The sequence below is a fragment of the Eubalaena glacialis genome, chromosome 6 (assembly GCF_028564815.1).
Source record: "Eubalaena glacialis isolate mEubGla1 chromosome 6, mEubGla1.1.hap2.+ XY, whole genome shotgun sequence".
Lineage (NCBI taxonomy): Eukaryota > Metazoa > Chordata > Mammalia > Artiodactyla > Balaenidae > Eubalaena > Eubalaena glacialis.
In genome coordinates, this window is record NC_083721.1 from 34,164,063 (window position 1) to 34,236,151 (window position 72,089).

Here is a 72,089-nt window from a genome sequence, read left to right on the forward strand (position 1 = left end):
CATGTGTCTTACCCATTGCCCTCCAATCCTGCAGCTGCTGTTCTCTCTCTTCACTCCTTCTGCATTGCACCAGATGCTTTTTCCTGAATTTTACAAAGCACCATGAATTCATGACTGTTGTGTTCAACGTCTTCCCTGAAGTCTGGGAGAAATAAAGAGGTATTCCAAAAAGCACAAACAATGATTGAAAAATAAATATGAGACATTGTCATTCTTAAAGCTTCCACAGTTGTCTCTGCCATCGGACTTTGCTCACCTGCTCTGTATCTCCTTGAACCCAAAATGCTGTCAAGCATCTGATCTTCATACTCTCTCTCCCCAGATGCTTTTTCCCAACTCTAATTCTCTCTTTTCCCCAGATTACCCATAAAGCCTTGTGTCTTATACCAGTCATGGGGAAAGTGAAATGTCTAATTTATTACTCATACAGTTCATTTTGCAGGTGTGTGGAAAACACTCCCATCCTATTCCCAGTAGAGAGTTGGGCAAAGGGGAGCACACCTTACTCAATAAAAAGGTCCATTAAAGTGTTTTCCAAACTGAAAGAGTCAGCTACCTCTAATATGTACTGTGTACCCTCTCCTCTGAATCAGGATAGTGTTTTTTAAATATTTTTTTCATGTTCTCCTCACGAATGTAGCATGTGGAGGTAGGGTGGGGGGATGCACATGCATTTCACCACTAGAATGTGAGCTCTTAATTTTGGGGAGAATATCTTAATTTTATTGGTCTTTGTATACCCTAGCTGCATCGCCAGTGCTTTGCATGCTGTGATTTTGAAATGATCAGCACATGAAGCATTCCCTTAATAGCTTATTCCCTAAACCACCTGGGAAAAGACAGAGTTGAATGTTTTGTGGTTTTCTAAATGGTTCTAGGATTTGTAACTTATTTACCTATGCCTCTTTTATCCAATTACTTACTTTAACTGCAATGATTCTTGTTTTATTTTTTACGTTTTGCTAGTACTTAACTAAGGTGTCATTATAATGCAAAATTAAAGATTTTCTTGAAAAATAAATTGGTCACAATAGGCCGTCAGATTTAAAATGGATTTTAAATATTGCATACAGGCTTTATTTTTCTCTATTTTAAAGTAGCATATGCTCAAATACATATATTCCTGAAAAGAAATGCCAGCCTTCAGTAAAAGTCCATGGACATATTTAGTCACAACACTTGAAATGAAAAAATAAGTTAATTATTTTACTCTGTTTTTTTAGTGTGTTCCTAAATGGCTTAGGTGGATCTAACAAAAGAATAGAATTAAAAGCCTAAACAAAATTTATTCTTACTGTGTTTTCAGACTTCTTGGTTCCCAGAATTAAGGAACGTCATAACAGAAAATCACCTAATTCCTTTATGTTTTGTGAATATGTAGTTGATATGAATTATTTGCTAAAATCCTATGTAATCCCATTTAAAATCTTTGGATTAATAGGTTTTAGGTAGAATTATTTTGGCCTAGGCAATTTGCCATGGTCATAATGCCTCTTTAAATGCTTATAGGCATGGTGAGTAACTTAACTGAATCTGGAAAGCATTGCCCATAGAAATTGTGAAGTGCAGTGTACTTATTCATCCCTGGAAAACTGCCAAAGGAGTGGGCAAGCAAACTGCTAAATATGTGCATGGGCCACCCGTGAATGACAGACTAAAGTACATATGAGACCTGATACCAGGTCTGGGAGGCCTGGTATCAGCAAAGCATCTGGGCCCTGAAGTGTGACTGCATTATATTTTCTACTCCCAACGGAGAACAATGCTAATCATGAATGCAGAGGCTGGCATTGTTTAGAGTCCTTTTGTTTTGAAACCTTTGCAATATATTAGAATAAAAATAGAACCATGTTTTTAATATTTGAAGTCTTAAGTCTCATCTGTAATTGCTTTGGATTATATCTATTCTTATAGCGCTGTTAGTAATACTGGGTGTGCAATATGTTAACATAGATACTCAGTTTGGCTCTTTTCCACTTTTGAGGATGCACTTATGCTAAATGGATGGGATGGCTTTCTGTCTTCATTTGTTCAGTTACAGATATGACCCATAATAAATGTTACACAGTAAATACTAATTATAGACTTAATGGCTTTTTCTTGATTTCTTTGTTTTTCACTATTCAGTTTGAAGAAGTAGGGCTCCAAAGCGCCATCTCAAACTGTATTTTCTGGATATTGGAAACTAAACTGCTATGAACTTCGTAGATAGTAAAATACTCTTTCAAAATATGTTTGGAGAATATTTAAATGTAAGTTTGGACCAAACTAGAACAATGTTTAATTATGCTTTAAAAAAAGAATGAACAAAAATAAAAGCCACTGGAATGGGCCATTTTTATTTGCTTAATATAGAGGGCAAATTACTTTTTCACTATATTTCAGTGATTCTCAGAACTGAGCAAACTTTATAATAATGAGGGGGAGGGCTTAAAATATGAATGCATAATATCTACATGTTCATGAATAATTTGATTTAATTGTTTTGGGGCAAGGTCGACACTTCAGTATTTTTAAAGGCTCCCCCAAGTGACTCTAGTGTCCATCCAGTGTTAAAAATTACTGCTATATCTGAAGTTATAATTGAAACTACTTTAATTATTCAATCCCCCATCACATATTGTGTTTGTAATATACCTCTCTTCTTACATCTCTGGACTTTATGAAAATGTCTTTTGTTTTCTCTTTTCTTATTCAGTGTTCTACTGAGTGGAAGGGAGAATTTATTTTTTTAAAAAACACTGATTTTGAAAACCATGATCATCAATTGCTTCGTTTGATGACCTAATTGGCAAAAAGTGTGGGTGTGAAGGGGGGAGGAATCTCTTACCCTAACTCTCATTACCACTGTTTTGTTATTTGATAAAGTAAGTAGATATGCATCATCAGCTTTCCTCTTGGTTGTAATTGTGAGTTGATTAGAAATTTGTCACTTTTTAGCATTTCACAATCAGAAAATTGGTTAGAAATTCAGGAAGAGCTTTTGGTATAAGAATCCTCTAAGCCCCTTCTGTAAACAAACAGCGTAAGTAATTGTCAACACTGATATTACTGCTAGATGCTTACCTGCATTGTTGCAATTTATACATATTGGATTTTAATGTTATCTCAATGTGAACACATACTCTGATACTTGATAGATATTTTTATTTTATCAAAATAATCTACATTAAAATTGAAACAAATCTTTAAATACTATGTGTATAGCCTCTAGATATTACTAAGAAACAAGAAGCAAAGAAAATCTTCTCAATTTTTAAATTGACTTTAGTGATTTTTGTGAAGATTATTATCATCATCTCCCCTTTTACCTACCCTTCCTTCATTCCATCCTTTTTTTTCTTCCTTGCTCTCATTCTTCCTTTATTGTAGATATAATCCTTGAAAAAAAATTCAGTAAGGAAAACACGTGAAGCTGGTCACTGTTACCTTCTGCAACCACTCTCCCTGTTTGCTGTAGTCTCCTCTCAATTCTGCCCCATCACATCTGGGTCCTGACTGACAGATTCTTATTGGACTTGCATTATTCAGACCTTTCTTGGTCTATGCATCGTATGTGCTGTACCCTAAGAAAACAGGCAATATTCTCACACTGTCTGCCTCAAAATATATTTGCATCATTGTTATTTCCTTGGCACTTTGCTAGATGTCTAGTTAGGCCAAATAATTTACAAAGTGTTAATGGTAAATACTAGCTTGTTATGAAAAACCTTCTTCTTGGTCATGACACTTTAAAAGACTCCACAAAAATGTTTGCAGCAGTCAGGTAGAATATGAAAAAAAACGAACTAGAAGTTAAGGCTGGTGCCAGTAGCTTTATGTGACCATTATATAACAGGATGTGATCTTAAATTTTGTAAGACCCAAAATTGGTGTCATTAGTTCATCCAAAGATAAACAATTTCACTGAAGTGACTTCCACTTTCACAATTTACAAGAGACTGATGTATAAATGAGGGTACAAAATAAACATTTCAAGGTTATACTATATATAATATGTACATCATAAACATACTATTGTATATTATTCCTCATTAGAATTTAAGATGACAGGGACTGTCTATTTTATTGACTACTATATCCTTAGTTCCTAGACCAATGTCTGATACATATATTAGGTATCCAATGAATAGTATGAGTTTATAAAATAAAAATGTCATGCTATGTGGTAAAGTCCTCTTTACTTACTGCTATCATCCACTAGAATTTAAATTCCATGATGGTTGGGACTGTATTATTCACATACGTAATGCTTGCTCCAACACAATGCTTCAGCAAACCAGTACATGATTTCCTACAGAAGTTAGAGTTTAAGTCATAATGATAGAGATGATGATGATGATGATGATGATGATGGTGACAAGTCATCACCTAAGAATGATGAGTCGGTAGGGCATGTTGAGGAAAGAAGAGGTTTGAGATCATTTTAGAAAAAAATATTGTTAAAGAAATATGAAGAAATTGTCTGACAATTTTGGGTGTTTTTTGAGATTGTGGTCTTCATATTTTAAAAAGTTCATTTAACACATTTGTGTAATTTTCTCCAGCAGCATTCTGCTTCTCAGCTGCAGCCAAGGAGTACAAAAACATTTAGTTATAGCCAGGGCTGGCATTTTGCCAGTGGGAAAGAGAATGAGAAAGAGGAAGAGAGAGAGAAAACAAGTGAGCCAAAAGCAGAATGATCAATGAGTGAGAAAGCTGAACAGCATTTATATCAAAGAATCTGGATTTTTGAGAGAGCAAGTGAGAAATTCAGCACTGAAGTAATGATGAGAAACAGTAAGTACTTCTGTCATCTTGAATACTGAGCTGTGTGAGTTGACTGTGGGTAAAACCATTACCTGAAAAGGCTGTAAAAGAAAGTGTCTTCAAGAGATAGTCAAGTGTCATTTGGGCCACAAAGATAGAAGCAATATTTTTAAGAGGTGTTTAGAAACATGGAGTAATTTTTTTAATAGGATTTGAGTTTCTAGGGGCATAGGAGGAAGATTTGAGAGGGAAGGAGGGAAAGAGAGAGAGAAAACAGAAAATGAAATCATAGTAAGAGATGTATAGGAAGTACAGACATTGGCATCTTTTGATGGATAGACAAGACAGTCCATCAGATGAACAATCTGATGGTGACTGCAATGGACAAGACTGTGAGGCATATGGGACTGTAGATCCATGGTGAGAAGGCCTTTCAAAATCTTGCTACCCAAAAATGAGATTCAAATGTCCTCAATATTTTCTTCCAGGTCACTGATAAACTGCTGACTAAAAGGGACTGATCATGTATATTTGATTCTGGCACAAGTGAATTTGCTTTTGGATTTACCATCAGTGCTTATTATAACTCCACTTATTGTTATCCATCTGCACTGTAAAGACACCTATGGTCCTGCCTTTGAGCTTTGTGTATAGAGAGGAGTATTTAGGCAAATATTAAAATAAAAGTTCCAGAATAAGTTTTAAAAACTCTTCTCATAAACAATTCATGCATATAAATGACTTTTTCACAAAAAATAGCTGGATAAGATGAGACTATCTTCGGGTAATAACAGTCAAATTGCATGAGGCTCCAAAACATTTTAAAATGTATTTATATGTATATATTTTTTGTTTATTTTCTATTTTTTTGTGAAAAAGTCATTTATATGCATTAATTATTTATGAGAACAATATTTAAAACTTATTCTGGAACTTTTATTTTAATATTTGCCTAAATACTCTTTATTATTTTTCTCAGAACTGTAGCTAAAATTAAAGCATTAGGGAGATAGCTTCAAGATGGTGGAGGAGTAAGACGTGGAGATCATCTTCCTCCCCACAAATACATCAGAAATACATCTACATGTGGAATAGCTCCTACAGAACACGTACTGAACGCTGGCAGAAGACCTCAGACTTCCCCAAAGGCAGGAAACTCCTCACGTACCTGGGAAGGGCAAAAGAAAAAAGAAAAAACAGAGACAAAGAATAAGGATGGGACCTGCACCTCTGGGAGGGAGCTGTGAAGAAGGAAAAGTTTCCACACACTAAGAAGACCCTTCACTGGCGGAGACAGTGGGTGGGCGGGGGGGAGGGTAGCTTTGGAGCCACAGAGGAGAGCGCAGCAACACGGGTGCAGAGGGCAAAGTGGAGAGATTCCTGCACAGAGGATTGCCGCTGACCAGCTCTCACCAGCCTGAGAGGTTTGTCTGCTCACCCGCCGGGGTGGGTGGGGGCTGGGAACTGAGGCTGGGGTTTCAGAGGTCAGATCCCAGTGAGAGGACTGGGGTTGGCTGCGTGAACACAGCCTGAAGGGGGCTAGTGCCCCAAAGCTAGCCAGGGGGGAGTTCAGGGAAAAGTCTGGAACTGCCTAAGAAGTAAGAGACCATTGTTTTGTGGTGCGTGAGGAAAGGCGATTCAGAGCACGGCCTAAACGAGCTCCAGAGATGGACAAGAGCCATGACTATCAGCGTGGACAGCAGAGACCTGTGGTCTCAGACGGAGGTCGGAGCAAGCAGATGAAGAACGCTGTGTACAAGACAGGTCACTATCAACACTTCCCCTCCCAGGAGAATGTGAAGCCCGGCACTGCCAGGGTCCCATGATCCAGGGACAACTTCCCCAGGAGAACACATGGCGTGCCTCAGGCTGTTGCAATGTCATGCCAGTCTCTGCCACCACAGGCTTGCCCCGCAATCTGTACCCCTCCCTCACCCTGGCTTGAGTGAGTCAGAGCCCCCTAATCAGCTGCTACTTTAACCCCGTCCTGTGTGGGAGGGGAACAGATGCCCTCAGGCAACCTACAAGCAGAGGTGGGGCCAAATCCAAAGTTGAACCCCAGGAGCTGTGCGAACAAAGAAGAGAAAGGGGAATTTCTTCCAGCAGCCTCAGGAGCAAAAGACTAAATCTCCACAATCAAATTGATGTACCCTGCATCTATCATACCTGAATAGACAACGAATCATCCCAAAATTGAGGCAGTGGACTTTGGGAGCAACTGTAGATTTGGGGTTTGCTTTCTGCATCTAATTTGTTTCTGGTTTTATGTTTATCTTAGTTTAGTATTTAGAGCTTATTATCACTGGTAGATTTGTTTACTGATTTGGTTGCTCTCTTCCTTTTTTTTTTTTGTATATATATTTTTTTCCTTTTTCAACTTTTGTGAGTGTGTATGCGTATGCTTCTTTGTGTGATTTTGTCTGTATAGCTTTGCTTTTACCATTTGTCCTAGGGTTCTGTCTGTCCGTTTTTTTTCTTTTCTTTTTGTTTTCTTTTTAAGTGTAGTTTTTAGCACTTGTTATCATTGGTGGATTTGTTTTTTGGTTTGGTTGCTCTCTTCTTTATTTCTTTTTTTTAATAACATTTTTATATTTTTATTTTTAATAATTTTTATAATTTTAATAGCTTTATTTTCTTCTTTCTTTCTTTCTTTCTTTCTTTCTTTCTTTTTTTCTCCCTTTTGTTCTGAGCCATGTGGCTGACAGGGTCTTTGTGCTCCAGCTGGGTGTCAGGCCTAAGCCTCTGAGGTGGCAGAGCCGACTTCAGGACACTGGACCACCAGAGACCTCCCAGCACCACGTAATATCAAATGGAGAAAGCTGTCTCAGAGATCTACATCTTAATGTTAAGACCCAGCTCCACTCAACAACCAGCAAGCTACAGTGATGGACACCCTATGCCAAACAACTAGCAGGACAGGAACACAAACCCACTCATTAGCAGAGAGTCTGCCTAAAATCGTAATAAGTTCACAGACACCCCAAAACACACCACCAGAGGTGGTCCTAGCTACCACAAAGACAAGATACAGCTTCATCCACTAGAACACAGGCACCAGTCCCCTCCATTAGGAAGCCTACACAACCCACTGAAACAACCCTACCCACTGGAGGCAGACACTAAAAACAATGGGAATTACGAAACTGCAGCCTGCGAAAGGAGACCCCAAACACAGTAAGTTAAGCAAAATGAGAAGACAGAGAAATACACAGCAGATGAAGGAGCAAGGTAAAAACCCACCAGACCAAACAAATGAAGAGGAAATGGGCAGTCAACCTGAAAAAAATTCAGAGTAATGATAGTAAGGATGATCCAAAATCTTGGAAATAGAATGGAGAAAATACAAGAAATGTGCAACAAGGACCTAGAAGAACTAAAGAGCAAACAAACAATGATGAACAGCACAATAAAGAAAATTAAAAATTCTCTAGAAGGAATCAGTAGCAGAATAACTGAGGCAGAAGAACGGATAAGTGACCTGGAAGATAAAATAGTGGAAATAACTATGGCAGAGCAGAATAAACAAAAAAGAAAGAAAAGAATTGAGGACAGTCTCAGAGACTTTTGGGACAACATTAAATGCACCAACATTCGAATTATAGGGGTCCAAGAAGAAGAGAGAAGCAAAAAGGGACTGAAAAAATATTTGAAGAGATTATAGTTGAAAACTTTCCTAATATGGGAAAAGAAATGGCCAATCAAGTCCAGGAAACACACAGAGTCCCATACAGGATAAATCTAAGGAGAAACACACCAAGACACATATTAATCAAACTATCAAAATTTAAATACAAAGAAAAAATATTAAAAGCAGAAAGGGAAAAGCAACAAATAACATACAAGAGAATCCCCATAAGGTTAACAGCTGATCTTTCAGCAGAAACTCTGCAAGCCACAAGGGAGTGGCAGGACATATTTAAAGTGATGAAAGAGAAAAATCTACAACCATGATTACTCTACACAGCAAGGATCTGATTCAGATTTGACAGAGAAATTAAAAACTTTACAGACAAGCAAAAGCCAAGAGAATTCAGCACCACCAAACCAGCTTTACAACAAATCCTAAAGGAACTCCTCTAGGCAGGAAACACAAGAGAACTAAGAGACCTGAAATAACAAACCCAAAACAATTAAGAAAATGGTAATAGGAACACACATGTCGATAACTACCTTAAATGTAAATGAATTAAATGCTCCAAGCAAAAGACATAGACTAGCTGAATGGATACAAAAACAAGACCTGTATATATGCTGTCTACAAGACACCCACTTCAGACCGAGGGACACATAAAGACTGAAAGTGAGGGTATTGAAAAAGATAGTCAAAGCAAATAAGTCAAAAGAAATCTGCAGTAGTAATTCTCATATCACACAAAATAGACTTTAAAATAAAGACTATTACAAGAGACAAAGAGGGACACTACATAATGATCAATGGATCAATCCAAGAAGAAGATAGAACAATTGTAAATATTTATTCACCCAACACAAGAGCACCTGAATACATAAGGCAAATGCTAACAGCCATAAAAGGGGAAATCGACAGTAACACAGTCATAGTAGGGGACTTTAACACCCCACTTTCACCAATGGACAGATCATCTAAAATGAAAATAAATAAGGAAACAAAGCTTTAAATGATACATTAAACAAGATGGACTTAATTGATGTTTATAGCTCATTCCATCCAAAAACAAGAGAATACATTTTCTTCTCAAGTGCTCACGGAACATCCTCCAGGATAGATCATATCTTGGGTTACAAATCAAGCCTCGGTAAATTATAGAAAATTGAAATCATATCAAGTATACTTTCTGAACACAATGCTATGAGACTAGATATCAATTACAGGAAAAAAAATCTGCAAAAAATACAAACACATGGAGGCTAAACAGTAAACTACTTAATAACAAAGAGATCACTGAGGAAATCAAAAAATACCTAGAAATAAATGACAATGAAAACACAACGACCCAAAACCTATGGGATGCAGCAAAAGCATTTCTAAGAGGGAAGTTTATAGCAATACAATCTTACCACAAGGAAAAGGAAACATCTCAAATAAACAACCTAACCTTACACCCAGAGCAATTAGAGAAAGAAGAACAAAAAAACCCGAAAGTTAGCAGAAGGAAAGAAATCAGAAAGATTAGATCAGAAATAAATGAAAAATAAATGAAGGGAGCAATACCTAAGATAAATAAAACTTCAAGTTGGTTGTTTGAGAAGATGAACAAAATTGATAAACCATTAGCCAAACTCATCAAGAAAAAAGGGGGAAGACTCATATCAATAGAATTAGAAATGAAAAAGGAGAAGTAACAACTGACACTGCAGAAATACAAAGGACCATGAGAAATTACTACAAGAAACTATATGCCAAAAAAATGGACAACCTGGAAGAAATGGACAAATCCTTAGAGAAACACAACCTCCTGAAATGGAACCAGGAAGAAATAGAAAATATAAGCAGACTAATCACAAGCACTGAAATTGACACTGTGATTAAAAATTTTCCAACAAACAAAAGCCCAGGACCAGTTGGATTCACAGGCAAATTCTATCAAACATTTAGAGAAGAGCTAACATGTATCCTTCTCAAACTCTTCCAAAATATAGCAGAGGGAGGAACACTCCCAAACACATTCTACAAGGCCACCATCACCCTGATACCAAAACCAGACAAAGATGTCACAAAAAAAGAAAACTAGAGACCAATATCACTGATGAACATAGATGCAGAAATCCTCAACAAAATACTAGCAAACAGAATCCAACAGCACATTAAAAGAATCATACACCATGATCAAGTGGGGTTTATGCCAAGAATGCAAGGATTCTTCAATGTAGGCAAATCAATCAATGTGTTAAACCATATTAACAAATTGAAGGAGAAAAACCATATGATCATCTCAATCGATGTAGAAAAAGCTTTCCAGAAAATTCAAGACCTATTCATAATAAAAACCCTCCAGAACTTAGGCATAGAGGGAACTTACCTCAACGTAATAAAGGCCACATATGACAAACCCACAGCCAACATCGTTCTCAATGGTGAAAAATTGAAACCATTTCCACTAAGATCAGGAAGAAGATAAGGTTGTCCATTCTCACCACTATTATTCAACACAGTTTTGGAAGTTTTAGCCACAGCAATCAGAGAAGAAAAAAAAATAAATGGAGTCCAAATTGGACAAGAAGAAGTAAAACTGTCACTGTTTGCAGATGACATGATACTATACATAGAAAATCCCAAAGATGCTACCAGAAAACTACTAGAGCTAATCAATGAATTTGGTAAAATGGCAGGATATAAAATTAATGCACAGAAGTCTCTTGCATTCCTATACACTAATGATGGAAAATCTGAAAGAGAAATTAAGGAAACACTCCCATTTACCACTGCAACAAAAAGAATAAAATACCTAGGAATAAACCTACCTAAGGAGACAAAAGACCTGTATGCAGAAAAGTACAAGACACTGGTGAAAGAAATTAAAGATGATACAAACAGATGGAGAGGTATACCATGTTCTTGGATTGGAAGAATCAGCATTGTGAAAATGACTATACTACCCAAAGCAATCTACAGATTCAATGCAAACCCTATCCAACTACCAATGGCATTTTTCACAGAACTAGAACAAAAAATTTCACAATATGTATGGAAACACAAAAGACCCCAAATAACCAAAGCAACCTTGAGAAAGAAAAACAGAGCTGGAGGAATCAGCCTCCCTGACTTCAGACTATTCAACAAAGCTACAGTAAGGAAGACAGTATGGTACTGGCACAAAAACAGAAATATAGGTCAATGGAACAGGATAGAAATCCCAGAGACAAACCCACGCCCATATGGTCACCTTATCTTTGATAAAGAAGGCAAGAATATACAATGGAGAAAAGGCAGCCTCTTCAATAAGTGGTGCTGGGAAAACTGGACAGCTACATGTAAAAGAATGAAATTAGAACACTTCCTAACACCATACACAAAAAAAAACTCAAAATGGATTAAAGACCTAAATGTAAGGCCAGACACTATAAAACTGTTAGAGGAAAACATAGGCAGAACACTCTATGACATACAACACAGGAAGATCCTTTTTGACCCACCTCTTAGAGAAATGAATAAAAACAAAAATAAACAAATGGGACCTAATGAAACTTAAAAGCTTTTGCACAGCAAAGGAAACCATAAACAAGACGAAAAGACAACCATCAGAATGGGAGAAAAATATTTGCAAATGGAGCAACTGACAAAGGATTAATCTCCAAAATATACAAGCAGCTCATGCAGCTCAATAGCAAAAAAACAAACAACCCAATTCAAAAATGGGCAGAAGACCTAAACAGACATTTATCTAAAGGAGATATACAGATTGCCAACAAACACATGAATGGATGCTCAACATCACTAATCATTAGAGAAATGCAAATCAAAACTGCAATATGGTATCACCTCAAACCGGTCAGAATGGCCATCATCAAAAAATCTACAAACAGTAAATGCTGGAGAGGGTGTGGAGGAAAGGGAACCCTCTTGCACTCTTGGTAGGAATGTAAATTGATACAGCCACTATGGAGAACAGTATGGAGGTTCCTTAAAAACCTAAAAGTAGAACTACCTTATGACCCAGCAATCCCAGTACTGGGCATATACCCTGAGAAAACCATAATTCAAAAAGAGTCATGTACCACAATGTTCATTGCATCTCTATTTACAGTAGCCAGGACATGGAAGCTACCTAAGTGTCCATCGACAGATGAATGGATAAAGAAGATGTGGCACATATATACAATGGAATATTACTCAGCCAAAAAAGAAGTGAAATTGAGTTATTTGTAGTGAGGTGGATGGACCTGGGGTCTGTCATACAGAGTGAAGTAAGTCAGAAAGAGAAAAATAAATACAGTATGCTAATACATATTTATGGAACCTAAAAAAAAAAAATGGTTATGAAGAACCTAGGGGCAAGACAGGAAAAAAGACGCAGACATAGAGAATGGACTTGAGGACACGGGAAGGGGGAAGGGTAAGCTGGTCTGAAGTGAGAGAGTGGCATGGGCTTATATATACTACCAAATGTAAAATAGATAGCTAGTGGGAAGCAGCCGCATAGCATGGTGAGATCAGCTCGTTGCTTTGTGACCAACTAGAGTGTTGGGATAGGGAGGGTGGGAGGGCGACGCAAGAGGGAAGAGATATGGGGATATATGTATATGTATAGCTGATTCACTTTGTTATAAAGCAGAAACTAACACACCATTGTAAAGCAATTACACTCCAATAAAGGTTACCAAAAAAAAGAATAAAAAATAAAATTGGAACTACCATATGACCCAGCAATCCCACTACTCGGCATATACCCGGAGAAAACCATAATTCAAAAAGTGTCATGCACCACAATGTTCATTTCTGCTCTATTTACAATAGGCAGGACATGGAAGCAACCAAAGTGTCCATCAACAGATGAATGGATAAAGAAGATGTGACACATATATACAATGGAATATTACTCAGCCATAAAAAGAAACGAAATTGAGTTATCTGTAGTGAGGTGGAAGGACCTTGAGACTGTCATACAGAGTGAAATAAGTCAGAAAGAAAAACAAATACCGTATGCTAACACATACATATGGAATCTAAAAAAAAAAAAAAAAAAAAAAGTTCTGAAGAACCTAGGGGCAGGACAGGAATAAAGACGCAGACTTAGAGGATGGACTTGAGGACACGGGGATGGGGAAGGGTAAGCTGAGACGAAATGAGAGAGTGGCATGGACATATATACACTACCAAATGTAAAATAGAAAGCTATTTGGCAGCAGCCACATAGCACAGGGACATCAGCTCGGTTCTTTTTGTCCACCTGGAGGGGTGAGATAGTGAGGCTGGGAAGGAGATGCAAGAGGGAGGAGATATGGGGATATATGTTTATGTATAGCTGAATCACTTTGTTCTACAGCAGAAACTAACCCAGCATTGTAAAGCAATTATACGCCAATAAAGTTGTTAAAAAAAAATTAAAGCATTAACAGAGGCAGTAGTAAAACAGCATAACTAAAATCTATTTTAGCTATAAATGAAACTTTTCTATGTTAAATTTCAATGCCGTAATAATAAGGTTATAATCATTTATTATGTTAAATTAAGAACAAAATTTTACTAATGGTGCAATTTTCTTGCTAATTTATTCTTTACTTAATAGCACATAATTATCTGAGTAAAATTTGATGTCTCTTCCAAACAGAAAAGGCATTGTGAAGAGACACATTCACGTCCAACAAAGTTTTTAAAATTTAAATTATAAAAAAATTTGAGACTGGCATTAATGTGCTCTATGCTTGTATCTTTTTTTTCATATTTTTTTGAAATTAGAAAATGTGTGTCATGGGTGTTCAGTTAGAATATTACGAATCTTACTGATCATGGAATAAATCAATATAAAGTGATTTATTTGGCAAATACATTGTAGTATGAAGCAACAAAAATTGAACTATATATCTCAAAATGACTCATTAGTTATGACAATTTAAAAATATTATCTTGTGGTTTAACAATTGTTATAAATACAAAGTAGGAAGCATATGAATATAGTGAATGCTTAACATCTATATAATGAAACCAACCTCCTTCCAAGAAAACATTCATTGCTTAATAGCTACTTGATAAATTCTGTAAAGAAAATGTCCACTGTCACCAGATACTATAAAACTCCTAGAGGAAAACATAGGCAGAACATTCTTTGACATAAGTCGCGGAAATATTTCTTTGATCCGTCTCCTAGAGTAATGGAAATAAAAACAAAAATAAACAAATGGGACCTAATTAAACTTAAAAGTCTTTGCACAGCAAAGGAAACTATAAAGAAAACAAAAAGACAACCTACGGGATGGGAAAAAATATTTGCTACTGACAAGGGAGTAATTTCCAAAATATATAAACAGCTCATACAGCTTAATATCAAAAATACAAAAAACCCAATCAAAACATGGGCAGAAGATCTAAATAGACATTCCTCAAAGGAGACATACAGAGCCAACAGGTACTTGAAAAGATGCTCAACATTGCTAATTATTAGAAAAATGCAAATCAAAACTGCAATGAGGTATCACCTCACACTAGTCAAAATGGCCATCATTTAAAAGTCTACAAAGAATAAATGCTAAAGAGGATGTGGAGAAAAAGAAACCTTACTACACTGTTGATGGAAATGTACATTGGTGCAGCCACTATGGAGAACAGTATGGAGGTTCCTTATAAAACTAAAAATAGAGTTACCACATGATCCTGCAATCCCACTCCTGGGCATATATCCAGAGAAAACTCTAATTCGGAAATATACATGCACCCCAATGATCAGAGCAGCACTATTTACAATTGCCAAGACATGAAAGTAAACCAAATGTCCAGCAGATGAATGAATAAAGAAAATGTGGTATATATATATATATATATATATGTGTGTGTGTATATATATATATATATGTTTGTGTGTATATATATATATATATATATATATATATATATATATATAATACAAATGCATATTACTCAGCCATAAAAAAGAATGAAATAATGCCATTTGCAACATGGATGGACCTAGAGATTATCATATTAAATGAAGTAAGCCAGACAGAAGAAGACAAATACCATATGATACGACTTACATGTGGAATGTAAAAAAATGATATAAATCAACTTATTTATAAAATAGAAACAGACTCACACACATAGAAAATAAACTTGTGGTTACCAGAGGGGATAGCAGGAAGCAGGGGAGATAAATTAGGAGTTTGAGATTAACATATACACACTACTATAATTAAAATAGGTAAACAACAAAGACCTATTGTATAACACAGGGAACAATATTCAGTATTGTGTAATAACCTAAAATGGAAAAGAATCCGAAATATGTATATATGTATAACTGTATCACTTGGCTGTACACCTGAAACTAACAAAACATTGTAAATTAACTATATTTCAATTAAAAAAAAAAAAAGAAAATGTCCACTGTCAAATGCACCACTTTCAGTCTGCTGTTGAATACTATTTAAACTTCTCTATTCTTTCCTTTTTTCCCATTGATTTATGTAGGTAATTACTGAGTACATTCCCTGTGTATATAATTAAAAATTATACTAAGTACTAAAGAAAAAGTCAAGATTGAAATGAGAGACTATTACAGGAAGAGTTAGCCCAAATTTGACACTCAGAAATGGTTTTTTGGAAAAGTGTTATTACCTTAAGATCTGAAGGACATAGAATAATTGCCCAGAAAATAATGTGGGAATAGAGGATTCTATATAGAGAGAGAATGTGCAAAAGATGATCATCTGTTGATCTGTAGATACGAGCTCTGAAGAGAATCTGGTTTTCATCGAGTTGAAATTTTAAAATATGAACTAAATATTCTAACATGGTGTAACAAAAATGCTAAACAATGACTGACTGATTCTGGAAAAAGGTAATCTGATGATTGACAAATAATGCAAAAACTACCTTTAAATACTTTCAAACATTCTAATGTTTTTCAACCTTTCTAAATAAGACATAGACCCCACATTCTCTAGTTTAAATTTTAATTATAAAAAAAACACTTCAGGCTGAAAGATTAAAGTGCTTCTCCTTTCACTTTTGTTGCCTATTTTATTTTACTGTGTACACATATATTTCAATACAGGCTTATGTTATGTATCAGTAGCTCTATAACCATTCATCAACTAATATATATTGTGGCTTAGTGCTGTCTCTGTTTCTCTTTCTACTCTGATTAGGGTTTATTTTTGGTTTGCTTGGTTAAATAGGTAAAGTAGAACACAGTAACTGGTTTTTCATCTTAAAAAATACATTATTCCAACTGTAACTGACCACCCATGATCTAATTTGATTCATTAATGGTCCTGCCCTAGATTTCTCAGGGCGCTTTTTATGCATGCTTCTACCACTCTTTCCAGTCACATCAGGCACCTGCATGGACATAATGGGCTTATTTTATTCACACTTTGCTATTATTGCAAAGAAATGGTGATTTTCTAAATGGTCTCTAAAACCTGAAAGAGCTAATTCAACTTTCCAAATTGCTTGACTTTAACTGTGGAAATATCCAGGTAAGATTGATTCCATATATCTGGCTGTGATTATTGCACTAAGGAATTTCCAATCCTAAAAGTTTGGAGGCCGAAAGTATCATCCTCAGTTGGAGAATAAATCATTATAGAAACACCACTCATACCCAACATATTTTTTAGAATTTTCAGTCCAAAGAACAAATCTTTCATCCAGGTAAAATGGAACAATACAAACAGAAAATTAGTAAATTTGCAAGTTAGGTGACAAATACTATTTTGCACATAAAATGATGTGCCCTGATATAATATATTTAAATAATAGTTTATTTCTCTGCTTTTTCTTTTCCTACATAAATTATGTTAGAATGTTTTGTTTAAATCCTGAAACAAAAGCTTCTGAGATGATATGACTTGGTAACCCATGTTAACACCCTTAATGCTAGGGGAATGCTCTCTGTTTATGGTAAAGACAGCTCCGGCAGCACAGGGTGGCCAAAACAACTGTGAGAAAGTTTTATGTTCTTATTGTAATAACAAAAGACCCTTACCTCCTTAAGTCTTTGACATATTAGACATCTTCACACCTAGTATGTCAAAAACTAGCAAGTTCAATGTCATGGGACACTTTTTTCTAATAGTCAATAAGGTACATTAGGAATGGATGCCATTTTTATGAGAAAATCATTGTAGAGAGCCTGATTGATTTTGGTTTTGGAGGAAACACATAATAAACTGATTGTGAATCTTATTATGGTAGGATGGATATCAACTAAGAGTTCGACAGTTGAAATTTTTATTTCATGTTTTCCACATTAACTCTGATACCAAAGCCTACTTCCAAAATAGATTTCAGGCAACTTATAACAAAACCACGCAAATCCAGCAGAACTGTGAAATCAGACAAATACAAAACAAAGAAAACATCCAAGAGCTGAAACCCCATATGTGGGTAGGTAAAGATGAGGAGAAAAAACACAGCTATGTCAGAAGAAAAAGGTTTTAAGTTTTAAGTCTGCATTCAAACTTAAAACCCTCAGTTTCCTGGGAGTCAGTAGAGGAAGGAAGCAGAATAAGTTTCAATGACATAAAAAAATGACTCAGTAGAACACTAAATTATCTACTGGGCAGTATTCAGTATTTTTATTAGCACTGTAAAAGTGATATAAAATTTGCTAGTTTACTGGTAACTCGTCTTATACTCTGCCCATGATCATCATATCATCAAAATTACATAGAATTCCTGAAATCTTACAAATAGTGTTCTACTTAAGTATTAAAAAATTTGAAATCCCCCCAAAAGAGAAATCCCAAACCAAAGTATCTTAACCCATATGACCTTGACAAGAATGTTTACTGGAATTTTTGATTGCTAGTCATGTATCCCACATCATTCTAAACATTTACTTCTCACGAAAACATAAGTACAATTATCCCATTTACTGATATCTCATGTACCTGAACAAAGCCTGGCCTGCCTGTAGTAATAAGCAATAGATGGAGTTTTAAAGAGACTGAGTAACCAACACAGTGTCGTATAGCTGATAAACATTGAACTGAGATGTGAAAATAGGTCTTTTGACCACAAAATCAATGCATTATGATATACTGTTACAAACAAACATTCATAGTTGTCAAGTTTCAGCTGCTAAAGACTTTTGGTGATCTGAACCCTTAGTAAGACATCAAAGTATCATTTATTCCACATGTTGGATATGGTTATTATTTAACAAAATTTCATTGTCCCTATAGTTTCTACAAATTATACCTAAACTTTCTTTAATGCCTGTAGTCTATATAGCTCCATGGTTATTCACTACTGGTTTAAATGCAACTGTTTAATTATATACTTTAATATTGTATTCCTTTCAGGTAAATTGATAAATTGACTGCATCTAAAATAAATTACACTGATCCTCCTCCTGTATGTATATATCTGATTAGTTAAAAATGCTCTGGGAAGTTGGTTGGAGACTTTCTCTAGTTAGAAGACACAAATCGTTCATTCATTCACTTTCTTCCTCATTCCTCTATTCCAGATAATTTAAGCACCATTACATTCCAGATTCTACCTAATGTATTAGGGAAGTAGTGGTGAACAAAAAGATGTCATTCTGTTTTCCTGAGCTTTTAGATTAGTGGAAGTAATGAACATGACAAAAAAAAATGCACTCAGCATAAAATTACAAGCTGTAATAAATGTTCTGAAGAAAAGATAATGAATCCAAAGTAACCATTTAAAATAACTGGTATGGTAGCATACAAGTTAGACGTATGTGTGAAAGCTTTAAGGCAAGTGTATACAAAATGTATTAGGTAAGGAACTATGGCCAGTGCATTAGAGAACAAAGGGCAAATAGGAGTGTTGCTAGTTGATGCTAGAAGGGTTAAGTAGGATTCAGATAATAAAGGCATATTTAGACTATGTTAGTCTTTATCCTATGAGGTTAGTGTTTTTGCAGGATTGTGGTGAGATCATACTATATATATAAGCAACACTTCTGGTTGCAGACTGGAGGAAAGAATTGAAGAGGTGTTACTGTGGGAAACCAGTTAAGAGTTTACAGCAGTAGTATTTGTGAGAGATGATGGAGGGTTGGACTTCAACCCCAATGTACAACGTCGACCCTTGCTCCAGAATTGCGGACCTACCTGGCGGTTCTACAAATCTTTGACTTGCCACTCCCCACAATTACATGAGCCAATTTTTTGAAATCTCTATTTCTGTTATATGTGCTTCTGTTTCTCTAGTGATATGAAATTATGTAATGTAGACAATTGTTTTGGGAATTTGGCCCTAAAGTTGAAAAAAGCTGAACAATAAGACAATAGCTGGAGGGGAAATGGAATTAAACACTAATTGAAAGGCTGACGTAAAAAGGGAAAGAATGAATACACACAACACAAAAAGGATAACTGACAACTTTCTTGATATAAGAAGTTTGGGTGGGTTCAAGGATGAAGGGATGGTTGGATCTAGAGCACAGCAGGAGTTATTGTCCTTAAATGGTGATTATGAAAACTTACGTCTGGGTATTTTGTTGTCTAGATATAGTAATTAGAATCTGTGTGCATCTAGTCTTATGGTTTCAGTTTCCTTTATGAAGCAGTCTTGAAGCCTGCTCAGAGTGAGTCCATGTGCTGTGAGGAAGAGGCAATTACAGGTCTGAGAAGAGCAGAAACATTTTTAATAGAAATTTAGCTGGAATTTCAAGCCAGACATGGCTATGTATGTCTGTATTTCCTTCTTTTCCTCATGAAATTATTTAAAACAAAAAACAAAAAACAACAATCATCGTAAAGGGAGAAAACAAAGTCTTACAAACTCAATTTCATGGGAAACTAGGAAGGAGATGTAATCCACAGATTCCAAATTATGTGTAAAATGCTACCAAAATACCTAAAATTGGGCAAAAGCTGTGAGAGAAAAATAGAGAAGTGTGGATAATGACAGTAAGAACCAGGGGAGTTTATGTCAGAAAATTCCAGGAAAAATAAATTTGCTAAATGTTTAACTCTTGGTGTCGACAAGAAATGTCTGCACTGTGGTAAGTTAAGAAGGTAAAGAAAGCTCTTCTGCTAGTGATCTGGCTCTGGATTTGGAGCTGCACAATGAATCACAAAGAATACAGTCTGTCTCTCTGGTAGCAGAGGTGAGTGTGCCTTTGGTATGTAGAAATTTCCCCTGCCTACTAGAGTATCTGGACCACTTCCTATATGTAGAGAACTAATAAAAATGACTGGACAAAGTATATTTAACATATATAATTGTCAATAATATAATAAAAGAACTTACATGCTATTGTTACAGAAATGATATAAGTAAAACAAGAAGAAAAAGAACATTTTCTCTACCAAAAGACAAAGTGACCAGAAAAAAATTTCTACCACAGAGAAAACACAAATTTTGGCCACATGTTTTCCATGAATTAAAAAACAAACTTAGTAAACAAATCACACTGATGAACAAACACCACAAGATAGGGGAAAAAAAGTCAGGGACTAGAGGATCAGAAAGATGGAAGAAACAAAATGGGAATATAGACAGAGTTCAGGAAGGAAGCAGCAATAATTCACCATAGCATCACAGAAATGAAGACAAACTTGGAAGAAGCACAGAAGAAAAGACCCTGTAGATACACAGTAAGAGACACAGAGGCTAGAAAAGAAGAAACAAGCACTAGGAAATAGAAATAAAACAAGTGTTAAAATGGGATAAGAGAATAAACAATAGATATAGAAGACAGGCAAAAGATACATGTATAATTAGAGTCTTTAAAGACATAAACTGAAATAATGGAACAGAATTTAATTCAAAAATATAATAGTTAATCTGTACAATTAGAAAGAATTGAAATCTACATAAGGAAAAGGAACACCATTTGGCGGAAAAAAGAAGTAGCATCTCTTTGAAGGGGGAAAATTAATTCAAATGGGACTCATTTTTTCACAACCATATTCAGTGTCAAAAGAACGTGGAACAAGTTATAGAAGAGATATACTCAGAGAAAGAGAATGTCACCAGGGACTTAATATTCAGCCAAATCTTTACCCAAAAGTTCCAAAGAAAGAAAAGAAAGGAAGAAATCATTAAATATGACAACACATTCTGTTAATGAAGCTGTAGGGAAACAGGTACTCACTCTGATGGTGAAATTATTAACTGGTACAAACCTTATAAAGAGTCGATTGCTAATATTGATCAAATTTAAGAAACGTGTACACTTGACAGAGCAATCTCACCTCTAGGAATTATTCCAATGACATGTTTACCTATATGTGAAATGATATATTTTCGAGTTTATTCAGCTCATTGTATTACATTAAGATAAAAAACAACCAAAGTCCATAAATTATTTATATCCACATAGTGATAAAAGCATATGAGGAAATGTTTTACTTGCTGATATAGATAGATCTCCAAAATACACTGTTAAATAAAAAATCACAGAACGGTGTGGGTAATAAATGATACAGGTAAAAATAAAATGATGAAAAATAAGGCATTTGCTTTGCTTCTGCTTGTACATGTATTAATAAGTTCTAGAAGAAACAAAAGAAACCACCAATGGCAGTTATTTTGAGGGCAAGGTGTGGATAGGGGAAATGGAGGATGGGCAAGACACTAAGATTTTCACTATATACCTTTTTAGGAATTTGGGGGTTTTAGCTCGTTGGAGTTTATTATATATTCAAAAAGAAAGTGAATAAATTTAATGAAAAAAGATATAATATATACAATAGGTGAAGTACTTAAACACATATTCCTAAGCTCACACATTCCTTATTAAGAAGCTTTTGTAAAGTCAACTTAGAAAAATACCATATTCATCATATAATCTTCAATAATAGTGGTCGTATTCTGAGAAATAAAAAACCTCAAACAATGTTCTGTAACCCTCCCCAGCTATGTAGCTCTGACATGTGACAAAGTAATGTCACTATACCTGCTTCAACTTAAATTGGAACATGTGAAAATCCTATTGAATAATTAAAACAAAACAAAACAATAAAAACACCACCAACAACAAAACCTTGCCACTATCATTAGTCATCATTTAAGATTTATTTATTTTTAAACACAATGGAATATTTTTTTAATTAATTTTTTTTTAAATTAATTTTTTTTAATTAATTTATTTTTGGCTGCGTTGGGTCTTCATTGCTGCACACGGGCTTTCACTAACTGCAGCGAGTGGGAGCTACTCTTCATTGAAGTGCGCGGGCTTCTCATTGCAGTGGCTTCTCTTGCTGCAGTGCAGGCTTCAGTAGTTGTGGCACGAGGGCTCAGTAGTTGTGGCTCGTAAGCTCTAGAGCACAGTCTCAGTAGTTGTGGTGCACGGGATTAGTTGCTCCACTGCATGTGGGATCTTCCTGGACCAGGGCTCAAACCCATGTCCCCTGCATTGGCAGGTGGATTCTTAACTACTGTGCCACCAGGGAAGTCCTAAGATTTAAATTTTTTAAGGACCACTTCTTATATGTAGGACCTGTTGAAGTCATTGCTGTTTATGCGGCAGAACTGTTCTATCTCTGTCATCACTTCAATACTGGTGACTTTTTAGATGATCTATGTCATGTAAAAACTACTGAATCTATTTTAGGGTAGGGTGGTTAGACATAATGCAAAAATTACACAAAGCACCTTACCGAGAAAAAGAGTTCTTTAAGTTAGCCACATATGAAAATTACTGCAGAACACATTCAAAATATGATAAAGGATAAAATTATTGAACCGTCATTTTCCAGATATACATAGTGGCTCTCACTCCTAAAATAATACATATTTAAACTAGCAAAATGGTAATACTCTGTGAGTCTATTTGTGTATTACAGAAGAGATTTCAGAAATACCAAATAGGACTTCCCTTAAAAAAAAAAGAGTGAAATGGAAATTCGAGAGATTAAAAAAATATATATATATATATAAGAAAAAGAAATACCAAATAGTCTCTTCAGTAATTTTTATAGTTAGAAAAAAATGTTTTCTTCCATTTTATTGACCAGGAAGTACAACTAAAATATTATTTCTGGACAGCCCTTAAAGTAAAATTTCTGGTGAATTCTGTTGACATCCAGCCTTTATAGGCAAAGTACAGTGTTTATCTTTTGGGTAATACAATGCCACACTCATAATGGATCCTGGTTATTATTTCCAAATAGGAAATTAAAATGTAGGAAAAATCTACCGGAAAATCAAATTAATATTACTAAATTGAAAACATGGTGATTAAATATCTTAAGATGAGAATAATCTTGCCTGCTTAATAAAACCTTTATTTAATTTAATAATTTACAGTATTTTCTCATAAATAGGGTATTTCAAACCCATTTGTATTTGTTTTGAAAAACATCATTTTTTGGAATCACTAGTGCCATGCATCTGCAGTGCAATTACCTAGTATTTCAAAACGTTCTTTTGAAAGGCTTCCGTGAAGTCAAATCATGAGTTTTGCTTTTTTTAAATTTTTATCTCAAGTCTTTTAATTACCATCTAAAGTGATTCTATATTTTCTATTCAAATATATGATAATTAACTGGGCTGAAATTATGTGCAATGTAAGTTGCTGTCAGATGAAACCTCAAATTGCAATACACGGTACAAACCAAAGTAAATTATTTCCTTGAAATTGATGTATCTTCAGTTTACATTGACAACGATATAAATACTAAAGCAGCCATTTTGACCAAAGGAAGCTGAAAAGCATATTATTGAGTATGAGCTGTTAAATGAAGACTGAAAGAATAGATGAATAAGTTTGCATTTCTTTATGTGACAGCTCAGTGGTTCTGCTTTTAAACTAACACTTAATTATTCTGTTTATAAATCTGTTTATATGATATATATGTTTCCATTTTATTCAATATCTAATTACACCACTTGCTAATTGAAGTTTATTTTATAAAATATGTTAAAACATTTCTATTTTCTCAAAACAGTAATTGTAGAAGCTGTAATAAGCAGTGCCTATCCTATTAGAATTGATGAATCCTAATATTCTCCAAAAAGAGAAAAAAAAGCACAAAATATTAGAATACAGACACATATATTTGGATCATTCAAATAATAACTTGCATGTGCAATTGTAATGTGAAAATTTTAATAGTCACAACTAAATATTTTTCCACTCATTTGTATTACCTGAGAATCCCTTCCACATGCTTACCAGAGAAATATAAAAGGCATAAATATAATGTTTCTTTGGAAAGGGAATAGTTTTTTTGTTTTTTTTTAAATTAATTAATTTATTTTTATATTTATTTTTGGCTGTGTTGGGTCTTCATTTCTGTGTGAGGGCTTTCTCTAGTTGCGGCAAGCGGGGGCCACTCTTCATCGCGGTGCGCGGGCCTCTCACTATCGCGGCCTCTCTTGTTGCGGAGCACAGGCTCCAAACGCGTGGGCTCAGTAGTTGTGGCTCACGGGCCTAGTTGCTCTGCGGCATGTGGGATCTTCCCAGACCAGGGCTCGAACCCATGTCCCCTGCATTGGTAGGCAGATTCTCAACCACTGCGCTACCAGGGAAGCCCCAAGGGAGTCGTTTTTAATCAACAAAATTAATGAATGGTTTCTACTTTCTACATTTAAAATCCCTTAAAGTTTTTGCTGCTATTGGAAAAGAAGACAAGTAAAACTCATCAAAACAGTGAATGACAAAATATCCAGTAACATTGATTTTTATAAAAAATCACCTAAAACAACAAAAAACCCTATAATTCCAAAATTTTCTTATGAAATGATGATGGGATCATGACAAGCAGGTGATAACCACTCTGGTTTCTCACTTTATAACTTTGAGTCTATGTTCATTATTGAAAAAAATAAAATACAAATTATTTTAGACAAGATTCTAACTCTAGGGCAATGAAATATAGGGCATAACATTGTCCAGCATGATCATCTAGAACAGTTTTCAAGGACAAGTGATTTTGTCTCCCACAGGGGACTTTTGGTGATATCTGGAAACATTTTTATTGTCATGGCTTGGGGTGGGACAGATTGACAAAGATTGACTCTCTCCTTGAACAAACTTTAATCAGGCTTCTCTGAGCCCTCTTCTCAACTAGGTCACTACCTTGGCATGCATGTCCTTGGCCTGATGAGTCCAGTTATCAAAGAGTCCTGCTAAGACAGTTTATTGAGAGCCTCAGCCTCTCAACCCTTGATATCTGATCTGACTCCTCATCTCTTACTCTTGATATCTAAACCCTTAGCCTGCTTTTAGCAAGAATCTTATTAAGCCAGTTTAGCAAGAATTCCCTTATGTCTGGTACCTAATCAGGTTTCCTCTAGTAATTTTCAATCCACTGACCCCTTCATTCAGCTCCTTGGCTATAGGTCTTCAGCTGTCTCAGAACTGAGTTCAGTCTCTTTCCTATGGCAACAGTCTTGACCTCTATTGTTATATTCTTGAATAAAGTCCTCCTTGTGTCTTTTAATGAGTGGCCAGTGCAATGTTTTGTAAAAATTGTTAGAATAATTTATCTTTAACATGATATTGTTGGCATCTAGTATGAGTGGGGACCAGAAATGCTGCTAAGCATCCTACAATGCACAAAACAACTCCAAAACAAGGAATTATCCAGCCAAAATGTCAATAATACCTGGTTGAGAAACTCTATTCTAGAGAGATCAGAATGGCTGACAAACACGTGACCTAAGGTGGTCTTCTACACCTATCTGCTGTAAAAAATTAAGCCAGCTTGCATATAGATTGCATTTTCTTTTTAAGATCTGCTTGTATTGGCAACCCATACTCAGTGCTAGAATTTGGGAAATCTGTAGGTAGGAAAGCTGCTGGACCTAGCCTAACATAGTGGTTGTTGCTTTCGGAATCAATGGATATGCCTCTCAATATAAGTGAAGAGATGTTTGAAATTTGACTGTTGGAAGAAAGCAGACTAGCAAGAACATCCCTGCAAGGGATGGCAAGGGCTCTGCATGGTCAGACTTAAAAGAGTGACACTATTTGGAGCAGAAACAGAAACTGTGGACTGCTCATACTGAGATCTCCCTAAGTCAAGCATTAGAATAAACCTTAGCACTAAAGAAACCCATAGAATGTTAAGGTAATTCAAGCAAGGACTTCAAGAGACAGGTAACTCTTGAACTTTCTGCTCACAAGTGTGAACTTGTAAATAACTGAAAATTAATCTAAGGAAATTAACAAGAATGAAATAAATATAACTATGTGTCAATTATTAAATTGAATGATATAGACATTAATGTTATAGTAACACAGAAACAAAGATTAATAGTCATAGAAAGATTAATAGTCACAGATGGTTTAGTAGAAGAGGATAGAAGATTTGGAGATGAATAATATATGTAAAATATGATTTAGCTCAATTCTGGAACAATGATAGTCCTCAAAAAAAAAAAAGGAAAGAGCAGTTATCACTGTTTTCCTGTTTTTCTTTTAAACGTGTTCAAATGCAAGTTAGTTAGAAGAGAAGGGAAAGAAATGCCAAGTTATAAAGATTGAACTGAGGAAAATGAAATAGAGATATATAGAAACAAAGTATAGACCGAGCTTAGCATAATGCTTTTACAGATAGGATCTAAATTTATAATGATAGTTATTGAAAGTATCAGGTTTTTGTTAGACTTTGAAAGATTATGTGCATCACTGAGTGCCAAGTACCTCAACTCTCACCAATTTAAAGTCCCCTTCTATGCTTCAGGCAGATTGAAATATTACAAGTCCTTGTTTACATAGTGACCCTTGGTCCCCTTCTTTGATTTGTTAAGACTTTATTTTTTACAAAGTAAAATGGAAGGAAAAGTACAGAGATATCCCAGATACTTCCTGTCTCCACACATGCACAGCCTCCTACATTATCAACATCCCCTACCAAGGTGGTACCTTTCCTACAACTGATGAACCTACATTGACAATTCATAATCATTCAAAGTTCACAGTTTACGTTACAGTTCACACTTTATGTTGTACATTCTATGGTTTTGGACAAATGTATCCATCATCATTCTATTATCTGGAGTATTTTCACTGTCTTAAAAATCCTCTGTGCCCCACCTAATCATCCTTTCCCACCCCTCAAACTTCTGGCAACCACCAATCTTTTGACTGTCTCTATACTATTGCCTTTTCCAGAATGTCATATAGTTGGAATCATATATTACATAGCCTTTTCAAATTGGCTTCTTCCACTTAGTAAAATGCTTTTAAGTTTCCCCCATGTCTTTTCATGGTTTGATAGCTCATTACTTTTCAGTGCTGAGTAATATTCCATAGTCTGGATGTACCACAGTGTATTTATCTACCCCTTATCATTTACCGTGGTGTTCTCTCTTTCTAGAACATCTCTTCCTAACCCTTTGCTTGAGCAACTTCTCTTGGTATAGTCAAGACCCTTACCCTATGGTCACCATCTTCTGCAAGTCTACCCTGACTACCCTATATTTTTATGTGAGTAAAGCATCCTTTTTCTTTCTTTCTATAACTCCCCATGTTCATTATACTTATCACCCTGCTTTGTAATTATTTGTTTACTTATCTGTGAGGACTTTCTCTTTCACTAATCTCATAGTTTCTGGTACAGTGCATTACACTCAGGGGAAGTCAATAAGCATTCCTGACTGACTCTCTCTGCTTAAGAGTTTTAGGTAAAATAATTACCTTCAGCAATTACAAACACACCCACACAAAGCAAATGCTTAAAGACAAGGAAAAAAAAATTTTGTCAAGGCAAAGAAAGAAGGCTAAGGAAAACTTTTCTTTAATATTTATTGTAGGCCTTTGTAAAAGATCTTTAACTTCCTTTTCTTCTATTATGAAACATGGAATGTTTTATACCAGTCATCAAATACCATTATTTGTTTAATATAGGTTACTAACACAGATTTTGGCGTGAAGCACACTCTACAACATGCAAGCATTCTGGAACCAGACAGCCTGGCTTAAAATCCTGACTTTACTGCTTATTAACAAATTAATTTCTTTGCCCAAGTTTCCTCTTCTGAAACAAATCCAATGGAAGTGTGGTGGGGAATAAAAAAAAAATAGTAGCTCCCTGGAGTTACTGTATTAAACACTAAGTGAATCATTAAATGTAGAGTGCTTGTAAATATGTCCGGCCAGCATAAGTGTTCAGTAAGTGTTAGATATTATTTTATGATAAAACAATATATTTTAGATAATGCATTTTCTTACCAGTGTTCAGAATACAAGAATTGTTTGTAATATTGAATGTAATACTGACAACAAGTGTTTATCTTCTCTGCTTTATGAGACCACATTAAAAATAACAGTAAAGAAAACAAGTGCAAATAGGTATGCCAAGTGTTTTCCATTTGCCTTGCCATATTTACAATCTGCTTTTCTCTATGCTTTTTGTGAAGCACATCCTTTGTCTTTTGCTTTTCATTTTTTTCTTGCCAGTGACTCCCTCTCCTTGTAGTATAAAAGAAGCCTAAATTCTAATTCCAGTAAGATGGTTCTTTGGGACACTAGTATACTATCATCTCAGTCTGCTGGCTTTCTGAATAAAGTTGTTATTCCTAGCCCTAACACCTTGTCTCTCAATTTATTGGCCTGTTGTGTGGTGAACAGTATAAGCTTGAACTCAGTAACACCAGAATCTCATAGCCCTCTTCCTTCATCTTTCTCCAAAGCCAGCACATTTCATCTCTGTGAAGATTCTTCCATAGTCATTTCTCCTCTGACCATAGCCAGCAAAGGCTCTCTATTGTTAAGAACCTATATGATTAGATTTGGTCTGCCAAGAGAATACAGAATAATCATCCCATTTTTAAGGCCCTCAAGTTAATCATATCTGCAAAGCTCCTTTCACCATATAAGACAAAATGTTCTGGGGATTAGGATGTGAACATTTTTCAAGGCACCCCTTTTTTCTGTTTACCTCACTTCTAGACTGGTATTATCCCCACCTGTTGCTAGCTCTGAGGTACTGCAACATCACTTGATGCTTCTCTGCCTACACATTTATGAATAGAATCTTTATAAACCATCCATTTTGACTGTGCAAGGACATTGACAATCCCACAAAGATAAAAATATATTTGAGAGAGTATATCAGTGAAAAATAGATTATACAAATCTTTATAAGAGTGTAAGGTAATGTAAAATTGGTAGCTGGGTTAATAGTATGTAGAAAGCAAAAGACAAAAGGATTTTCAGAATGAGACGATGATGTGAAATAAGCCATACTGTTGAGAAATTTCTGAGAAGATTAGGGAATATAGGAACAAGCTGTCCTCAACCAGAAGGTGAGGACGGAGTGGAACATTCAAACCCAGGGGTGTTGAATAAACATCTGCACAATGTATTCACTATACTTTCAGGTAGAACAATGGAGAGAATGAATTTTCTAGAGACACTGAGTGGGCAAGATTCTTAATTCCTAGCCACCTAGAAAAAGACAGGGCAGTAGTGAAGGACTGGAAGTTTGTCTTCTCAGGAAATAGAGTTATTCATTCAACCAGCTTTGCCTTACTCCTAAAACCCCAGCAGGTAGGGCTGTAATTTCTAATGTTGGAGATTGAAGAATCCATCTTGGAAGTAAAAAATATACCTATGTTAAAGACCTGCATATACTGACATTTTGGTCTTCTCTGACAAAATTGCCTTCTCATTCTCACAGTCACCTACCGAGAATCAAGTAGGTGTTAAGTATCATCCTAGTATACAAAATGTCATTGGCCATGTTAAAGGAAAGGTTCAGACCCTAATAAGAACAGATGCTTGGAAGAAAGTCCACCTAGAGAACAACCCTCTAGAATTTTTTTTTTTTTAATTCTAAAGTATCTATAAAAAATTTAAAACACCCTATCATACAAAGCCAATGAAATTTCCCAGAAAAATCAAGCAAATAGAAACAAGGATTTAAAAAAAAATACTTATATGATCACACACAACAGTCCAATAATTGCCTAATAATAATTTCAGAAAAAGGGGAAATGAAAGGGCAAAGTAGACTAGGGGGCTGAGGTTGAGGGTCAGATACTTACTCTCTTTCCTATCTGTTGGCTTCTAGAGTACATGCATAGGAATTAAGCTCCAGATGGTTTAGTGTTCATTGTGGAAGCAGCAACCATAGGTAGCAAGAGTCCTGTGCACCAGTCACAGTGTCTTTTTTTTTTTAATTTTATTTATTTATTTATTTATTTATGGCTGTGTTGGGTCTTCATTTCTGTGTGAGGGCTTTCTCTAGTTGCAGCAAGCGGGGGCCACTCTTCATCGCGGTGCGCGGGCCTCTCACTATCGCGGTCTCTCTTGTTGCGGAGCACAGGCTCCAGACGCGCAGGCTCAGTAGTTGTGGCTCACGGGCCCAGTTGCTCCGCGGCATGTGGGATCTTCCCAGACCAGGGCTCGAACCCGTGTCCCCTGCATTGGCAGGCAGATTCTCAACCACTGTGCCACCAGGGAAGCCCCACAGTGTCTTTAGTGGTAGAAAGCAATGCTTCATGGTCTTGCTGTGTGTGGTACCTTTTTCTGTCTTCTCTTATTCCTGCATTTCTTCTAATCTGGCTCAGCAGGCTTCACAGCAATGCAGTGAACTTCCTCGGACCCTTCACATAAATTTCTGTTCTGCTTATGTTAGCTAGATTTGGTTTTTCTTCCTTGTAACTGAGATCAATAAATCACAAAATTTATTACCCTTTTAGTACTATTTGACTTTTAACTATGTGTGTAGTAACTTTAGATGAAAAAATAAGAATTACCCTCGAGAAAGGCTTGCTTTATAGCAAAATTCTAGGATGTTTGGATTTAATTTTTCCAAGTAGAAAATAACTTGTCTACTGTTAGCTTTGCCAAGGAAGGTATAGATCAGGCAGTGATAATTTTTGAAGAATCTATGCATTTGGGGGCTGGTATGAGGTCTAAAATATTATAATTATTAATGATTAGTATGCATTTATTAAACTTCTTAAATAAATAAAAATAATTTTTCATTATGTTATAGAACATTATAATATTTTCATTATTGTTCTTTTAAGGTGTAAGTAATTATTCTTTCAAAAACCACTCTGTTCTATCAGTTCTTCCTGTTTGATCTGCTGAGATAACTTGCCTCCCCTTTTTCAGTGGTAATGTGATTTTTTTTCCTAGAAGTTCCTTGTATAAATAACAAACTCCTCTGCTCTGGTCAAGCATGATAAAGCAGGAAGGAAATGCTTAAAGTGTTTAGGTTTAAATAATCTGTCTCTCAATTTCCTTCTCTTCCTCCCACTTTTTCTCTCTCCCTCCCTCCTTCCCTTCTTCTGTTCCTCCCAGTACACCCGCGCGCATGTGCGCACGTGAACACACACACACACACACACACACACACACACACGGCATTTCTTTGTAATTCATTCTCATTGCTACTTAATGAAGACTTTTTGTATAATATTGAACACTAATTTAAACTGGTATACAATACATTTTATGCATCTAGAAAGTATGTGAAAATTTAAAACCCTAGCTTTCTAATATTCATATCTATTACTAAAATCTAAAAAAAGAGTTTTTTCTACTTATATTTGTAGAAATGTTTTCCTTATGAACTAACACTTATTTGAGAATATGTTAATTACTGGGGGAAAATGAATGGAAAAATCAGATAGGTGTGTTATTCAAATTATACTAGAAAATGCCATATTCTGTTAAGTCCCAAGCAAAAGCTGCATAGCTTTTTTTTGTGCTCTGCGATTAGAACAAACATCTGAGCTGTGTACAGCATTTTATGAGAGCATATTATAATCAATCTAATCCCATTACACTGGGTAAACAAATTAGCCCTAAAATTGCTGAAATTTATCATGGATTACAATAAATGTTCATGCATTATTTGCTCTGCTCTCCTTAAACATGTGTTGCTAAGCCTATTTTAGGCTTCCACATAAGGATTAGCCTTTCCAATCACACTGAAAGCCAGATTGCTTAACTACAGCACCGAGTGTCATGCTACAGATAATCCATGCCCTTGATTAATGCTCTTATAATCAATTGCTGTCTGGAAGTGACTCCTTCCCATTACACTCTTCACAAAAAGAGCAGATGGTATTTAAAAGGTTATGGCAGGAGGGCATTACAGAGGTCAAATGGAACATCGATCAAATGGGCAGAAAAATTGCCTTTTTTCTTCTTTTTTCTTCTTATCCTACGAATCCATAAAGGAATGTGGTGTATGAATTATAGTTTGATCTATAGTTCAAGCACCAAGATATTTTCTTGTTTCATATTTCTGTGTTGTTTTGGGTAATGAACCTGGAAATTGGATTCCTTGCATGCCAATAAAAAATTGTGCCAATATGAGCATCTAAAACAAATAATTCTTAGACTCAGGAAGGTTTTTTTTCAAAAAGTTTAATGTAGCCAGAGGGTTCCAGCTTAATAGAGACTTTAATATAGAGTAACTCTCGGATCAATTTTTACAGAGGTAATGGCTTTATTTCTAGAAAATCACACCAAATTTTCATTTTTATGTGAAATTAAATATAGTGCTATGTGTATAGGTTTTCTCTCTCTCTTCCTGTCCTTTCTCATACTAGTGACAGTCTATTATATATTTTGAAATGATCAGTTCTCTTTTTAATTGGTATGCTTACGTTCTAATGAGGCAGAGTCATGGTAGGGAGGCTGCATTTCCATGTTCAGATTACGAAGATTGAAACTAAGTAAGAAAATGTCCGCATAAGGTTCTTTAAAAACTGAAATATGTTATTTAAATAAATGAGTGCCTTCAGATATATAGATTCAGATGCCCTGATCATGAATAGGTCACTTCTACACAATGTAATTATGATAAAGATATTCATTATATAAATAAAGAGAATAGGCACCCTTGAGCTTATGGAGAAAAAGAAAAGCTTTTTGAACAAAGGCTTTGGTAGAAGGTTTATGATACCAGACATCGGTATACCTTTCTATTGTTCAAAGTGCTATTACGTGCATTATCTAGGTAGTCACTAATAATTTACTAAGTACTTACTCCATAGATAAGTGTTAACTATTTGGGGATGCAAAGACATTGTCTCCATTGTCAAATAGTTTAAGTATATTTGGGGAGGAAAGCACCATACAAAAAGTAAAATGAGAGACACAGATGTAGAGAACAAACATATGGACACCAAGGGGGGGAAAGTGATGGAGCGGAGTGGTGGTGTGATGAATTGGGAGATTGGGACTGAAAAAAAAAATGTGGAATTGGAATAAACTAAAAAGAATAGAAAAGAAAAAGTAAAATGACATTATTTGACAGTTATTCAAGAATTTTCATAAGAGAATAGTTGGTTAAATGTCAAATGAATGGTTTTCAGAATAATGTTATTATGAAGTCACTAGAGACAGAGATGCCTGTGGTCTAGATTGGCCAAAAAAAATTCAGATTTCTGAAGAAAAGTTTTCAGAATGAATAGCATTTAGAAAGTCATTGAATCTGGAAAGGCATTGCAGAGAAGATAAGGTGGAAGCAAACACACCAAAGTGGAATATCCTTGACTAACTTAGGCCAGTAGAGTTGCAGTGGAAATTTCACACAGCAAGCATGTTTGAAGGTCTATTGAGGCCAAATTGTAAAGGAGCTTAAATGCTGTGCATAAATGTTTGAACTTTATGACAAATGCAAATGTTTTTGATAGAGGGAGTTTTCTTTCACCTAAGTGTAGGCTATTTCTTTCCAGTAATATGCAATGTGTTTCCAGTTTTCTAATTTTAGCTTTTACAAACATATATGGCTTTCAGTCACATCTTAGCTACTAGTATCGATGAAACTAATAAAAACTATTTTGCTGATGCTAACAAATCTAATCTTGCAAAAAGTCTAATTCATGTCAAAGGATTGGAGAACACTCACTTTCAGTTTGTGACATACATTACAATAGGAGACAGGAGTAAACAGGAGGGTTTCATTGATAGAGAAAGATACTGGACTTTGAAGGGTTTATTGAGTGACTACAGTACACCAGGCCTTGGGAACAACAGACCTCATAAAAGATGGACCCTCTCCCTCAGGAGTTTCCAATCTAGTGGGCAAGGCAGGCTGCTGTACAGAGCATGGTAAGTGTTAGAAATCCCGTAAGGAAGACATATGACAGGGGCCCAGACGACATCTTGGAAACGAAGTGCAAGCTGAACTTGGATGGGAACATGAACTTCAGCAGTGTGTGAGAGAGGAAAATGCCAGAATGGACTGCGGGAGTTGTTCACATTGCAAATGCTTTTACCCAACCTAGATATTCTGAAATAGCTCTGGGTCAGGACAAGGGGCCCTCTTTCCAACCCACTGAGAATCACTGCGTTTAGCCTGGAAAAAGGAAGATGAAAAAAAGGACTGTATTTTAGAAATATCAATGTAAAATGGGAGAGTGGAAATAGGAAACTCAACTAAAATTTGTCTTAATTCTGAAGATGAAGGTTATATTCTTTCCTGTGTGATCCCTTGAGACATCAATATTATTCTGGCTTTCTCTAAATGAATGATAGGTAAAAGGCAGTAAATTCCCAACATGATTAAAGTACAAAAACTTTAAATTTATACAATAGAAAAAAACTGGGGCTGCTATCTGGCTCACACTAATTTCCCTAGAGGCCATGTCTGAGCCTGTTACCCTTGGGAAGCTGTTCCTCCCTCTTCAACCCTCACTCTATCAGGGACAATAAAAATAAATGGGAGATACAACGATCTGTCTCCCTGGCCACAGTGATTGGTTTAATGTGATTGTGACTGAATCAATTGATCTCTTTGTCAGTACTTTTCCAAAAGAGAAGCTGGGACATGGAGACCTCTTACTTTCTCAGTAGACAGTGCTGTGAAGTGTAAGCCCAAAATAGGGGACTGCCCTGTCTGAGGTTCCCATCATTGCTTAACAAAATGATGGCAACAACTTTGAAGTTAATTATATTAGCATTAGATAAATCCTTAGGATTTGACATGTTAATGCCTTATTTTTTTCTATGCATAAACTCAGCCATACATTTGACAAATATTTATTGAGCAACTGCTATGCATGAGGTGCATTTGTATGTGTGCATGGGATACATAGAATCAGATTTATCTCATGCCTCAAAAGTCAGTTTTTGCTAAAATACTTTTATACATGATGGTTACTCCCTATTCTCCCCACTGTGATAGTACTTCAGGCTGTGTTCATATTCTTTATGATCTACAACATGCATTATAAAAAGGAACATTCCAACAAACACATAAGTTTGTGTGGAATTACTGTGTGCCATGCAAATGAGTATGCTTACACGTTACTGGGCATAAATATGAATCTCTATGCCAATAGATAACATCAGCTCTGAAAAAGGGAGCTGAGCCTTTGCACATTGCAGATAACTATATTTAATTTTTTCACCTGTATTAAAGTAACAGACACAATTAATAGTCAGTGTTACAAAAATATCTTCATTGGGAAAAAATGGTCTCTGATCAAATTCTTGCAAGGTCATTTACCTGGCAGCCTTATCTTATGACTTCTTTTTTTTTATCCTTCCAGCCTTAATAAGGGTGGAACATTTATTAATAAGCATGAATTGTTAGCATGATTTGTACATGGCAGTTTTCATGGTAAACAAAATTTATTAATTCTAAATAATTCATTAAGTGCTAACTTTGCACTAATTTCTAATTATTCACTTTGCACTTATTTCTAATTATTCTAATATTTCTAATTTCCTCTATTCATTACCAGTTTGATATACAGTTAAGGACATGTAATTTGTGATACTGGATGGTGCCCTTTTTTTGGTACACTTACAAAAACCCTATAGACCTTGGAAGCTCATTGAACTAGTGAGCTAGAGAATACAAACAAGCTCCTACATGATCAGGATTATCCCAACTGTAGAAGGATTGCCAACTCCCGTGATGTTCCTGCACATTTCTCCTTTAATTAGAATAAACAAAATAGACGTGAGCTGCTTGTGATGTGCACTGCAGGAACACAGAGCATTAAGTACATCAGTGTGTTCCATAAAAGAATTAGAGCGATGATGCTTAAGGGAGAGCCTGGTATCGAGTGAACCAAAGTTTTTATTCAAGGATGTGCTTAAAGACAAATGAGTCTGTATTTTATACCAATGCTACCTTCATAATAAATGCTTGGAATATTTTTGACTCTTTACTGAAACAGAAATGTACAAAGTATAAGTAAAATAATCACTGTTAGTTGACCTGAAGTCTTTTTTTTTCTCTAGAAAGTTTTGTGCTCAATCTTGTGGAGGGAAAGAGCAGTCGTGCTCAGAAGTTGGTGCTCATCTTTCACAGTTATCAGTAGAGGAAGAATATTCTGCTCAGGAAAAATGGAATGTTTATTATAGACTTATTTATATTTATGATTTTATCAAAGCAGTATATATGGTAAGTAATCAAATGTATAAATGACTTACAGAGAAAGCAGTAGTATGAAAGCACAATTCTGCTTACTTTGTGTTACCTCCTAGTTTTTATTTTTGTTATTGGTGACATCATAATTATATGAAACATACTTCAATTTCTCATTGATCTCCTGCAGACTATATAATTGTGAGGAATGAGAATGTAGTTTATTTATGCAAACTTTCTTTCCTCTGAATTTCTCCATATGCTAGACACTTATATGACTAAATTTTTTATTTTATGGTAGCTTCTGTAACTAAATAATACTCTTAAAACTACATTAAACATTATAATGAGGGGGTTAGTCTTTGAAATTAGGTGTCTTCCTTCAAATGCTGTGTCCTCCTCAGGGGGCACTGGGAAAAGAAAAGAGACCACACTGGAGAAAGGCAACTAATCTGAGCAGGAGGGTTGCCCACAGGTGAATTTGCAAAGGATCAAAAAATGAGTTCAGATCATAGACAAGTATTAAATAACATTATAAGAATTTTTAATTTTATTTTGTAGACAACCAGTGGGCACTCAAGTTTTCTTAGTGAATGGTAAAGTAATGAGTTTTAATAGCATGTGTCTAGTGCTGCCTTAGAAGTTGACACTAAACTAGAAAGTGCCAGAGGCAAAGATATCAGTTAAAAAAATATTGCAACAATTTAGCCCAAAGATGAAAAATTAGGTCCCTGGCAGTGAGAATAGTGAAGATTTATGAAAAATAAGTGGATATATCCTTACTTGGACTTAATAACTAGTTGTGTGTAAGGTTGTAAAAGTGGAAGTCAGTAAAAAGAAAAATGTATCTAGAATGACGCTGAAGTGTCCAGCTCAAGTTTGCCTTTAAGTCAGAGATTATACAGAAAATGGAATATGTTTGGGTGAGACTTAGCAAGTTTTTCTTTTGAAGTTTTTTTGGTTCGTAGACAAGTTCTCTTAACCCAAGGAAAGCCTTTTCTCTCCAAAGAGCTAGAGGGGACACAGAGACGTGCAAGCTTGAACTCCTCTTCTTCCTCTTGCTGTAAATTCTGAATCCATACCTATTAACACCCCTCTAAGAGCAAGCAGCTGCTGAGGCTTCAGGCTGTTGGAGAGAAGGGTTTGTGGAAGAACTCAGGCTCTGTGACAAACTGACCTCGAGAATAGATGGAGAATATTTCACCCTTTGGCCTGCACAAGAGTCCTGGGACCAGTACTGGAAAGATTTAGAGCCATGCATAACACCAAGAAAAGAACACTGTCTCATTCTAAGATCACAGATAAGGGTTAAGAGGGCCCAGGGCTGCATATAACTGACTTGTTTTGTGACTCTGGGTGAAGCACTTAAATCCTCCATTTAAGTGTTTCCACAGGTCCCTATCTTGATAAGGAGGTTTCCTCAGCTTAGTGCCTCTATTCCTTTTCTACTTCCTCACAGTATTCTTCATCCTTCCTTTGGCTTTTGGAGAAGAGCAGGTTCTAATGCTTTTAACCATTTCATTCTTCATGCTCTGCTTCAAACTCTGCAATATGCAATTGATAGCCTTGCAAAATAAACTTTTCCTAGGGAAGTGAATGACTTTTCATGCTCACTGGGATTAACATTTGGAAGTAGAGAAAAAAATCAGGCAGACGGGAAAAGAACCTGGATTCTTAGCCTATCTATGTAATAATGAGTTCCTTGCTATAAACCAAATGAGTTAATTACATCCATAGGAACAGTTTAATTTAATTTAATTGGAATGTGAACAGAGAGATGTCTGATGGCATCAAATCACACCTGGAAAATAAAAAGTTGTAATCTTTCCCATTAAGTTAAACAAGGAAAAGGCCCACTTTAAGAATGACTTGTGATGCCTTCAGCAAAATGACCTAAATTTTCCTTTTAAAATAGCCTACAATGTAAAATTGCTTATTCATCTTCAATATCCTGTATACAGTTGAAAATCTAGATTATCTTAAATATGTATATTAAGGTCAATTTTTAAAAAAATGTAAGTATATCCCCTAAATTATTGGCAATTGACAGATAAATGACTAAAAAGTTGGATAAAAATACATATTATCTGCTGTCAATAATTATTTAAAGTGCTGCATGCAAAGTTCTTTCATATTTATTACATGCTTTTACCATGGTAAAAGTATTATCCTATTATATTTACCAATAAGAAAACATGAAACAGAGAAAACTTAAGTGGTTTTCTTTAAATCAATTAAGAAAAAATGACATTAGAATTTATATTTCCCAACCTGTTTTTTGTTTTCAATTACATCAGCCAATCAGAAAACATCTACATGTTTATAACCATCTTTGTTATCTTATCATTATTAATCCATTCATGATCGGCTAATGTTAACTTTATTCCAGATACTTACATTTGTCTTTTTGCTACTGTTTTCTTTTCCTCTGGGAAGATCTATTGCCCCTCCATACATAGTGCACTCTCCTAAACTTATGGAAAGGGAAGCAATTGGCTTACTCTCAAGTAGTGATCAAGTAATCCTCAATTCAACTGATGATTTTTGTTTATGGTAATTATTTTCACTAGGAAGGCATAACTGGATCATCTGCCTCTCCCAAAACTGATCTGTCTCTGGAATAGGCAGAGAGTAAATATGTAAATTTATCACCCCATCTCCCAACTCTATTGAACACAATAAATTTAAGTTTAACTTCATCCTGAGGACCTAAAATCCCAACATCCAAATTTAAGACTTGTTATTATTTATGTATTACAGTCTATGACCACAATTTAAGACTCTTTGAACTTCTAGTCAATAATATTATTGCTGTTGTGTCCTCCACAATGTAGTAGATATTCACTAGATAAACATTACCAAATGCATACCATGGCCAAACCTGGAGCTGGATGTTGCAAGGCAATTATTCTTCAGGTTTTCTCAAACCTAGAGATATGTGTTCCATCCTACTCCATTTTAGATATTGGTCTGTCTTACCCTTTTTAGGAGCTAAAATGGACACTTGGATCATGTAAAGCAGTTCCTTCAGTAATATAATGATGAAGAGATATAGAATACATGTAGGTTAAAAGCATGTACTCCAGAACAAGAGAGCTTGGGTTGGCTTAGAATCTCAGCTCTACAATTTTCAACTGTGGAACTTCAGACAAGTTTTATCACATCTGATGCCCTTAGTATCATTAACATTAAATGTGTATCCACTTTATAGTATGTGTGATGGACAGACTCTAAGGTGATCCTCTATGGTCCCCAACTCTGAGCGTTCATTCCTTTGTGTAATTTCCTCTTCTGGAGGGTGGGCAGAACCTTTGAATTTGTTCTAACTAATAGCCTCTGGCAAAGGTGATGGGATGCCCCTCCAGTGATTACATTATATTATATTGACACAAACTTGCTAGAAGACATTTCCAGAGACTTACTCTCTTACTCTCTTTGGTCTTCTCACCAGTTAAAATGGGAATGTTATGGGGGATAAGGAGACCTTAAGCCTTGTAATCTTCTATTACGGGCTTTATGCTTGAAAGTTTTCTTTACTTATATGAGAGTAATTAACTCTGAGAAGAGGTTTTGAGGGGTCTATACAAATCTTGATGGGAGATGCACTATGAATTTTGCCAATATCAGCTGGAGATTTTGCCCATATGGAAGGTGGTTGCTGATTCAGTAGGAGTCAGGGGATTGAGATGATGACTGAACCAGCACAGTTTCAGTGAAGCAGCCCCTGTTCTCAAAGGAATGGTCCAAAGTCTAGCCAGTTCAACTGAAACAGTCTGATATTAAAATTAAACCAAAATGCCAAATGAGTACTGGCATACAGAACAAGGCCTTAACCAGAAAAAATAAAACCTCGAACTAGATTCCAAATAAAGCCTGGAGAGCTTCAAAGGCAAAGAGGGTATGAGTTGGGATACAGGGGAAAGAGGTTCCTTCAAACTCCAGGGTCGGTGAGGAAAGCAGTGAGCCACAATGTGCTCAATTGTAGGAACTGTACCTGTTTGCTCACCAGCACTGGAACCTTCTGGGGTCTTCTCTGGTCCCCTTATGGGCCAGCAAAATGTTGACCTAAAACAAAAGGAATGCCAGATGTTTCTCCAGTAAAGATGGGTTTATTTGGGATTAGCAGAGAATACAATTCAGGGTCTGCAACCATAACAAGCCCTGTGGGAGTCTCTCTGCATAGCAAGGGAAGGAGAACACTTTTACAGAAAGAGAAAGGAGGTTGGGAGGGCTGTAGTAAACAAAAAGTCCATGGTTTTTACTTGACTGAGTTAGGAAAAAAGAGGAGTCTTTCTTCTTCCTGTTTGGCTCTGCTAATATCACAGGGCATGAGAGCTCCCCTTTCTGGCCTCCCTACTATATTTAATTGATTTTTAAATACTGTTTATTAATACTTTACAAAGCCATCAGGGTGGGGTCTGCTGGCTCACTGGTTCCCTTCTCATATGTGAAAGGAAGGGAAGGTAAAGAAAATACCAGAAACAGTCTCTTGCCTCCAAATACACAGTGTTTTGACTTGACTGTACAGTTTGCTTCAAAAATGTTTCAGAGAAAAAAACAACAGAAAATTAAATAACGTCTTTTCCTGCTTCTTTAATTTTGTTCTGCCTTCTAATTATTGTGTTACTCTTGTACAAAATTCACTACAAAATTATTTTGTAATTAATTTTTTAGGAGCAGGAAATGGGTCTCTTCAGAACACATTACCTCTATTTTCTGTCACTGTTCCTCTTGAGGGTGAGGCCGTTTACCTTAAATTGTCCAAGTCCTCTCTCTCTATTGCCTTCACCAAACTCCCCTTGAACATTATAAAATTCTGCAACATGTTGTGAATTTCAGTTCATATGATATTATATATCTTTGTGGTTTAGCCTTGTCACAAATTATGGAATATGAAATCTTCAAATGTCCAAGTAGATTCAAGAGTTTGGATCCACCAGCAGGTTGAAGATATTTGAACTGCAGGGTGATGTACTCGCTCAGTGTTCAGACTAAGTGCTTACAATAAGACCATAATTGTATTGATTTATTTTTGTCTCTTAGTTTTTTTCTTAAAAAAATAAAAATCTATATCAATTTTATTCATGTTGATATATATATTATATTCATGTATGTAGTTTATACTTATCCAAGATGTTCATATTCTCTCTGTCTCCCTCTTTTCTCCCTCTTTCTCTCTCTTTCACACATGCACACACACACACACACACACATACACACACAAACATACACACTCCAGGCCTTCGCAGCATTACATTGCTCACTGTCCTTGAAAAGATAGATGGGTAACTTATAACCATAATTATACGTACTCACTGGTCTAATGAAGAGAATTAGAAATGTGTACACAATAGCAATGCAGGAGAGAGGAATCATAATTAGCAACTATTAATCTAATAGAGAGAAAAAGAGATGGCTGGAATAATTAACACAGGCCACACAGAGTGATCGTTTATGATAAGGATGACTGAAAAGACAGCAGCATTACTTAGCTTTCCCCACCGGCAAAGATAACCAGAGGAAAACAAAATGAATCTTTGGCCCAGACAGCAGCCATCATGTTTACTGAGCTGTGGTGAAAGTAGCCTTTTTAGATATCCATTTGGTAATTCTCCTTTAACCCCTACTTTTACTAATAGAGAATCATATAATCTTGTCCTTTTTCATAAAATTTGGTCAGCAACACTCTTAAAAGAAACACTGAAATTATATTTAAAACAGCCTTTAGTTAAGAAAATATTTATCCCTGGACATAATTTGAAAATATGAAATAGTCACGCATTTAAGAAACTCATGTGTATTTGCTCTCTCTTTTGGCTTTGGTTTACTTCTAAAATATATACCCCATCAAAAATATCACTACAAGTAGTTTTAGATGATCCATAGACAAGGCATGCAGTCCTCATCATTAACAGAGAGATTAAATCTATTCACATGGCATACGTCTGAAATAATGATCATTTGCTTCTTCTTTTGACATTCTCTCCACATATAAGTAAATATTTAAATTCTAATGAAATTCAGGCCACTTTTGAGTTGTGCTTATTTACAGTTTACTACTTTGAATAAGAATAGAATTTATCATGGAAAATATGGGACAGGCTTGAGAAAAGCATTATTAGAATGCCTTGAAACTAATTCTACAAAGAAACAATCCATATGTCATTAGATGAAAAATAGTCAAATATATCTTCAAAAGTCTACAGCCTTTTTTGTTTTTTAACATCTTTATTGGATATAATTGCTTTACAATGGTGTGTTTGTTTCTGCTTTATAAAAAAGTGAATCAGCTATATGTATACATATATCCCCATATCCCCTCTCTCTTGTGTCTCCCTCCCACCCTCCCTATCCCACCCCTCTAGGTGGTCACAAAGCACCGAGCTGATATCCCTGTGCTATGTGGCTGCTTCACACTAGTTATCTATTTTACATTTGGTAGTGTATATATATCAATGCCACTCTCTCACTTCGTGCCAGCTCTCCCTTCTCCCTCCCCGTGTCCTCAAGTCCATTCTCTAAGTCTGCGTCTTTATTCCTGTCCTGCCCCTAGGTTCTTAGAAACTTTTTTTTTTTTTTTTAGATTCCATATATATATGTTAGCATACAGTATTTGTTTTTCTCTTTCTGACTTACCTCACTCTGTAGGACAGACTCTAGGTCCATCCACCTCACTACAAATAACTCAATTTCATTTCTTTTTATGGCTGAGTAATATTCCATTGTATATATGGGCCACATCTTCTTTATCTATTCATCTGTTGATGGACACTTAGGTTGCTTCCATGTCCTGGCTATTGTAGTGTTGCAATGAACATTGTGGTACATGACTCTTTTTGAATTATGGTTTTCTCACAGTATACGCCCAGTAGTGGGAGTGCTGGGTCATATGGTAGTTCTATTTTTAGTTTTTTAAGGAACCTCCATGCTGTTCTCCATAGTGGCTGTATCAATTTACATACCCACCAACAGTGCAAGAGGGTTCCCTTTTCTCCACACCCTCTCCAGCATTTACTGTTTGTAGATTTTTTGATGATGGCCATTCTGACTGGTGTGAGGTGATACCTTATTGTAGTTTTGATTTGCATTTCTCTAATGATTAGTGATGTTGAGCATCCTTTCATGCATTTGTTGGTAATCTGTATATCTTCTTTGGAGAAATGTCTATTTAGATCTTCTGCCCATTTTTGGATTGGGTTGTTTGTTTTTCTGATATTGAGCTGCATGAGCTGCTTGTAAACTTTAGATATTAATCCTTTGTCAGCTGCTTCATTTGCAAATATTTTATCCCATTCTGAGTGTTGTCTTTTTGTCTTGTTTATGTTTTCCATTGCTGTGCAAAAGCTTTTAAGCTTCATTAGGTCCTATTTGTTTATTTTTGGTTTTATTTCCATTTCTGTTGGAGGTGGGTCAAAAAGGATCTTGCTGTGATTTATGTCATGGAGTGTTCTGCCTATGTTTTCCTCTAAGAGTTTTGTAGTCTCTGGCCTTACATTTAGGTCTTTCATCCATTTTGAGTTTATTTTTGTGTATGGTGTTAGGGAGTGTTCTAATTTCATTCCTTTACATGTCAAAAATCTACGGCCTTTTAATTGTTTTCTTTGGTTGTACTGAAATGCCTAATGGCCACCATGGATATTTCACATTAGGTCCTCATGCTCAGGCTGTCCCTAGTATTGTGTTTCTAAGAATCAATTTATGAACACTGAAAACGAAGAATATTAAGTAAAAAAAAAGTTTAATTTTTTAATCTGAAAATAACTTTTAATTCTTATTTTCTCAAGAAGTAGACATCACTACTCATTATGATTTTTGTAAATATTTAATAATATAATATTGTAAAATTCAAACAGAGTATGTGCTATTATTTGCTTTGAAATCTGTATTCCTCTTTGGATCCACAAGTGATCATGAACTATTTTACAAGGGAAATGAAGATAGGGTATCCAAAATCAGGATAACCTTCATCTTTTGGGTTGAAATATATCTACTTTGCTAATGTTAGTACTTACCGTCTTATAACTCCTCACATTTTATTTATGTTTGTCTTGTCTTGAACTTAAGTGTATTTTTGTCCCACTCATTTCAGTAACCCTTTTCTTAGATTATTCTTAAAATCCTATTTTCAGACTTTTTGCTCTTTCATTTCCATGGACAATTGAATATTGAATTTAAATCTGTGCAAGAAAAATAAAATGGATATTTAAAAAATCTGCTTGTGCTTTTTATTACATGACTTTCCATTTTAAAAGAAAGATGAAATACTGAATTAAGTTCACTTTATCTCTCTCAGAAAGCCTAGTTTTTCATTTATATTCTCCACATTCTTCAGTGTGAATGCTGTCCTCCAGAAACACTGCATTATTTGCCATTTTCCTGCATAAAATCCATTGATTACAGGTTCCTTTACATAGCTATTCTGTGTTCACCTGTGAAAAATCTACATTTTCTTCAATGCCTAAATACAGTTGATTTACAGACTTCTTTACCTCACCCCAACACAATGTGACACATTTCTACTTTTCTCTCCATAAAGCAGTTTTCTGTATAATCATTTGAAACTTTTAATACTTTTGTCTTCCTTTTTTATTTACTTGTTTTTCTCTACTTGCTTGATTTTGTCCCCTTTAAGAAAAATATATATCCATATTTTTTTGATCCTCATTGTCTTATTTATAAATCAAGATTAATAATAATTCTTATAATTTATTGTACTTTTCTTATAAGTTATATACTGTGATAAATATATACATTATCTCTTTTACTCTTTACGAATATCCTATGGATGTCATTATTTCTGTTTTACAATAAAAAAATCTTCCCAAACTTTTGATTCAGGATTGAAACAAAGGTCTTTTTGACTCCAAAGTTCCTGTTATTAACTACTAGATTACATATTCTTACCTATGTCACAGATTCTAAATTGAAATATATGTATAATAGTTTATATATTACATAATTATTTTTGTATTGCTTGAAATAGTCACTAAAATTAGTTATACAAATTATCAAATATACTTTATAAGTAATTAAATGTAGGCAATAAATATCCCTTGAAAAGAGTTGTACTATAGTTATAAGCCCATTAGAGAACTGAGGTTACAGGGAAAACTGCCAAATCAAAATCTGGAGAGTCAGGCATTTCCAGAGAGACCCAGCTGAGATGTGCTCATCTGAAGCAGAAACAACTGGAGCCACAGAAAGTTAGGAACACTTTAGTGTAATTTTAATCAAATGCTAGGGGCTAAATGCGGGCCTACTTGAGAGTGAGAAACCCCTAGGGGCTGCAGTATCAGCACAACCCCTCTCCTCTGCCTACATGCACGCACACACACACATAATTCTGTGAGATTTTCCTCCAGGAACCCCTTCAACTTCTTACAGTAGAGACTGAGCAAGATCCCCTCCAGGATCTGATGGGCAGGGAAGCCTGCCCACTATGAAATATGGTCAGAGACTTCCTCATAAATAAGGTCTGCTTTCCAGGGGAAGAGATTTGCCAAAAGCCCAATGTTGAAACCTTATTCTGGGTGGGAAAAACAGCTACTTCCTCAGTCCAATCCTCTCTGACTTACCTGAGTCACCTGAGGAGGGGTGCAGGGACATAGTTAACAGGAGACAGAGCTTTACAAAACTGATTGCAGACAGCGAAGGTAGTAAGGAACAAAGAAAAAATATTCGTACAACTAGAGGAAGATCAGAAACAGTCATGAAAGCCACAGTCCTGAATTACAGGCTCACTAAAAGACTGAGACTTAATTGAAAGATTATAAAGTGCTTCTTTCTTCATCCTAACAGCCATCTCATAGGGCTCCAGTATAATAACAGTGGATTGCCACTGAAAGAGATGCAAGACACAGAATCTATCTGAGGAAAAACCTAAGGAAGGGCATAAGCCAAGAGCGGAGAAAAAAATCTAAAACTCTAGAGGAATTTGTAACCTCAGACACCTATAAATACAGCAAACATTAAACACAGTATGGCTCCTAACTAGATTAACATAAAACTTCACACTAAAGGCCTACTTACTTCAATTTTTATTATAAATTGACAGTTATAAAATATTAGTCCAATAATACTATGTAAAATAATGTGTATCCAATAGCTGAATGCCATACAATAATGTATATCCAACAGCAAAATATGCAATCTTATCAAACTCACTTGGAACATCAACCAAGATAGAACACATTCTGGACCATGAAACACATTTTAACAAACTTAAAGAGTAAAACATCATACAAAATATATGTTGACATCACAAAGAAATTAAACAAAAAAAATCAAAGCATTAATATTGGAAATTGGAATATACCCAAATCTTTGGAAAGTAAACAACACATTTCTAAATAGACTACTGATCAAAGAAGTACCTAGAAAAAATTTTTAGATATTTTAAACTAAATTAAAATGAAAAAATTCTTAACAATATTTGTGGGATTCAGTGAAGCAGTAGTTAGAGAGAAACTTATGCTATTGATGCATTTATTAGGAAGCAATAATACTTGAAATAACCTAGATTTCAATCATAGAAAATTACAGAAAGCTGATCATATTAAATCTAGAGTGAATAAAATTTGAAACAGGAAATCAATAGAGAAAATTAACACAACCAAAAGTTGGTTCTTTGAAAAGATCAATAAAATTGACAAATCTCTAACCAGAATAACATAGAAAAAAGAGAAAAGATGCAAATTGCCAAAGGAGGGGTGATTGCTGTTGATCTAATGGACATTAAAAAGATAAAAAGGGAATACCATAAACAAGTCAATGCTCACAAATTTGATAACTTAGATGAAAAGGACCAATTCCTTGAAAGATATATATTACCACTACTCACAAAGAGAAAAATGGAGAACTTAGCCTTATATCTATTATAGAAATTGAATCAATAAATAATAACCTTCAAACACAGAAAATGACAGACCCAGATGATTACACTAGTGAATGTATCCAACATTTAGGAAGAAATAGTACTAATTCTATACACTATCTTCCAGAAAATATAAGTAGGAGGAACATTTTCCAACTGATACCAGCTTACCTTAATACCAAACTCTGATAAAGACACTGCAAGGAAAAGGAAAAAAGGTCTACAGAGCAATATTTCTCATAAACTTACACACAAAAAAATCATTAAAAGAACTAGAAAAATGAACCCAGAAATATATAAAACAAGTAAGCAATCATAACCAATCGTGATTATTTCAGGAATTCAAGATTGATTCATTATTCAAAAATCAATCAATAGGGACTTCTTTCGTGGTGCAGTGGTTAAGAATCCACCTGCCAATGCAGGGCACACAGGTTCGAGCCTTGGTCTGGGAAGATCCCACATGCCTCAGAGCAACTAAGCCCATACGACATAACTACTGAGGCTGCTCTCTAGAGTCCAAGAGCCATAACTACTGAGTGCTAGTGCCACAACCACTGAAGCCCGCACACCTAGAGCCATGCTCTGCCACAAGAGAAGCCACTGCAAGGAGAAACTCACGCACTGCAACGAAGAGTAGCCCCTGCTCACCACAACTAGAGAAAGACGTGTGCAGCAGTGAAGACTCAACACAGCCAAAAATAAATAAATAAATTTTAGAAAATCAATCAATAGAGACTGGCTTGTAACTTACAACATTGTGCCTTCTAGATTTGCAGTTCCTCTGCTATTCCCAAGTAAACTCAAGGTCAGAAACCCTATTAAAGGCTCTGGCCAAGAGTTTCCTCTTGTTCCTGTCTTTGTCACCCAACCAAAACCTGGAGCTTCCTCTGTAGCCCTGCATGTCATGCAGTGACTTCACTCTGAGATCTAGCCATGTGGCTGACAGGGTCTTGGTGCTCCAGCCAGGTGTCAGGCCTGAGCCTCTGAGGTGGAAGAACCGAGTTCAGGACACTGGACTACCAGAGACTTCTGGGCCCTACATAATATCAATCTGTGAGAGCTCTCCCAGAGATCTCTATCTCAATGCTAAGACCCAACTCCACTCAATGACCAGCAAGCTCCAGTGCTGGACACCCCAGGCCAAACAACTAGCAAGACAGGAACACAACACCACCCATTAGCAGAGAGGTGGCCTAAAATCATACTAAGTTCACAGACATCCCAAAACACACAATCGAACAGAGCCCTGCCCACCAGAAAGACAAGATCCACCCCACCCACCAGAACACAGGCACCAGTCACCTCCACCAGGAAGCCTACACAGCCCACTGAACCAAACTTACCCATTCAGGGCAGACAACAAAAACAACAGGAACTATGAACATGCAGCCTGTGAAAAGGAGACCCCAAACACAGTAAGTTAAACAAAATGAGAAGACAGAGAAATATGCAGCAAATGAAGGAACAAGGTAAAAACACACCAGACCAAACAAATGAAGAGGAAATAGGCAGTCTACCTGAAAAAGAATTTAGAGTAACGATAGTAATAGTAAAGTATAGTAAAGATAATCGAAATTCTTGGAAATACGATGGAGAAAATACAAGAAACATTTTACAAGGGCCTAGAAGAACTAAAGAGCAAACAAACAATGATGAACACACAATAAATGAAATTAAAAATTCTCTAGAAGGAATCAATACCAGAATAATTGAGGCAGAAGAATGGATAAGTGACCTAGAAGATAAAATAGTGGAAATAACTACCACAGTACAAAATAAAGAAAAAAGAATGAAAAGAATTTAGGACAGTCTCAGAGACCTCTGGGATAATATTAAAAGCACCAACATTCGAATTATAGGGGTTCCAGAAGGAAAAAAGAAAAAGAAAGGGACAGAAAATATTTGAAGATATTATAGTTGAAAACTTCCCTAATATGGGAAAGGAAATAGTCAATCGAGTCCAGGAAGCACAGAGAGTCCCATACAGGATAAATCCAAGGAGAAACATGCCAAGACACATATTAATCAAACTATCAAAAAATTAAATACAAAGAAAAAATATTAAGAGCAGCAAGAGAAAAGCAACCAATAACACACAAGGGAATCCACATAAGGTTAACCACTGATCTTTCAGCAGAAACTCTGCAAACCAGAAGGGAGTGGCAAGAGATATTTAAAGTGATGAAAGGGAAAAACCTACAACGAACATTACTCTACCAAGCAAGGATCTCATTCATATTCGACAGAGAAATTAAAAGCTTTACAGACAAGCAAAAGCTAAAAGAATTCAGCACCACCAAACCAGCTTTACAACAAATGGTAAAGGAACTTCTCTAGGCAGGAAACACAAGAGAAGGAAAAGACCTACAATAACAAACCCAAAACAATTAACAAAATCGTAATAGGAACATACATATCGATAATTACCTTAAATGTAAATGGATTAAAAGCTCCGACCAAAAGACACAGACTGGCTGAATGGACACAAAAACAAGACCCATATATATGCTGTCTACAAGAGATCCAATTCAGACCTAGGGACACATAAAGACTGAAAGTCAGGGGATGGAAAAAATATTCCAAGCAAATGGAAACCAAAAGTAAGCTAGAGTAGCAATTCTCATATCAGACAAAATCGACTTTAAAATAAAGACTATTACAAGAGAAAATGAAGAACACTACATAATGATCAAGGGATCAATCCAAGAAGAAGATATAACAATTATAAATATTTAGGCACCCAACATAGGAGCACCTCAATACATAAGGCAAATGCTAACAGTCATAAAACGGGAAATTGATAGTAACACAATCATAGAAGGCAACTTTAACACCCCACTTTCACCAATGGACAGATCATCCGAAATGAAAATAAATAAGGAAACACAAGCTTTAAATGATACATTAAACAAGATGGACTTAATTGATATTTATAGGACATTCCATCCAAAAACAACAGATTATACTTTCTTCTCAAGTGCTCATGGAACATTCTCCAGGGTAGACCATACCTTTGGTCACAAATCAAGCCTTGGAAAATTTAAGAAAATTGATCTCGTATCAAGTATCTTTTCTGAACACAATGCTATGACCTAGATATCAATTACTCGAAAAAAACTGTGAAAAATACAAACACATGGAGGTTAAACAATGCGCTACTAAATAAGCAAGAGATTACTAAAGAAAACAAAGATGAAATCAAAAAATGCCTAGAAACAAATGACAATGAAAACACAATGGCCCAAAACCTATAGGATGCGGCAAAAGCAGTTCTAAGAGGGACGTTTATAGCAATACAAACCTACCTCAAGAAACAAGAAACATCTCAAATAAACAACCTAATATTACACCTAAAGCAATTAGAGAAAGAAGAACAAAAAAACCCCAGGTAACAGAAGGAAAGAAATCATAAAGATCAGATCAGAAATAAAAGAAAAGGAAATGAAGGAAATGATAGCAAATATCAATAAAACTAAAAGGTGGTTCTTTGAGAAGATAAACAAAATTGATAAACCATTAGCCAGACTCATCAAGAAAAAAAGGGAGAAGACTCCAATTAACAGAATTAGAAATGAAAAAGGAGAAGTAACAACAGACACTGCAGAAATACAGAGGATCATGAGAGATTACTACAAGAAACTATATGCCAATAAAATGGACAACCTGGAAGAAATGGACAAATTCTTAGAAAAACACAACCTCTCGAGACTGAACCAGGAAGAAATAGAAAAAATAAACAGACCAATCACAAGCACTGAAATTGAAACTGTGATCAAAAATCTTCCAACAAACAAAAGCCCAGGAACAGATGGATTCACAGGTGAATTCTATTAAACATTTAAAAAAGAGCTAACACCTATCATTCTCAAACTCTTCCAAAATATAGCAGAGGGAGGAACATTCCCAAACTCATTCTACGAAGCCACCATCACCCTGATACCAAAACCAGACAAAGATGTCACAAAGAAAGAAAACTATAGGCCAATATCACTGATGAACATAGATAGAAAAATCCTCAACAAAATACTAGGAAACAGAATCCAGCAGCAAATTAAAAGGATCATACAACATGATTAAGTGGGGTTTATCCCAGGAATGCAAGGATTCTTCAATATATGCAAATCAATCAATGTGATATACCATATTAACAAATTGAAGGAGAAAAACCATATGATCATCTCAATAGATGCAGAAAAAGCTTTCAATGAAATTCAGCACCCACTTACGATAAAAACTCTCCAGAAAGTAGGCATAGAGGGAACTTACCTCAACATAATAAAGTCCATATATGACAAACCCGCAACCAACATCGTTCTCAATGGTGAAAAATTGAAACCATTTCCACTAACATCAGGAACAAGACAAGGGTGCCCACTCTCACCCCTATTATTCAACATAGATTTGGAAGTTTTAGCCACAGCAATCAGAGATGAAAAAGAAATAAAAGGAATCCAAATTGGAAAAGAAGTAAAACTGTCACTGTTTGCAGATGACATGATACTATATAAATAGAGGATCTTAAAGATGCTATCAGAAAACTACTAGAGCTAATCAGTGAATTTGGTAAAGTAGCAGGATACAGTATTAATGCACAGAAATCTCTTGCATTCCTACACATTAAGGATGAAAAATCTGAAAGAGAAATTAAGGAAATACTCCCATTCACCATTGCAACAAAAAGAATAAAATACCTAGGAATAAACCTATCTACAGAGACAGAAGACTTGTATGCAGAAGACTATAAGACACTGATGAAAGAAATTAAAGATGATACAAACAGATGGAGAGATACACCATGTTCCTGGATTGCAAGCATCAACATTGTGAAAATGACTCTACTACCCAAAGCATTCTACAGATTCAACGCAATCCCTATCAAACTACTAATGGCATTTTTCACAGAACTAGAACAAAACATTTCACAATTTGTATGGAAACACAAAAGACCCTGAATAGCCAAAGCAACCTTGAGAAAGAAAAACGGAGCTGGAGAAATCAGCCTCCCTGACTTCAGACTATTCTACAAAGCTACAGTCATCAAGACAGTATGGTACTGGCACAAAAACAGAAATATAGATCAATGGAACAGGATAGAAAGCCCAGAGATAAAGCCACGCACATATGGTCAACTAATCTATGCCAAAGGAGGCAAGGATATACAATGGAGAAAAGACAGTCTCTTCAATAAGTGGTGCTGGGAAAACTGGATAGCTACATGTAAAAGAATCAAATTAGAACACTCCTTAACACCATACACAAAAATAAACTGAAAATGGATTAAAGACCTAAATGTAAGGCCAGACACTATAAAACTCTTAGAGGAAAACATAGGCAGAACACTCTGACATAAATCACAGCAAGATCCTTTTTGACCCACCTCCTAGAGAAAAGGAAATAAAAACAAAAATAAACAAATGGGACCTAATGAAACTTAAAAGTTTTTGCACAGCAAAGGAAACTATAAACAAGACCAAAAGACAACCTGCAGAATGGGAGAAAATATTTGCAAATGAAGCAACTGACAAAGGATTAATTGCCAAAATATACAAGCGTCTCATGCAACTCAATACCAGAAAAGCAAATAACCCAATCCAAAAATGGGCAGAAGACTTAAATAGACATTTCTCCAAAGAAGATATACAGATTACCAACAAACACATGGACGGATGCTCAACATCACTAATCATTAGAGAAATTCAAATCAAAACTACAATGAGATATCACCTCACACTGGTCAGTCAGAAAGGCCATCATCAAAAAATCTACAAAGAATAAATGCTGGAGAGGGTGTGGAGAAAAGGGAACCCTCTTGCACTGTTGGTGGGAATGTAAATTGATACAGCCACTATGGAGAACAGTATGGAGGTTCCTTAAAAAACTAATAATAGTACTACCATATGACCCAGCAATCCCACTACTGGGTATATACCCTGAGAAAACCATAATTCAAAAAGAGTCATGTACCACAATGTTCACTGCAACACTATTTACAATAGCCAGGACATGGAAGCAACCTAAGTGTCCATCGACAGATGAATGGATAAAGAAGATGTGGCACATATATACAATGGATATTACTCAGCCATAAAAAGAAATGAAACTGAGTTATTTGTAGTGAGGTGGATGGACCAAGAGTTGTCCTACAGAGTGAAGTAAGTCAGAAAGAGAAAAACAAATACCGTATGCTAACACATATATATGGAATCTAAAAAAAAATGGTTCTGAAGAACCTAGGGGCAGGACAGGAATAAAGATGCAGATGTAGAGAATGGACTTGAGGACATGGGAAGGGGGAAGGGTAAGCTGAGACGAAGAGAGAGAGTGGCATTGACTTATATACACTACCAAATATAAAATAGATAGCTAGTGAGAAGTGGCTGCATAGCACAGGGAGATCAGCTCGGTGCTTTGTGACCACCTAGAGGGGTGGAATAGGGAGGTTGGGAGGGAGACGTAAGAGGGAGGGTATATGGGGATATATGTATACGTATAGCTGATTCACTTTGTTATACAGCAGCAACTAATACAACAATGTAAAGCAATTATACTCCAATAAAGATGTTAAAAAAAATCAATCAATATAATCTACTATATTAACCAATTGAGTAAGAAAAATTTTGATCGTATCAATAGATACAGAAAATCATTTGAAAACCTGCAATTTCAGTCAATCAAGATAAAAATTCTCAAAAAACAAGAAACTGAAAAACAACTTCTTAAATTAATAAGAAAATAAATGAAAAACATATGATTAACATAACAATTAACAGTGAGAGACTAAAGTGTTTCCGCATAAGACTGGGAACAAAGTAAGGATATTCTCAAAGAATGACAAAAAAAAAATAACTCCTGAAAGTAAAAGCAAGTATACCAAGTTAGCAGGCTATGAGTTCTTAACTAAGGTCAATTATATACCTACATGTCAGCAATGAACAACTGGAATTTGAAATAAAAAATGACATTTACAGTAGAGTAGACTGCTTTGAAATAATCTTAAAATATATTGACTTTTGACAAAGGTATAAGGACAATTCAATGGTAAAAGCAGTCTTTTCAATAAATAGTGATGGAAATATGGAATATCAATATGCAAAAAATAGTATTTACTTCTTACACAAAAATTAACTAAAAATGAATCAGAAACCTGCATGTAAGATGCACAAATATAAAACTTCTAGAAGAAAATATATGAGAAAATGTATGATAGAAGGTTTCATGATGAAGTTTAGATAGAACAGCAAAAGCATGATCCATGAAGAAAAGAATTAATAAAGTGTCCTTTGAATATTAAAAACTCTTACTCTGTGAAAGATACTGGTAAAAATGAAAAGACATGAACTAGGATTAAATATTTTAAAATCACATACATTATAAAGGACTTGTATTGAAAATATTCAAAGAATTCTTACAAGTAAACACTAAGAAAACCAGCAGTGCACTTGAAAACTGGGCAAAAGGCCTGAGCAGCTGCCTCACCAAAGAAGATATACAGATGGCAAGTATATGAAAAGACGCTCAGCATCATTTTTCATTAGGAGAATGCAAATTAAAACAATGAATTTCCACTGCATAGCTATTAGAGTGGCTAAAATCCAAAAACAAAATAAACTGACAAACTACCACATGGATCATTCTAGTCTTCTCCCTTTGTTTGTAATCTCCTACTCCAATAGCGAGGAACCTGGCTCCCATCATATGCCATCCATTTAATTAAATGTTCAGTTCCAGTATATATGTATAGTGGTTTCAGAATTGATAGCCTACCCACTGTGGAAAAAATTTTATCAGCTAGAGTACTGTGCTTTTGTACAGTTCTTCTTACTTTCAGTCTCCACTCATTTCTGAAGTTTCTTGGGTCAGCTATCACTACTCTAGTATAATCAGGAGAAAAATATCACACAAGCCCAAACTGAGGGACAATCTATAAAGTACCTGATCAGTATGTTTCAAAACTTCAAGGTCCTTAAAAATAAGAAAAGCCTGAGAAACTGTCACAGGCAAGAGGAGCCATAGAGACATGACAACTCAATGTAATTTGATATGATGTATAAGATTCTGAAACAGAAAAAGCACATTAGGTAAAACTGGAGACATATGAATAAACTATGGACTTTAGTTAATAATAATGTATCAGTGTTGGTTCAGAATTGTGACAACTTTATAACAGTATGCTGTTAACCACAGTGAAAGTGCATATGAGGTGTGTGGGCATTTTCTGTACCATATTTTCAAATTTTATTTAAATCTAAAACTATTCTAAACTCAAAAGTATATTTTTTAATTATGGATAAATGATTTGAATAGGCACTTCACCTAGGAAGTTAAATTAATGGCAAATAAGTACCTGTAAAGTTTCTCAACCGTACTGGTCATTAATATATATAATTAAAACCACAATGGAAAACTACTACAGACCTACCTATTGGAATGACTAATTTTAAAAGAATGAACATATCATCTAATGGAGAGGATGTGGAGGAGCCAGAGATGGTGGGATTCAAAATGGCACAACTTTAAAAAGTAGTTTGGAAGACAGATGAATGGATAAAGAAGATGTGACACATATATACAATGGAATATTACTCAGCCATAAAAAGAAACAAAACTGAGTTATTTGTAGTGAGGTGGATGGACCTAGAGTCTGTCATACAGAGTGAAGTAAGTCAGAAAGAGAAAAACAAATACCATACACTAACACATATATATGGAATCTAAAAAAAAAAAAAAGTTCTGATGAACCTAAGGGCAGGACAAGAATAAAGACACAGACGTACAGAATGGACTTGAGGACACAGGGAGGGGGAAGGGTAAGCTGGGATGAAGTGAGAGAGTAGCACTGACATATATACACTACCAAATGTAAAATAGATAGCTAGGGGGAAGCAGCCGCATAGCACTGGGAGATCAGCTCGGTGCTTTGCGACCACCTAGAGGGGTGGGATAAGGAGGGTGGGAGGGAGACGCAAGAGGGAGGGGATATGGGGATATATGTATGCATACAGCTGATTCACTTTGTTATGCAGCAGAAACTAACACAACACTGTAAAGCAATTATACTCCAATAAAGATTAAAAAATAATGCTAATCATTAACTACATGATCCAATCCACTCTTAGGTATTCACTCTATCTCTGTTTTGTTACAACCAGTATGGGATAACCAGTTAATAATTCTGAAATCTCTCTCTCTCTCTCTCTCTTTTTCTCTGTTCTCTCTCTCTGCCCACCCTACACAATTTAAGCAGTTATGCTAAAAAAATTATTATTCAATACAAATGATTTTATGTTTAAGAGGACAGTATGTTAATCTTTTTTTCAGATTTAAGACTATGATTCTTTCAGGAAGATGTAGATATTGGATATCAAGTTAGAAAAAATCTTAGACATTACCAAGTAAACCTCTCTTACTTTACAAGTAAGAGCACTTAGAGAAAAGCATATTTAAATAGACTGTCTTTCTTAACTCTTGCATGTAGTGACAGTAGAAAATGTCTGCCACTCTTCTTATACCTTGTAGAACAACCATTGGAATACTATAGTTTATTTATATATTCATGCCTAAGAAATGTATTGTTTTTGCTTTTTTTTTTTGGCTGCGTTGGGTCTTCGTTGCTGTGTGTGGGCTTTCTCTAGTTGCAGAGAGCAGGGGCTACTTTTCGTTGCGGTGCACGGGCTTCTCATTGCCGTGGCTTCTCTTATTGCGGAGCACAGGTTCTAGGTGTGTGGGCTACAATAGTTGCGCGCATGGGCTCAGTAGTTGTGACTTGCGGGCTCTAGAGAGCAGGCTCAGTAGTTGTGGCCCATGGGCTTAGTTGCTCCGTGGCATGTGGGATCTTCCCGTACTAGGGCTTGAACCCGTGTCCCCTGCACTGGCAGGTGATTCTTAACCACTGCGCCACCAGAGAAGTCCGAAAATTTCCATGTTTTTTGAAATTTTTACACACATTATCCTGCTATTTTTGTTCATTTGCATGTTTATTTTTCATCCACATTGAAATGTAAATTAATTTAGTTTTACCAGTTTATAGTATCTCATGACTCATAACATATATAAGGATATAACCCAAATGATTTTTGACTCTAATTTTATGTGCAACTACTGCTCCCAGAGTAGGCTAAAACTCTTATTTCAGTGGAGACAGGAGAGAGGAGTAAGCAGTGAGAAAAAGTTGGTATTTTGAAAGGATCTCATCCTGGAAATTGATGAGATCCTTTTAATGGATATTTAGGGTACTTCCCATTTTTTACATATGCACTTATAATACAACGTTGTTACACATCTCCTTATTCGCATATGCAAATCTTTTCAACTGAGAGAAATATTCTCAGTAGTTTTTTTCCATAAATAAGTGCATTTGTAACTACTAGATAAAGCCAAATTGCCTTATAAATTATTTTTTCCAATTTAAACATACAATAGCAGTGTATCAGAGTTTGTGGTTCTCCATATTGGTCAACTTGGGTATAATCCTGTTCATCAAAATTAAAATAATTTAAATATAACTATTTGTAAAACATTAGAACAGGATATTCATAGAAGAGAAAACTGATCAATAAATTTATGAAAATTTCTTAAATACATATGTCAGGAATATGAATATATGATGCTGAGATACTCTTTCATATCCATTATATGTGAAAAATACAAAATATTAAATTTAATTTTAAATGGTCAGTTTTCAAAATCTTTGTTACTTAGGCAGATCAGCTGCAAACGTTAAAACATTATGAATTTTAAATGCAAAATGCCACCTAAGTAAGTTCAAGTCTTCTGATCTTGAGCAATTAATATTTCTCTGTCTCAGCTACCACCACTGAAAATGGGAATTTTGGTATCTGTCTCATATTCTTGTGAGAGCTAAATTTTAAAAAGTATGTAAAGAACTTGTCCAACACAGTTAGCAAAAAGTAGATGTTTGTGAAAATTTTTATTACTATCAAAATAATTATTACTAAGAAATACCAATTTGATTAATAAAGTTGTGAATGTTGATCTTCTCTTTCAGAAATGGCAGGCCTGAAAAAATTCTTGTTGTGCTTCATCATAGAACCTTGTCCAGGTAAAATTGGCAATGAGCTGGAATGCTTAGATAAACAAAGGGGCAGAAACAAACAAACAAAAACTGGTGCCAGCATAACTTCCTACTTCTTCTTATTCAAAAGAAGCACAGTAGAGTATATCATGTATAAATCCTCTTTAATTTGGAGCTCGGTGTACCTGTGTGTATATATAAAGGCATGAGTATATGCATAGATGGTTTCACAAATTGATGATAGGTAGATAGATCGATAGATAGATAGATAAATAGATGGATACACACATACACACATACATAGATTAGAGGAGTCAGGTAGCTCCTGAGAAGGAATAATTACAATAACAATCTCATACATGTTGATAGCTAAGATTTATAAAATTATTACAAAGTTCCATACAGTATGTCAAAGTTTTACGTAATCTATTTTACTTAAACATCATATCAGTTCTATGACAAAAATACTATTGGTTTCCCTTATTTATAAGTGAGTAAACTGAGGCATACAGAGATTGAATAACTTACTCAAGACCATAAATAGTGAGAGTAGAGCCAGGATCATAACCTGTTAGTTAAGCTTCCAAAGCCTGTGGTCTTAATCGCATTTCATTTCTTAGTTGTACTAACAGGAACGGCTAAGTCTTCTGAAAGATTTCCCATGCAATATTAAAACCAAAATTTGTCAATTCTTAAACATCCAGGGTTTGGCCATAATATTTAGCTATCTTGGAAATTTGTCCTTATTTTTTAATAAATCAAATATCTTAAATTGGAAGAGCCAGATGGTAGAATTCAGCCCTCAAACAATTTTGAAATTTCAAAAAGAAGGAAGAAAAGAAAGAAGGAAGGCAAGTAGGGAGAGAGGAAGGGAGGAAAGAAGGAGGGAAAAGAAAATATTTAAATGTCTCAATGCCTATCTGAACTACATATACATATTCTGAATTTGTTCTTTGCCCAATTAACTAGGATCAAAGAGAAAATAAATCAGACTTAATTTATTAACAATAGCAACCTTAAAATGGAATTGGGATTCATTTCAATTAGAATTCTGTTGATGAAATTTGATGTGTGAAAGTGCAGAATATGTAATAGTCAGTTTCTCTGGATATTGATGTCCTACTAAGTAAAACAAGGAGATTGACTTACATTATGTTTTCAGTTCTAATATTCTATGATTTTTTCCCCACATATCATGTTGGAAGTGTGGAGGAGGGGAAGTAAGAGATTGACACAAAGAATGTTAAGAAAATAAATGCACTAGTGAATCTGTAATTATTTTCCTGACTACCACAGGGCATAATGAAGAATCAGTGTGATTTTACTCTACAGAAATTTCAGTGCTCTCTGGTTTGCTGAGAATTAAGAAAAATAATTATACAAGTGCCAGTTCCTACATTTACAAATCTGTACAGGCTAATTAGCAATTAAATGGAAATTTTAATAAATGCTATGAATCAAGCCTAATTGTATATTCTGTCAGCTAGCTCTGATGTGAAAAATGCCAATCCATACTTTTCCTCCATTACTCTGAATAATTGAGAATAAAGTGGGTGTGAATTGCATAGCACTTCCTCAGTACATACTTCAAAAAAAATCAAGGGAATTCACAACTTTTCTATTTACTGTGAAAACATTAATCAATTTTACATTTTCATAAACATGAATATGAAATGAAGCAGTTGATAAAAATATGTCTTATTCTGAATTATGTCACAGTAAAATGAATACACTCTCTGAGAGAACAGAAATTAGTCTTCAACTAAAACATGTTTATGTTCATGCTCCAGGCACCCTAGACTATAGTGCATGTGGTAGTAGTAGTAATAGTAATAATAATAATAATAATAATAATAAAAAAATAATATAGAAACACACTTTTACATGATAGATTATCTAATTGTATCCCATTTTGTACTGTATGGTAATATGAATCATGAGGACATCATTTGACAGGCAAATGACACAATGACGTTCTCTTATTTTTGGTTGTCAAGTAATGTTCTATAGAAAAGGAATAGTATGTCATCTAAAATAATGACATTGCTAACTAATACTCAATAATTAGCTCTTTTCTTTACTTGAAAAAATTCCAAGTATTTTCTTGAGGATAAGAATTTCAGAAAGAATAACATCTAGGGCATAGTGTTTTATAAAACATGATTGATGTAGGAAGTAACCTGGTTTAGTAAATAAGGCTTTGACTTGGAATCAAAAGACAAAAATTCAAACCCGAAACTCTCCAGCTTTATGCCCATGAAACTTTGAGCAAGCCAGGTAAACAGTCTTCCTGTCCTCATTGTTAAAGTCAGAATAGCAAGTCCTACCTCAAAAGTAACAATAAGGAGACATTGAAATATCTTCTAAACAAGTTTTAGATTTTAAATCACAAGACACAAGTTAGCAGCTGATTCCAATAATCAATTGTGTAAAATAAGCTAAAGTTAATTTAACCAATTAATGTACCTCCTTAAGTCAAAGAGGCAAGTAATATATAATATTAGACATCATTTAAAAAATTTCTATTGTACTTTCTATTTGGGATTATTATTGTCTATAATAAATGCATTTATAAACATTTAGTGTAGTTGAGGAATTCTGTTTACCCAAGTACAAAGATACTTGTGCATTAATGACAATTTTATAATATTAAAATTACACTTGGGATGTTCAGTATCTTCACATCTTGAATCCCTTTATATAAATTTAACACTGAAACTTACATAAGTTGGCCTCAGCAAATTTGTAAAATGGAGTTCAAACTTTCTGTTATTCTTTATTTTTCTTAATTTCCGTATCACATCTTTTAATACAGAAACATTTCTGTCATTTTGATGATTTTGATGATATGTTCTTTTATTATCAAAGATTTAGGTCATATCCTTAGCTCATGTTAGTATAAGAAGAACTGATGATAATATAGTTTACAATTCCACAGTAACAAAATTTTAACATTGTTTCCTGAACCATTGAAACTGCTACTGATGTGAAATAAATGACTGCCAGACACTTCTCCAGCAAAGATGGGTTTATTCATCATCAACAGAAAATTGTAATATGGGGTCTGCAACTATGGCGAGCCACATGTAAATTCTCTGTGTGGCAAGGGAACTCTTTTATAGAGGGGAAAGGAAGTTGGGAGGGCTGTAGTAAAGAAACAGTCTATGGCTTTTCATTGGCTGAGTCCTTATCAGAAAGGAGAAGTCTTTCTTCTTCTTCTTGGACTCTGGTATTATTGCAGGGTGTAAATGCTTCCCCTTCTGATCTCCCAGCTCTAATTGAATTTTCTGCTTACATTGTATTAATTTTTACACTACCCTAATCACATTAAAATTGAGAATAATTAGGTAACATATATTCTTAATAAGAGGGTTTTTTTTTGTTTTTTGTTTTGTTTTGTTTTTTGTTTGTTTCTGTTAACACCACAGGATGAGGGACAAATACAAAGAATATACAGCTTTGGAAAGGAATGTTATAGCCAGCCTCTAAGATAGCTCCCAATGAACCCAACCTTCTGTTATTCAAACAGTTCCCTCCCACTCTGTATCAGGGTTGATCTGTGTGACCAGTATAATACTGCATAAGTGAATGCACGTGTGACTTCTGACGCTTGGTTATAAAAGATGTTGCTGGTTCTAGGGTGCTTTCTTGTGGATCATGAGCTCCAAATGAAGCCAATTGCCTGTTTTTGAGGACATGCAAACAGCCCACGGGAGAAGTCTATGCTGAAAGAAACTGACAGCCCCTAACAACAACTAGCACTAACTTGGTACCTAAGCCATGTGAGTGAGACAAGTTGGAAGGGGATCTTCTAGCTCCAGTCAGTCCTTAAAATGGCGACAACATTGCTGACATCTACCTGCAATTTATGAGAGACCTGAAGCCAAAACTACCGTCCTCAGCAGCTTCAGAATTCTTGACTCATAGAAACTGTGAAATAATAAATGTAAATTATTGTTTAAACCCACTAAATTTTGAGGTATTGAATATGCAACACAGATAACTAATAGAAGTAAGAAGCAGTATTTTCAATCATTATTTTTTATATATCATGAAGTAATCCTTTTATAAAATTCATGATTCTACATACTGAGATGTATCATTTCTCAGATTCCCTAATAATATATCATATCTGAATATAAGATTTTCTTGACTTAACAAACATGAGGTAGCACTTCTAGATTTATTAACATTTTCAAATACATTTTTTTCCTTTTCATTCGTGAAAATTAGGTCGTTTCAGTCAAAGGTCCCAAGCCCATGTCATTTTCACTGATATGCCCATTTCATTTCCACGTTTTAATACACCATATATTTCATTGATTGGCAATCTCGTTACTCTTGACATTATAAAAATTTACCTATTAAAAAATAAGCAGGATTTACTGGAATTTCTATTAATGCCTTTGTTTTAGAGGAATAAAACTGTAAGATATTTTATAAAGATAAAAGAAAAAGGAAAACTAAAAAGTAATACCAAAAAGGCCAGTAAAGTTTTTCTAACAGAAAATGGTAACTTGACTCCTCCTGTGGTATTATTTACTAATTACTAACGGACTTTTCCAGTAAATTCATTAAAATAGGGCTTTTTCTGGATTCAGTTTTATTCTTAAAATTTTTAAAAAATAAATTGTTTCTATATTAATTAAATTAAAATTAGCAGACTTTGGCACTATAGATTTTAAAACAAAACAAAAAATAAATTAAACTTTTAATTATGTTTCAGTGATCATTAAGTTATCCAGCTAATATTTTTCAAAAAATAAGGAAAATTTTACTTTTTTTCTTTAACAGAAATGAACCACAGGTAATATTCTTTTGTTCTTTATTTTTGAATCAAGGACAATTTTGTTTCTCAAATGGAATGTTTTACTAATATAGTAGATATTAAAACAGTTATTTTAGAAACTTTAAGGGTAAAATTAATTTTTGCTCAAATGAAAATAATTTAAAATAAAAGTAATTTTTGTTCAACCTCATTCTAAAGAGGAAGATGCAAATTAAAACCACTAACTAAACAGATGATAATTAAAATGTTTGTTATACTAAATATTAGTGAAGACAAGGACCTCAGACTTTCATGGTAGCAGTGTGATGGATGAAATCTACTTGAAAATGATCTTAGGTTATCCAGTAAAACTGAAGCAGCAATCTCATTCAGTGTCCCTAGAGACATTTGTGTCCAAATGTACATGGAGACATGGCTCAAAATCCATGGTAATATTTATAATACAAAAACACTGGAATAACTCAAATGTCTATCAACTAAGATTAGAAAAATGAAAAATGGAATACTCATACAATGAAATATTAAATAGCAATAGAAAGTAAGTGAACTGGAGCTGTGGAAATCAATGTGACTGATTTTCAAGAACATGATGTTGAGTGAAAAACCAAGTTACAAAATGTCACATACAGTTTAATTTCATGTACTGAAATTTCAAAAACATGCAACACTAGACAATGTACATTATATATTATTTACATGTATGAAGCAAAGGAATGACAAACACAAATTTAAGGATAATTTTCTTTGGGTGTGATGAATGGGTCTATATGAGGAGACATAAACAAGATACTCTAATGCTGCTGGTAATGTTCTATTTCTTATATTGTGTAGTATATCAATAGATATTCCTTCTATTATTTTATCATTTATATTTACATATTTATTTAAATGTAAATATATATAATATAAATATATATATACATGTATCTATGTGCATATATGTATGTATATAAATATATTCGATAAGTAAAAATATATAGACATCAAAAATTTGAACCCATGTCATTCTAGAATAAATCATATATACTGTGGACTACACTAGAATAGTTAATATATGCTTAAAAGTAATCCATTACAAAAAGCCATTAGAATATGTACAAAAGAAAATAAATAGGAATCCCTTAAACTATAAATATGGATTGAATATGACTTAAGAGAAAACAGATGTTGACAAGTAATTAAGAGAGGAGAAACTCAGTTTGAATTACTCTGGTAAAACACAGATGAGCATCCACACACAAAGTGGCAACACGGGAAACAGACATGGGAAAAATCAATACACTGTTAGGTTACATTTAATAATGACTGGTGTGAGTTGGCTTATATGGCTTCTTATGACAAGAGCCTAGTTGCTAGAGGTGAAGGAAGAGGAGGGAGAGGAGGGGAAAGTGATAAGAGGAAAAGAGGAAAAACATAACCCCCCAAACTCATAAAGATACAGAAATTCAACCTATGAAAGATAAAATCAGATGTATTTATTGTAAATTTTTCATGTATATATTGTTAAAATTTAATTTACAACCATGCAACAGTAACAGGGGTTTGTTCAGGAAATAAAGGGAAAAAATACAAATAAATAAATAATGGGTAAGTGTTTGTCTTAGGATAACTGTTACATTACCACAGCTGAATCTAAAGTCAAAATATTGTCAGATTCAGAGTAGATGCTGACCTTCTGTATCAGTAGAGCATGAAATTATTGTCCTGTACACCTTTTTTCATAATTCTTATTGCTTCCTTAGACAAGATCATACATGAGTATGACTGTAATAAAATGTTCAAGCAGACATTTATCTTTGCTTTAGGAGCATAAATCAAGAGTACTAAACGAATCTCTCTTAGGAGTCATCTACATTAAATGAGGCGCCTCTATTTTATGGTTAATATGCTATCGTAGTCACAGATCATAAACACAACCGCACTTATCAGCAGAGCTATGGTTATCTTCCCAAAACCTTGAAATATAAATGGCATATGCAGGACTAGCCTTTGAACCAAATAATTTAAATGGAACAAAGGTTTTTAAATACTTAACTTAAAAATTATCCAAAATTTCTAAGTATTTTTAAAATTACATAACCCTTTTATATCTGTGTAACATGCATCATTCTGCTGTTCGAATAGGCTTTCTGACTTGGCCATCATTTTGCTCCATGGAAGGAGAAATGTCAAGGTATGGAACACAGATTTTACTCAAAACTCCGTGGTCCTTCTGTGAGGCATCCCTAAAGAAGCATGGGGCCAAGGTAAACAACCTATGTGAGCCTGGGGCAAAGTAATTACATGATACAGCTGCACTGTAGCCATTTTTGTTAAGCCACTTGGGATAATGCTAAAGAAAAACAATTCAAAAGTGAACTTTAATGATGTTTAGAACAGTGAGTTCCAGCACACCAAGCCCTATCTCCAGCAAACCTTGCCACTTCAGGCAGTTATCTCAGGGGCTTCCTCTAAGATCTGTCCTATTCTTCTACTAAATGTATCAGAAACACGGGAGAAATTTCAAAAGATTTATACACTCTACAATTTTAACATTTATGTCTGGAACATCTTCCAAAGGAGTTTATATTTCTGTCATTTCAAGAAGCAGTAGTAAAAATTTCATTATATTTTATCATACTTCTGGAGGCTATTTTTTTTTCTTTTTAGACAATGCCTTGGGCATGTTATCTTAACATTTTTGAAGTAAGCCACCCACCTCTTTCTTCTTATCAAGCTATCTAGAATATATAAAACATGTGTTGGCTAATATGCAAAATGTTGACATAAAAATAATCAACTATGAAAACCTATTTCACTATCTATTCTCTTCCCATCACAGATATAATTTATTACCTGAAAACAATGGTTTTCTTTCTTAGTTCAACTCTGCTTTTATCTGTATACTATCTAGAAACAGTTGTTTCAGTTGTTCTTGCCCTTAAGAAAAGAAAGCTCTGATATTTTGGAATCAGATTTGGACTAGGAATAAATTTCTAACCAGCAAATTCTCAAGGTTGATATCTGTTTCTTTATTTCTTACTATTTCCAGGACAAAACATCTACTGCTATTAGTCTCTGGCCTGGTTGGCCAGTCTTAATTCAAACTCTAAAATAATTCTTATCTGATTACTGCTTTGGTTTATTCTTTCTTTTCAAATAATTGCTGTTTTAAATTTTTTTTAATGTTTAAAATATATTTTGTCTCTTACATCAGTGTCTTCATTTTTCAATTTAGCAATTTTGATAATCCAAATAATGTACAATGTATAATTCTATATTTCCCTTCATCTATTTTCAATCATTTTGATGTATTCTGTAAATACAATCAAATGCAATGATAATAAGTTCACATATATGAAATTTTGACAACTCTGTGTATCTGTATAATCACAGCCACACCAGTGAATATATAGAATATTTCCCTCATTCTAAAATGTTACCATGTGCCTCTTTTCATTCAAGACCCCATACAATCCCCTGCCTTGGGAAATTAATGACTAACTTTTTTCCACTATATATTACACTTTTTTATTTTCAGTCTCTTTGGTTGTTTTTGGAAATTCATACAAATGGCATCATACATTATCTACTCTTTTGTATATGGCTTTTTTAGCTCAGAATATTGGTGTTAAAATTCATCCATGTTGTTGCATGAATCAGTATTTCAATTATTTTCATTGGTTAATGGTATGCCAATGTGTAAATATACTTTCACTTATTATCCATTCACCTGTTAATGGACATTTGGGTTGTTCCCAGTCTTGACTTTTATGAATAAAGCTGATACAAAAATCTATGTTCAATTATTTGTGTGGGTATATATTTTAAATCAATCATACCTCAAAAAGTGGTTTTGATTAAAAAAAAAACCTGTCTTTTCTCTATATGCAATTAAAACTATACATTCACTTCAAGCCCTGCTTTAAGCTATTCCACAAGTTTTAATATGCCATGTTTTTATTTTCCTTTAGTTAAAAATACCTTCTCTTTCCCGTGTGATTTCTTCTGTTATTCATGAGTTATTTCGAAAAGTGTTAATTTTCAAATACTTAGGGTTTATATTGTTTTGTATATGGTTTTAGAGACAGTCTTTGACTTAGGATGGTTCAGCTTATGATTTTACAACTTTACAATGGTGCAAAAGCAATATGCGTTTGGTAGAAACAGAACTTTGATTTTTGAATTTTGATCTTTTTCCAAGTTAGCAAGCGATATGCAGTCCAATACTTTCTTGTGATATTGGGCAGTGGCAGCAAGCCTCAGCTTCCAAACAGCCACACAATAACAAGGGTAAGCGACTGATACACTTGAAATCATTCTGTACCCATACAACGATTCTGTTTTTTACTTTTAGTACAGTATTCCATAAATTACATGAGATATTCAATACTTTATTATAAAATAGGCTTTGTGTTAGATGATTTTGCCCAACTATAGGCTAATGTAAATGTTCTGAGCATGTTTAAGGTAGGCTAGGCTAAGTAGGTTAGGTGTATCAATTGTATATTTGACTTGTATTTTTAATTTAAGATGGGTTTATTGGGATGTAACTCTATCATAGATCAAGGAAGATCTTTGGTCTGTGAACTCAACCATTTTAAATGTATTGAGATTTTAATTACAGGTCACATTTTCCTGCTGCCTTATATATCTATTACTTTTTGATAAGATGATAGACATTGTAAATATTACAGATTGACTCTTTGGATTTAGTTATCTCTCTTAAAGAGCATGAGGCTTCGTTTTAACCTGCACTTACTTGTATATCAATTTGACCACTTTAAGGCCTATTTTTAAGCATTTCAATGGAAGGTCTAGATTGGTCTTCACTTCAAGGATATTTCAGTTCTACTACTAAGCTTTTGTTCCTTTGTGGTTTCTAATGTATGTCCGGTTTGATTTCTAAAAGTTCTCCACTCTGCCTGTTTGGAGTTTAAATGTCTCCTTCTTTTGGTCAAAGAATTGTTCATCTTACAACTTCCTTGTAATTCTTTGGCCTTGTTGAGATTTTCACTATAGTTGAGTACTCAGCAGAGAATCATTTAAATAAGGCAAGCCTTAATTAAATATTTGGAGCTCTTTTTATAAATAACTCCCTCCTTTTTCAAACTCTCTGTCCCACAACTTCTGGTTGTATCAGCTCACCCTTCTCTCCCAACCACAGTCTCTGTTCTCTAGACTCAGCAAGGTCTCTAGCTTCTTTAAGGTTTTCCTTCCTTGCTCTCTCTTCCAAATATTTCACCCAGGTATTAAGTTAGGCTGGTCATTGGGCTCACAGTCATGTTCTGCCTATTTTCCAAAGTTCTAAAACTATCATTAAATGCATTTTGTTAATTTTCTTATTGTTTACAGTGAGTATTAAATCTGGCCTTTTTTATTCCATTATGGCAAAAAAAAAAAAAAATGTCTCCTTAGTCAGTTTTTGATATATTGAAACAGGAAAAAAAGTTGGTGCATGTGTCTGTTAGTATGTAGAATTTGACAAAGGATCATTAGTCACCAAGGCATAACAACAAAGAGTTAATTTTAAAAAGAATAAATTAAAACAAGTTTAGTTAAATGAGAGTCCAATGTAACACAGGTGCAAGGTGGGCATTTTTAATTTACTAGTTTCCTGAGATCATCCTTATAGTGAATGTTAGGCTTCACATTAATCAGAAAATGAATCTTAAGTGAGATTGTTTCATAAACCTTTTCAATAAGTAAATTAAAAAGAAATCACACAGAACTTTAAAATCACATTTTAATATATTTGCAAGGATATCATAATTTTAGTGGTACTGTTCATGGGATTAAAAAAGAAAATTTATCAAGAAATATGCCTAGCATTTCTTCATACGGACATGGAACATTAGATGTGATGATAAATTATAGATATGATTGAATGTGGAGTTGAATGATTAAACTTGCAACCAAAGAGCAAGCAGTCAATAAATACTGCTTGACTGATTTATAGGCAAGGTTGTAATCTTAAATGCATCCAAAAGTTAAGAAAAAAAGCACACGATAAAAGTAAAAAAAAAAAAAAAAATGTGCTAATTACATGTTACTATAAATCTCTTCACCTCAAGATAGCACCCTTTATTTCTTAAAACAGGTAAACCAAAATACAGGTTCATTTATCTCTGTGACCAATAAACTCATTTTTCTAATGTGCCAGTTAGGGAATATTGGAGAAATAGACCATAGTTGAAATTTTGTCTATTTTCTATAGTTTTGTGATAATAAATCCTATGTAAAATACTGAAGAGTTTAACTTAGAGTATGAGCTATAGGATGTGGATATTTGTAATTTACAAGTCCTTTGACTTCAGAGCTATCCTGAAGAGAATTCAAAGATGTAATGATCATTTTTGCTAGCTTTTATATACTTCCCTTTTATGTTCATCTCTCTGGCACTAAAATGTGCATGTCATCAGTATTTTCCTTTTGTAACCAAGTATAATACCCTTACCTAAATGTTTCCCTCTTGTCTTCCAAAGAAGTAACTGATGTTTTCCATTCTCTTAAGATCTTTTTTTTTTTTAAACATGGGATCAACTAATTAATCTAGAATTGTTGCTATTATATGAAAGACCTATTACCTCTAACTCTCCAACTGTCTTCCACAATGGGAAATATCCCTATTTAATAGTGGCCTTTATTGCAATGTCCTCATTTTGTTTTTAACTTGCAGAGGTTAAGATTTAACCCAGAGTTAAGAAGTTTATGCTACTAAGCAGAGCAGATTTTGTCATGACAGCTCACCAAAAATGTGTTTGGAGAAACAAAATCTTGTGGAATTCTAGAATCACTGTACTGGCCTTGTTACAGAGGGCACATTTTTTATGCTGTTCTCATCTTGTTAAGCTGGGTAAAGTAACTCATCTCCTGCCCTATAAAGAGCCTAGTTTAGAGAATTCCTTAACTTTTCTTTTGCTAACGTTCAACAAATTTAAACAGGGGCCTCCAACCTATGGCATGAATTGTACATTACTAACAGCATGTTCGACTTATGCTCATAGAAGTTTGGCATGATGTCTGTGAAAGATTTCAAGGTATTGCAACAAAGTATATTTTCTTCCCTAGTCAGAGAAGTCATTTTTCTAGTTAGAGCTATTTATTTCATAGTAAAAATATTAAAAGACTTAAAATTAGCAGAAAATAAACTTATTTTCAGAAACTGTACCACTTATCTGGAATGTAGAATTTTTCAAGGAAGAAAATTGCATTTTAAGGATTTCTTGGGTTATAGGTCTTAGCTTTTATAACTTTAGGGAACTTTCACTCAAAGGTATGGTAAATTTCATTATGTCTTGACTGATGAAACACAGGCAAATATACGATTTCTTAACAGGACTTGTCTTACAATAAGAAAAGATAAATGAGTTGACCTAGTGGATGGACCCAAATGCCTCAGAGAATTAAATGCCCAGCTGAGAACAATTCCAGTCAATGGCAATATCTTGGGTGCAGTCAGATCTCACAATCATGGGTTATTGTTCAGCCACAAACTTCTGATTGTCAATTAAGCACAGGAGAGGAACTTCAATTTTCAACCAAGATCTGGAAAAATCTCAAAGCCTGGTCATTTCTATCTTTTTTTAAAAAAGTCTTAATTTATCTCATAATTATAACATAAGTTCAAAATAGTGGGAAAAGAGGAAAAGAGTTTTATATAAAACTCTTAATAAATCCCAATGTCAGAAAAATCCAAGCATTGTATGTTTATCTGTTGGCATTAATCTATACAGTTCCTCAAACAAATAAACTGAAGTTTCCTCAGTGACTCTTCAAACACACTTGAAAATATAATGCTGAAGAAAGGTAAAAAAATAAATAAATAAATAACACTGATATCAGGTACCTATAGTACTCTTCATTCTTATAAGGCATATTTTAACAGGTAAGGCTCTTTTGTGCCATACAATACAATATCAAGTTAGGGCCCTTCTTTATTTTTATGGATCTTCGAATGTAACGTGATAAAATAACACCAGTGTGCTCCTGAAAAGCACTCCTGAGATGATATTGTCATGACAGGAATATCTTTATTTAGATGACAATATCTATCTTTGATCTTTGATCTTGGCATAGGTACTTAGAAATTTCTACGGCAAATCACCTATTGCTAAACTTATAAAAGACAGTGTTTTAAGATTTCCCTTTATAACAAATAGTAGTTTATTTTATAACATTCTGAGTATGTTTGTACAAGAAAAGTATGAAGTAAATCTTTGAATTTTGTATCACTCTAACTTTTAGACTAACAGTATTTGAGTGTGGGCTAGTCACTAATCTTTGTTGGATCTTAGTTTTCTCATAGGTAATGAAGGAATGTTAAACTACAGGATTTCCTAAGGTTATTTTTGTTCATAAAATCCATGAAACAAGATTCCTTTCTAGAAATACCTTAAATTCTACTGAATTAAATATGGATACAGTGTTTTTAACTCCCCATATTTTCAAAAGTCTCATTGCTGCCAGAGAATTTTCTACCTGAGAATGTATTCAAACTTCTTGTAAATGAGTAATATAATCAGGAAACATCCTTTGTGGTTTTCTTTAGAAAAAACTTTAGTCATTCCTTCCCTCTAAATCTACAGGTACATGTGATATATTTCAGATGTATATCCTGGAAAATATTATGGTATATTTAAGATCAAAATTGATTCTGGGCCACAAAATTAGTTTTCAGCTAATATCTTCCTGAAAGCGATTTTTCCTGGTAGTTCTTCTAGTGTTACCAAGATAGTATAATATCTATTTTTCCTTGTACATAGTAAGAAGTTCACAGAATTAAAAATCATATAGATACA